Genomic DNA, 60,948 nt, shown 5'->3' on the forward strand with positions numbered 1-60,948 from the left:
GCACTTTCCATGACCATGATCAAAACAGCAATCTTTTGCAAAAACGGTGTTCATCTCTCCAGTACAGTTCCAGAGACTTGTAGAACATGTTAAAACTGTTATGGTGGCTTGTACTGGCCCAAAACCTTAATGACACAACCATTTGTAGAATATGTTATGGTCTGCACTTATATAGCGCTTTTATCCAAAGCACTTTACACTGTGTCTCATTCACCCATTCACACACACACTCACACACACCAATGGTAGCAGAGCTGCCATGCAAGGTGCTAACTCGCCATCGGGAGCAACTTGGGGTTCAGTGTCTTGCCCAAGGACACTTCAGTATGTGGAGTCATGTGGGCCGGGATTCAAACCGCCAACCCTACGATTAGTGGACATTTACATTACATTACATTTATTCATTTAGCAGACACTTTAATCCAGAGCAACTTACAAATGAGAAAATACAAGCAAAGCAATATATCAAGCAGAGAACAATACAAGTAGGGCTACCATACAAGATCCGTTAATTGAGTTCTAGAAGAAGCAAAGTGCACAGAGTAGAGGAGTAAGTGCCAGAATAATTATTTATTTATTTATTTATTTATTATGGATTGCTTAGGTGTTCATGGAAGAGGTGGGTCTTTAACTGTTTTTTGAAGATGGTGAGAGATTCTGCGGTCCAGATTGAGGTTGGAAGTTCATTCCACCACTGAGGAACAGTTAGTTTGAATGTTCTTGAAAGGGACCTTGAGCCACGCTGAGTAGGCACTACTAAGCGTCGGTCGTTGATCGATCGCAGATTGCGTGAGAGAACGTAAGCCTTCAGGAGAGAGTTGAGGTAGGAGGGTGCTGTTCCAGACAAGGTCTTGTAGGTGAGCATCAAGGCCTTGAATTTGATACGAGCGGCTAAAGGAAGCCAGTGGAGGAAGATGAAGAGGGGTGTGACATGGACAACCCGGTCTACCACCTGAGCCACAGCCGTGCATTCATATTACTGCTGCAGAAATGTCTCGTCAACAAATGCAGACAAATATCTCAAAATCAAAAGTTGCTCAATCAAATATTTGTATTTTCTTATCGATATTTTGTGAAAGGCAAGATAGATAGATAGATAGATAGATGGATGGATGGATGGATGGATGGATGGATAGATAGATAGATAGATAGATAGATCCAGGGGTTAAAGAAGTAAAACATTCTCATAGGGTGTGGTGGTATGCAATGTTTAACAATTAAAAAGTGTCCACTTGTTAATGTACTCAGGTGTATAAACGTAGCAAGTAAAATTTTTCTTCTTCTATTATTATTATTATTATTATTATTATTATTATTATTATTATTACACTCACTGGCCGCAGTTAATGTTCACATCGAACTTCAGAGTGGGGAACAATGCGATCTGAGTGACTCTGACTATGGCATGGTTATTGGTGCCGGACTGGTTTGATATTTCAGAAACCGCTGAGATCTCTTGGGAGTTTCAGACACAACAGTCTCTAGAGTTAAATAAAAAACATCCAGTGAGTGACAGTGCTGTGGGCAGAAACACCTTGCTGATGAGAGAGGTCAGAGGAGAACAGCTAGACTGATTTGAGCTGATAGAAAGGCAATGGTAAACTCAAATAACCACTCTTTATAAACGTGGTGAGAAGAAAAGCAGAGCAAGAATCTGAGACTACACTGTGACCAAAACATCAGGCTCACCAAATCTGTGCAGCTGAAGAAAGGAAAAAGACCAGGTAATGTGCTTACTCAAAAACTCTTGGTTATGTAGAATATCTATGCAAATGGGTAAGAATTGTATTCAATGTTCTAATAAAGTTTATAAATAATATTAAAAAGCACTGTAATACAACTGATTGAAGACAGGCAAATATGTAAGTGGGCAGTATGAATTAAAATGCATTAAAAAATTATTAAAGATTTTTCAGATTTCCATTTCTTTGGAAAGCACAAATATGAATAAAAGAAGTACAGTTAAATAATAATAAAAAAGCACAGTTACTGACTTCTTTGCACTTGCTTTTGCTTTGTTCACTTACCTGCCTAACCGACAGTTGTATTTCCTGCACCACACTGTCACTTTTCAGTATGAATCATCTGAAAAGAACTGGAAGCATCGGATCACATACCAGCCAGTGGTGAGGGTTGAGAGGTCACAGGAAGGTGCTGTGTAAACAGGAAGAACATAGCGTGGGGTGGGATATGATGTTTCCCAGAAAGGGGAAAGACAACACCTGTGTTTCTCATACTGTACTGGACTTACATTTACATTTATTCATGTATTCATTTAGCAGACGCTTTTATCTAAAGTGACTTACAATTGAGGAAATACAAGCAAAGCGATATATCAAGCAGAGAACAATACAAGTAGTGTTACCATACAAGATTTATAATTGAGTTCTAGAGAATCAAAGTGCGCAGAGTATATATTTCTTTCATTTTTTACAGTAATGTGGGGTTGGCATTTTAGAGGTTAGTTACGTGTTCACGGAAGAGGTGGGTCTTTATCTGTTTTATGAAAATAGTGACAGATTCTGAGGTCAGGATTAAGGTTGGAAGTTCATTCCACCACTGAGGTTAGTTAGTTCAAATGTTAGTTTGAAAGTTCTGGAACCTTGAGCCACACTGAGTAGGCATTACTAAGCTTCTGTCATTAATCGATTGCAGATTGCGTGAGGGAACATAAGCCTTAAGGAGAGAGTTGAGGTAGGAGGGTGCTGATTCAGACAAGGTCTTGTAGGTGAGCATCAAGGCCTTGAATTTGACACGGGTGGCTAAAGGAAGCCAGTGGAGGGAGATGAAGAGGGGTGTGACATGGACTTCCCTCTTTCTTATGTTTATTTTTGTATTTAAATTGTATTTTTTATAAGGAGTGGTGCAAAATGTAAATTCATATCCGTAGAGTACATTAGGTTTTTAATTTGATATGTATGGATAGGTGACAGTTTAAAGGAAAAAATGGTGGCTCACTGCAAATAAATACGAAGTTCTTCCCATCTATACGTCACAAAGGTCATGGATGTTATATGCTATGTCCTCGCAGTCACTAGCTATCAACTCAATTGAACAGATATGAGAGCTTATTTTTTTGGACAGACGTGTTAGGTAGTGCTCTCTACCACCATCATCAAAACTTTTAGAAAAATGATGTTCATCCCTCCAGTACAGTTCCACAGATGTGTAGAATCTTTGCCACCGCCCATTAGAGATGTTCTGGTGGCTTATGTTAGTCCAACGCCTTACTAGGACACCTGATTTTGCGTTTTCCTTTAATTTCTCCCACATATGTATGTGTGTATTGCACATGTCTGGGTTAAAGGTAAGCAGAACTGAAGGAGGTGGTTGCTCACGTGTTTCCTCAGTTCATGTATCGGCAGAGGAGTAAAGTACACAGGCATCAGCTCATGAAGATATTAATACCACACAGTGTGGAAGTTCCCCTCCTTCACACACAATTCCACAAAGCACAACACAATACACAGAGAGGATGTACATCACAGTGGCAGTTAGTGGCTGACTGAAATAAACCACATCTCCTGACTTCACATCCACAACATTATTTTTGAAGACAATTCCTTGTAAAGCTTACAACTTAACACTTTTTAATGCAGAAAGTGACTTGTAGCAACTGATGGGTCACTATATTGTGCTAAAATTTCAGTGTCTTCTTTAAAAAAAATTGCCCAAACAGGTAGAAAAAGATATTTAATGTAAACAGTAAATGCCTGTAAGAGAAAGAAGACAAATTGCAAGAACTCACACATACAAAGCTATGAAGACTTCCAGTATTTTTAAATGTTAATAAACTGTACATATTTATAAATCTATAAAGTACATTTTTATACGCTCTTAATCTATATATTTGGATCCAGTCTGTTATTCGACTCTAATAATATTCAAATAGGATAGTTAGGTGACAATACTTCCTTCCAGCAATGAAAAATGTGCACAAATGTCCTTAACAGTAGAATAAAAATAACTTTTTTCTAGACAATACACTAGATCGGCAAAAAACAAAACCAAAGGGCCAAGGTAAAAATGCAAATGTTAAGCGGTTAATGGTCTCAACAACAAATAATTGGTCAGGAAATGAGCAAGAATTAAACAAATAGTTAAAGTATCATAGTATGGGATAGCGTTCCCTTTGATTTCTTTAGTGACATGTTTAAGCCTTATGGATAAAATTGCAGACAGTTATTTATTTATTTATTTTCTTTTTTATTTTATTTCTTTTATTTTATTTTTACTTTATTTGAATTTTGTAAACCCAGACATGTGTTAGCTTGAATTTTACATCAAACATTTTAGTCATTATCATGATTTTAAATTTGCGTACAAGAAGACTATATAAGCTTTTCCCCAAACAGTTCACTGCAGCAAAAGTAAACGAGCAAATGGTGGTCTTAATTCTTGAAAATGGTGGTCTTAATTCTGGCAGATTGTCTGAGCAATGATTTGTTGTTATGACCATTAAAAGCTCAATAGTTTGCCATTTTGGGCTTGGCACATTTTTAGGAGTGTAGATTAAAAAATTAGCCAGGAGTTGTTTTTACAGATGCAGTCAAGATTTTAGTTACATTTACATTTATTCACTTAGCAGATGCTTTTATCCAAAGTGACTTACAAATGAGAAAGATACAAGCAAAGCGATATATCAAGCAGAGAACAATACAAGAAGTGCTACCATACAAGATCTATTAATTGAATTCCAGAAGAAGCAAAGTGCAGAGTAGAGGTGTAAGTGCATTTTATTTATTTTTTATTTTTTTATTTTTTTATTTTTTTATATTATGATAGTTTATTTTTATATTATATAGTTATAATATAATTATGGGAATCATACAAAAATATACAATATGTAGATCAATCTGTATGCTAGACATGAGTGGAAATGGATATATATATATATATATATATATATATATATATATATATATATATATATATATATATATATATATATATATATATGTATATACACACACAATGTAATGGCCAACAAAGCTCAAACAAAACACTTGCTGGACAAAAGGAAATACAAAATACGTCTGAATAATTAATGACCTAAGGTCTTAGAACAATGAGAAAAAGGTTTGAAGGCTATTGCTACAGATCCTGTCTCTGAATAAATACATTACAGTATGTTTTCATCCAAAGTGCACCTCCCTCATAGCGACTATATGGATTATGAAATCATTAAAGGACACTTGTAGTACAGGTTTGACTTGTAGCATTGCACGTATCCTGTTGGACAATAGAGGTCTCTACAAATTACAAACTGCTCCTTTAAATCCTGGTTCAGAAATAAATCTCCCATTATGCATAACATTGTAGAGAACTTACCTGGCCTGGTATGATTAAAAAACATTTTATATCAAATGTTTCTTATTAAACATGAGGATTTATAGTTCTCATGGTAGGGTATTTCATGTTTCTGTTTTCTCCTTTTATTGAAATGAGCAGATTCTGGCATCGTTTGTCTGTTTTTTTCTTCTTCTCACAGTTATTCTGTGGGAATTTGTTTACAAGGCCTTTGCTGAACCTTAGGCTCATGGATGAGCAACCTCATGGCCTAGCTAACCATTTTACACACACACACACACACACACACACACACACACACACACACATCATGATCATCAGCATCTGTCTAATACTTGGCTTAAATTCAGTTCATTTTAGTCCCAGATGAAGGCGTGCAGCAGACACTATGAGCAATCTGCCAACAAAAACTTGCTTCTCTTTCCTGAGCCTACAAGCACATGGCAGCGCTGTAGAATATTTCTGATCACTGGCTAATATTTTGGCACCTAGTCTGTAAAATAACATACCACTTCTTTTGTCAGAAATGACAAGCTGACATAGTGTATTGCTGTGTTATCTCTAAATACTGTTGCCTGGCAGCCATTTTTGAAATGCGCCACTTAAAGTTGTACACACTTTAAAAAGGAAACAGGTCATTGGTTGTTGTGTTTTTGAAGCACTTAGAAATGCAAGTGGGAAATGCAAGTGGGCGAGGCTCTCAAATCATTTTATGCTTGACATGGTGATAAAGCCACATTCCTGCAAGTAAGGCAACTGGAGCTGCTTTAGAACAAACTGTAATGATGGGCAAGGTGATAGCCATGTTTCTATGCACTCACATACTTCACCTAATGCCAGCAACATGTGCTAAAGGAAACCAATACCCAAAATGACTCCAGACAGATATAAGGACACAATACCATACATTACGCTCCCTGATTTTCAAACAGCATGAAAGGAACACATTGTGAATGTCTCATCATACAGATGATTACACTGAAGGCCCTAGAGGATATAAAAAGTCTACACTCCCCTGTTAAAATTGCAGGGGTTTTTTAATATTAAAAAACGAAGCCAAGAAAAATCATGTCCGAACTTTTCCCACATTTAATATGATATAGCAAGCAACACAATTCAAGTGAAAAACTAATAAAAATGCATTATGGAGAAGAAAAAAAGAAAATTAAAAAACTTATAATAAACTGGTTGCATACTTGGGTGCACACCCTTTTCCAATCAGGCTTGTGTGTGTGCTCAGATTTAACCAATCACACTCAAACTCGTGCTCAAAAGTTATTATCACACCCTTGTCATCAGTGAAGTGATTCCAATTCACCCCAAATAAAGATGTTTCTGTTGGTTTCATCTGACTGCTGAAGTCATGTTCCGCAAAAATGCTTTAAAAGAATGTACAGGATCTCATTGGAGAAGGGTATCAATCTGGAGATGGGCGCAAAAGAATTTCCAAAACATTACATGTAGCCACCATGGAACACCATGAAAGCCATCAAAGCAGAGAAAATGGGGCACCACACCAAACTATAGACTTTTACTAAGAGTTTTACCTTGTTCTGATGAGACCAAGGTAAAACCTTTTGTGCATAATTCTAAAAGATATGTTTGTACAAAAACAAGACAGCTTATCACCCAGAAAACACCACACCCACTGTGAAGGTGGTGGTAGCACCATGTTATGGGGTTGCTTCTCTTTAGCTGGGTGTAGGGTACTAGTCAAGATACAGGGAATCAAGAATAGCTCCAAATACCAATCAATTCTGGCACAAAACCTACAGGCCTCTTAAACAGTTGAAGATGAAGACAAATTTCACCTTCTAGCACCATAATGGCCCAAAGCACAAATCAACAAAGGAATGGTTTCAGAAGATCAATGATTTGGAACAGCGCAGACGGAGCCCACATCTAAATCCTAATGAAAACCTGTGGAATGATATGAAGAGGGCTGTGCACAGGAGATCCCCTTGCAGTTTAATAGATCTGAAGCATTTTTGCAAGGAACAGGTATTAGTTAAAGGGTGTGCATACTTATGCAACCAGATTATTTAATTTCCTTTTTTTTTTTTTCCTCCTTAAAATATTTCTTTTTGTTTTTATTTTCTTACCTGAATTGTGTTGGTTGTTATATTAAAGGTGGAAGAAGATATTGTTGTAAATTTTTTATTATACATCGCAAAAACCTGTACGAATTTCCTATATACACTGTATGGATATAAACACAAATAAAAAATATGCCAATTTAAGTGAGATATATGGTATATTACAGTTTGTGTGTTGAGTGCTAGAAGAGAAATGCAAAATGAAAAGCAAAGGCGATCAAATATGAAGTGCATTGTGAAACCTTCGGGGAAAAAAAGAAATGTGAATGTCATCTGAATGGCACTGAGCTTCTTTCATCAACTGTGTGTGTGTGTGTGTGTGTGTGTGTGTGTGTGTGTGTGTGTGTGTGTGTGTGTGTGTGTATGTGTGTACACAAGTGTATTTGGCCAGCAGGGTGGGAGGAACTGTGAAAGAGGCATTTAGTTGCCAGGGGACTTTCCCAGCGAAACACACAGTTGTGAGATCAAACAGTGAACACCACTCTCACTGCCATTCCACTCAGACACCTGCAACTCTCACAGCTACATCAAATCATGCCTTCATTAATCATAACTCTATAAATCTGACAGCTTAATAGCTTAATAAGCATACACACATGGTCTCACACACACAACAACAAATGTAGACTACTTACACACTACACCCAGATACAAATCACAAACCTGCTCTGACTTTTTCATTATTTACTTAGTAGAAGGGTGTTAGGCTACAGTCCTGAAGAGCCACAGCCTTACACAGATCTGTGTCTCTTCCTCATCTAACACACAATATTCAGTCTTGCAGCATGAATAAACACATGGGTATATACACACATTGTGCTGTATATACAGTGCATTGCAAAAGTCTGCATCGTCTTAGTCAAAAATGTAGAATCGAATTCATTTTATACAACCCCAATACCAAAAAAGATGGGACGCTGTGAAAAAATGTCAATAAAAACAGAATGCAATGAGTTGCAAATCTCATAAACCTATATGTTATTCACAACAAAACATAGAAAACATGTCAAATGTTTAAACTGAGGAAATGTACCAATTAAAGGAAAAAAATGCTGTAATTTTGAATTTGATGGCTGCCAGACGTCTCAAAAAAGTTGGGACAAATGACAGGAAAAGTAAGTGAAATAGGTCAGTAACATGATTGGGTATAAAAAAATAGTATCTTAGAGAGGCAGAGTGTTTCAGAAGTAAAGATGGACAGAGGTGCAAAAAACTGCGTCTACAATTTGTGGAACAAATTGTTTCCCAACAATTCCCATTTTTAATTCATTAATGAGTGACGTCATGCTTTATAATAATTTTTAGTTAAACTTATACTGGAGGAACTTCCACAAAAAAGTTCCTGTTATCAGTGATGTTATAGCAGCTATGAGCTATCATTTCCTCACCAGCCTCTCTCTCTCTCTCTCTCTCTCTCTCTCTCTCTCTCTCTCTCTCTATGACAAAAAACACAGCTCATACTTTTACTGAGAAACCAGAAAGCACAAAGTCTGCTGTCCTGAAGACCTTCCTGTGGAAGACCTTCCTGTGGCAGAAAACTTTCTTACTGTTACAGTGTTGCCACTGGAGACTTCATCCATCCATCCATCTTCTACCGCTTACTCCTTTTCAGGGTCAAGGGGAACCTGGAGCCTATCCCAGGGAGTATCGGGCACAAGGCGGGGTACACCCTGGACAGGGTGCCAGTCCATCGCAGGGCACAATCACATACACACTCACATTCATACATTAGACACTTTAGACACTTTAGACGCGCCAATCAGCCTACCATGCATGTCTTTGGACTGGGGGAGGAAACCGGAGTACCCGGAGGAAACCCCCGCAGCACGGGGAGAACATGCAAACACCGCGTGTTGTAGACGCCAAAGACATGACATCTCTAAATTGTCTGGAGTGTGTGAATGGGTGTGCGGTTGTGCCCTGTGATTGGTTGGCACCCAATCCAGGGTATGCCCAGAGTTCCCTGGGATAGGCTCCAGGCTCCACCGTGACCCTGTGTAAGATAAACGACATGGAAAATGGCTGGATGGATATAGACCTATTTCTTGAATCACAGCCAGTACTATTGTCAGAGCTGCTGCTATAATAAAGTAATCACCACATTCTGACCAACTAGATTTGAGAATTTAAGAATACTGTGATAGAAGTATTCTGTAATAATTTGTAGTCATTTATAGCTGCCTCCAACTTCTTGTGTATCTTCAGCTTTTGCAATTAGTTCCTTCAGTTGATTGTAAAATTGTAAAATATAGGCACATTTTCCTTTCTAAATGAGGGATCTATGGTGTGTACAAAGTTTTGCATTCTATAGTTAATATCTAGTTTCTTTATCATTTGCTTTGTATCTCATCATGTGGCCATGCTTGTTTTTAAAATCAAAAGAAAAAAAGAACAGTGCTCTTGTTAAAATATTTGATATCCTCTAGGAATCCCAGTGAGAGTTCAAATGTTCCTGCCTCAGATTTTCCACAGCACGCGTTTATGTGCTTTTCCCAGCTATATCCAAAAACAGCTTTAAGACAAGTAGCCAAAAAGAGATAATTGAATATATATATATATATATATATATATATATATATATATATATATATATATATATATATATATATATATATATAAATGATCACAGAGCAAATTTATTAAATAAATATTCCTTTGTGGTTGTGTCATAAAAAAAGAACACAAGCAGTTAAAGCACGTTTCCATGTTTGGTTTGATTACGGTTTATTCCCACTAGTGTTGGCTTGGATAAAAGACTTACGAGTAAATAGCATGGTAGTGGAAGGGCAGAGAGGGACAGAGGAAAGCACAAAGACAATAATTGGGAATTATTAATTGTTTAACAACACTGTGCCGTGAAATAACTAACTCTCTTTGGCATCCATTTCCTCCCTTAACATCCACACCTGACTTTCTTTCTCTAACTCAACAGAACCAATGTCAAATTGAGACTTTTTTCAGCAAATGATATAAACTAATAAGATCTTTGTTAAATAATGTATCATTATTGTGATTTTGGACATGCTGGTAATGGAGTGTTTTGCAGTATCAAATTCTAAATGTGGAAAGGTTTACACACGTAAATAGCGAAATGACAGCTTCATTGTGTGCGATGAGGAAGTCCGCTGCTCAGCTCACACTGTGGAAAACACTTTCCCAGTGCTTCACTTGAGTCAAACCAACCTTAAGATGATTAATACAAAGGAGTGTCTTAATCACACTCTGTGGAAGTGATGACCAAACTAGAGAAAGCTCTCAGAGCTGAAAGACCCAAAAGCCCTTTGGAAACAAAGTTATGGTCATAATTCAGGAATTTATTATGCTCTTTTTCAGCCCCTTAACTTGGCATGAACAGTCTGAATCTATCAATGCTGCACTGTTTGCCACCACACTGTATGTCTCCTGCTCTATCACAAAATCACATACAGCGAGAACGAAAGGAAAGTGTTGATTAGGAAGAGAAAAAACATGATCGTGAAAAAATTAATTAATCGCATAAAGACACATCTGGTCACATGACCTAGAACCTCATACATTTAGTGAAGATCTTGTAAGATTTTGTTGTTGTTGCCACAAATCTTTGGGACGCTGGTTGCAGTAAATTATTAGATTTTATTTATTAGACATGTTATAATACAGAGACTGCTAACAAAAACTAGGTGTTCTGCTCAAAACAACCTGTAGGCCTACTTCTTTCAAGATTCAGACCTTATTTGATGACTTTAATGACTCTAATGTGCTTATATATTAGTATTGCATTATTTAGGCACCATGTAGCCATTTTCAATGAATTCCAATGCTTGGATTCATAACTGAAATTCCCTCAGCTCACAGGTCTTGGTGTAAATGTATAACAAGTCCTCAGACTCAGTTTCCTGCAGCAGTGACTGTGTACCATTAAACAATAGCATCTGCATCATCCTGTTACCTCGGCCACAGGGTTACCACTGTACAATTTCCTCTGTGGTAGTCAGGCTGGAAATATCATTATGGCTGACATTTCTGAGGTTCCAAATATGTGCTTAAACCAAGCTTGTGTTTGATCATAAGTGGATTTCCACAAATATGTGGCCTAAAATGAGAGATGCAATGTACAACTATAATAATTTTTGAAGTCATTTTGTTCTGCTCTGATAGACCCCGCTTAATTCTTACCTTCAAGGAATGTGTAAAGACTCTCCCTTCCTACCCATATTCCTTCCTCACTGGCCAACCTTTATGCCACACATTGGAGCATTTGAATTTACATTTTAGTCCGGGAATATGACATTTATCATTAATTTGACATGCCATGTCCCTGTGGGTTTCCTCCATGCTCTCCGGGTTCCTCCCTCCTCACAAAAACTTAGAAAGTCTTATTTTAGGTAATGGGCCACATTACACTTAATCCAAATTCAAGTGGGCCAGACCAAAAAAATCTGATTAGTAGAACTACATCAACGTCTCCTCTTGACTGTATACAGGTGTATTCTGAACGCACAAACAGACTGACTATCATTTATCACCTATAAATGTACATGAACATAAACTGTAATTCGTTACAAAGAATTTATTTTTTTTTTTTAGATATTATAGTTTTATGGGGCGCATGGTGGCTTAGTGATTAGCACGTTCGCCTCACACCTCCAGGGTCGGGGTTTCGATTCCCACCGTGGCCCTGTGTGTGTGGAGTTTGCATGTTCTCCCCGTGCTGCGGGGGTTTCCTCCGGGTACTCCGGTTTCCTCCCCCAGTCCAAAGACATGCATGGTAGGCTGATTAGCATGTCCAAAGTGTCTGTAGTGTATGAATGGGTGTGTGAGCGTGTATATGATTGTGCCCTGCGATGGATTGGCACCCTGTCCAGGGTGTACCCCGCCTTGTGCCCGATGCTTCATGGGATAGGCTCCAGGTTCCCCGTGACCCTGAAGAAGAATAAGCGGTGTAGAAGATGGATGGATGGATGGATTATAGTTTTATCATACTGTAAGTATTCACCCCTTTGAACTTTTCCTCATTTTGTTGGATTTTTTGTTGCATTTAGTGTTACAACCTGGAACTGAAATGGACTTAACTGGAATTATGTGTCAATATTGGGGGGCACGGTGGCTTAGTGGTTAGCATGTCTGCCTCACAGCTCTGGGGTTGGGGGTTTGAATCCTGCCTCCACCCTGTATGCACAGATGCTGCATGTTCTCCCCATGCTTCAGAGGTTTTCTCCAGGTACATGCATTGTAGGCTGATCGGCATTTCGAAATTGTTCATAGTGCATGAATATGAGTGTGAATGTGTCCTGCAATGGGTTGGCACCCCATCCAGGTTGTCCCCCACCTTGTTCCCTGGGATAGTCTCCAGGCTCCTTGCAGTACAGAAAATGGATGGATGTCAATAGCTCTTTTATCTGAATCTTTCCATTCATTTACAGTCCACAAGACAATTTAAATTTTTTAAATATAGAACATAGATTGTAAATTCATTTGTTGGGCCATAAATTAGACACTCCTGCTTTAGATGAAGTGTCGGTAAATGAAAAAAAAACTTCAAGCAGTGCCTTTAGAGTCCTGTCCCATTTCTTACATCCTGGTTTTGTGGATCTTCCCTATTTATTTAATCTAATTCCAGTATAAATGCACTATTTCTCCCATTACTAACTAAATGCAACTAATTGCATAATTTTTTTTAATTATGTGGAACAAATCAGAACAAAATTCAGACTTATTTAACATTTATTAAATAGTTGGGGAATTTATTGCCATTGTAAAGATGAAGAACTAACTGATGTGTCCTAGAGGTCCTTAGACGTGAGTGATCATCATGAAAATGTTACTGTACTGAACCACTGGTGTACATTCTGTATTTAATTGAATTGACAGGAGCTGAGCTAAGCTGGATATAAATAATACATTTATTCAACCCTGACCAACCCTTTATTTTTATTTTTTATCCCACACTGCGGCAGGTTAAGGGCTGCCTGGATGTTCACCATGATAATTTATTATTTTTTTGCCACAATAACAAATGTCAGCAATGCCAGTTTACCCAATTTTCTCACAATCTGGTCATTTGTTAATTCCCACCCACTAGATAGCTCACCCCTATCACACAACAGCTACCAACCGGGCAGGGTGAAGGCTAGCATGTTTCCTTTGGGAAATGTGAAGCCAGCAACCAATGCCATAAGCTTATCTTCAGCATATGAGTTTAAAAAAAATTTAAAGCCTAAAATGCATCACCATACATGCACTTCATAAGTGTTTGGCTATAAATTGTTCTTTGAAAATTTCCTTAGCGAGAGAAACAGAAAGAGAGAGAAAGCAAGAGAGAGAGAGAGAGAGAGAGCGAGAGAGAGAACATGCTCAAACAATTGACTATATTGTACATCTTACAGATGAATGAAGCAGAAAATGAAATGGCACAAAGATAAAAAAGATGAGAAAAGGGCGGAAGAGAAGTAACAGAAAGGAAGAGAGAGAGCAAGTGGGAGATGGAAAAAATAACGAGAGGAGTGAAAGGGCAAATGCATTAGAGCGGGAGAAGAAAAGATGAGAGAATTTTACAGCTTTGTGTTTTGGGAAGAAAGGGCGAGAGCAAGGGAGTGATGGAGAGAGTGACGGACTGGACGACTGACAGAGTGCAACAGTGTCCAAGTGAGGAAGACAGATTAGGAATCAGACAAGTTGTGAGAGATCTTGATGCTATAGTTCACACTTGACCTCTGTCCTTTTCCTCAATAGCTCAGATGATCTCTTCGAACACACACACACACACACACACACACATAGTGCCATCATTTCTGTTGCGGTCATACACAGTAGATGTCATGCTATCTGACCACAGAGCTCTTTTGTCTGCGACTGTTGCAGCTACCCACACATTTTCCTAATGACTAACGACATCTCGGGATAAGAGGATTCAGCAGTCTGCAGTCTCTGAAGCGCTGCTGTAAAACGATGAACATCTGTGACTTTATACAGTCACGTGAAAAAAATAAGTACACTCTACGGAAATTGTTGGCTTTTTTAACATATTTGGACAAGCAAACATTTGATTCTCTTTGAAACAGTGCCTATTAATAAAGTTTATACACTCTATCAAATGACATGAATTTGGCATTTTGTAGTAATTTTCACAATTTCAATGAAAAAAAAACCCAGATCAGTCACATGGATAAAGTAAGTACACCCCTACATTTATCACACCTTCAAACCCATATAATTAGAATCAGGTGTTCAAGATTGGATGCCAGTGATTAGAAACTGCTTAGTGAGTGCAAGTGAAACTTTTATTTATACCCCTCTGATATCTAGTGTCTGGTGTTCCCTTTGCTATTGAAGTGTGTGGTGTCATCATGCCAAGATCTAAAGAGTTTTGTAAGGCCTTCAGAAAAAAATGTTGTAGATGCCTATGAGTCTGGCAAGGGATTTAAAAAGATTTCCAAATTATTTGAAATACATCATTCCACTGTAAGGAAAATCATCTACAAGTGTCGCAGATTTCAAACGACTGCCAATTTGTCCAGGACTGACCATCCCAGCAAATTCAGCCCAAAGGCAGACCGTCTGATGCAAAAAGAAGTCTCCAAGAACCTCAAAATTTCATCACAGGATCTGCTAATAGGTCTTGCAACTGTTGGTGTCAAAGTGCATGCTTCTACAATCAGAAAAAGATTGCACAAATTTGACCTGCATGGGAGGCATGTCAGGAAAAAGCCTTTGCTGTCTAAAAAAACATTGGAGAAAGACTACAGTTTGCCAATGAGAATATAAGTAAAGACCAGGCCTTTTGGAATAATGTGCTCTGGACAGGTGAATCAAAGATAGAGTTGTTTGGCCAGAGTAACAGCAGACATGTGTGGTGCAGACCAAAAGACAGCTTTTCAGGAGAAGCACCTCATACCAACTGTGAAACACGGTGGTGGAAATGTTATGGTTTGGGGTTGCTTCACTGCCTCAGAGACTGACAGCTTACATTCATTGATTAAACTATGAATTCTGCATCATATCAAAGAGTGCTTAAAAGATAATGTGAGGCCATCTGTCCGAAAGTTGAAGCTGCAATTTTGCCAGAATTGCAATTGCAATTTACAGTTGTGTCTGTGCAGAACCTGATCTGTGCCCCTTGAGTCAGCGAATAATTTCAGTCACGACTGAGAGTTACTCTTTATTTTTTCATTGAATCAGCTGAGTCAGTGAGTTCAGCAAGTCCCATTCCGGTTCATTCCTCAGAGATTTCCAGGTCAGAACATTGGCTGAGTTGGGCTGTGTGTGAAAAATAATTCTTATAAACATGGACATAGAGTACAAGCACATTATAAAACATTACAAATGCAGTAACAATTACTAGCTATTTACACTACACAAACTGTTTATCTGCCTTAGACTGCACATTGGAACAATTTGTTGAATGAATATGAACAAATCAGTAAACTAAACAGACTCAGTTGACACGAGTCATGGGAAAGATAAAAAAAAAAATTCATCTCTAGTAGACATCATAAAAATTGATGGCTTTCAAGATAATGACCCAGTGCCCTCCACTAATATTGGTACCCTTGGTAAATATGAGTAAAGAAGGCTGTGAAAAATACTCTACTCTCATGGATATCAAACAATTGTAAACACAATACAGGCTTATCAAAAATATCTTTGTTAAATATAGGTGTGCAACAATTATTGGCACCCCTATGAGTTCATATGAGAAAAATATATTTGAAGTATATTCGCACTAATATTTAACATTTTTAATGCACCTGGGTGACTAGGAACAGGAAATTGTTCATCTATGACTTCCTGTTTTACAGGGGTATAAATATGACATCACACATAGGGCAAAATCCCTTAGTCAATCATAACAATGGGTAAGACCAAGGAATATAGCTGTGATGGTCGGCAAAAGGTTGTTGAGCTTCACACAATGGAAAGTTGCTATAAGAAAATAGCTCAATCATTGAAAATGCCCATTTCCACCATCAGGACAATAATTAAGAAGTTCCAGTCAACTGGAAATGTTATGAATCAACCTGGAACTGGACGTGTGTCTATATTGTCTCAATGCACTATGAAGAGGATGGTTCGAGTGGCCAAAAAATCTCCAAGGATCACAGCTGGAGAATTGCAGAAGTTAGTTGTGTCTTGGGGTCAGAAATCTCCAAAACTACAATCTGAAGTCCCCTACATCACCACAAGCTGTTTGGAAGGGTTTCAAGAAAAAAGCCTCTACTCTCTTCCAAAAACATACTCAAGCATCTTCAGTTTGCCAGACACTACTGGAACTTCAAGTGGGATCAGATTCTATGGTCAGATGAAACCAAAATAGAGTTTTTTGGCAATAAATACCAGAGATAGTTTTGGCATACACAGAGAGGTAGCCATATGGAAAAATATCTCATGTCTGCGATTAAATATGGTGGTGGCTCTTTAATGTTTTGGGGCTGTTTTTCTGCCAGAGGACCTGGACATTTTGTTAAGATACATGGCATCATGGACAAATATGAACATATAGTAATGAAAACCTGACTGCCTCTGCCAGAAAGCTTAAAATGGGTCTTGGTTGGATCTTCCACTAGGACAATGATCCAAACCTACATTAAAATCAAACACAAAAATGGTTTACTGACCACAAAGTCAAGGTCCTGCCATGGCCATCCCAGTTCCCTGACTTCAAACCCATAGAAAACCTGTGGGGTGAACTGAAGAGGAGACTCCACCAGCACGGACCTTGAAATGTGAAGGATCTGGAGAGATTCTGTATGGAGGAATGGTCTCAGATCCCTTGTCATGTATTCTTCAACCTCATCAGACATTATAGGAGAAGACTCAGAGCTGTTATCTTGGCAAAGGGAGGTATCACAAAGTATTGACTTAAAGGATGCCAATAATTATTGAACACCTATATTTAACAAATATATTTATTTGTTGATAAACCTGTGTTGTGTTTGCAATTGTTTGATATCCATGAGAGTATTTTTGTGATTTTTTTTTTAACAAAAGATCAAAAGGTTAAACAATAAAGACAATTTTTCACAATCTTTGCTCAAATTTACCAAGGGTGCCAATAATATTGGAGGGCACTGTACATCCAAAGAAACGCAGAAATGGTTGGAACACAAAATCACCACATTGCTCAGTCTCCAGATTTGAGTCTTGCTTCAATGCACATGCAATAAATAAATAAATAAATCATTCATTTTAAATTGGAATTATTCTTGAATGCTTTAGGCTACAGAGTTAGTTGTATAACTGTCAGTCCTAGTGTGCAAACGGGAAAGGTTATAATATTTAAAAAATAGTACTAAAGCAGTATGATATTCAGATATACATTTTACTTGCATGACTTGGGGCAATGCGTTATTGACCTTTAGCAACCACAGAACACAAAGTAATTATTCATTCATGTTTATGCAAAATGCCCACAATATTTTATTCATGTCTTCGTGTTGCTTATTCATATTCTAGAAATATTAACTAACAGTTAAACAGGTGGTTTGGATGGATGGATGGATGGATGATCTTCTTACCTACATTGATTTTTGATAGTTGACAACCTCAAATAACAATCTCAGGAAATTTGACTAAATTGCGAGCAGCACTTTAACTCCACAATGATAATATATGGTTGTTGTTTTTTTTTTTTTTAATTTTATTTATTTATTTATTTTTTACAATTTAATATGCCTTATCCTCTGTGCAAAATGCCCTAAACTGATTGTGCCCGTTGCCTCTCTCTCTCTCACCATCCCCCCCCCCCCCCCCCACACACACACAGCCCTGCCCTGAAGGGGCGGGAAAGATAAGAGCTCACAGACTCACACAGAAGCGCTCGAGCTCACCATAATCAAGACGGTGCGGTTGACACGCGCTCAGTGCGCGGACTGATAAACCTCCATGGAATAGAAAAAAAACATTTATTTTTGCTCCAATCGAGACCGATACGAAGAAAAGGAGTACTAGTGAATGCTGATACGTCATGCAGCATGGAGTGACTGCTACAGGGAGGTATAGAAAACGCTAATGATCCTCAGAGTGGACATTAAGAACAAGAATCTACAGATGGGAACATTTCTTAAGTTTGCTTTGTCACTTTTCTTTGCTTTTTGAAAGTTTGAACAAGTCTAATAGACAGACAGTTAGGTTAGGCTGCATTTTCAACATTGACATGAGCTTAATATTCCCTCCTCTGGATTGTTGCATTTAAGTCTTCGGTTCTAACAGCTACTCGATTAATAAGCAGACAAACTTTCCTCAGGACTTAAGTGAAACTGCTGCAGCTTTACAGCAAACACCGTGGAGAATAATCTGCGTGTTGCTCACTGAGTGGAGTTTTTTTTTGGAGCGCGCGCCGCTGATTTCCACGCGCGCTGGTGTGTTTTGAGTAGCGGCTGTGTGCTCGCGCGCCGCTGTCCCCGCGCTCCGAGTGCTGAGAAGAGCAGAGCAGAGCGAGCGGGCCGCGCGCGCCTCTCAATGCGGCGAAGCGATGAGCACTGGGCTCTGCTGGCTGCGCGCGCTGCTGCTCGCGGCGTGTCTGTGCTTCGGCAGCGCAGAGGTAAGAGCCTCAGCTCGAGACTGTTATAATCTAATAGCTTCCGTTAAGTTTTCCATTAAGTCTCGCGGCGGTACAGGAGTCTCCATCCTACAGGAGGAACGATGTATGCAAACTTTTTAACATTGGGTATTATTCACAGAGCTCGACAAGAATGTATCCGACCTCAGTGTACCTCTCAGCATGCTGTTTTAGGGACGCACTGATTCGATACTTGGTATCAGAACCGATACTGTCCCGAAACGCTGAATCTGTATCAGATGAGGTTCATCTTTCCACGTGACATCACTGACATGACACAAATGTGATAAGAGCACAAACTGTCTTACAGCCCAGCACTATCATACCTCTAGTATAATTTTTGTGCAGCCTGGTAAAAGAAGCTTTCATAGAGTCGGATCATTACTAGTGACGTCAGAATGCTCAAAACTTTGAATGGCTTCAGAAATGAAAATTAGTGCACCCTACAATTCTTTATCATTTCAATGACAGATAGTCGATTGGGTGTTGGTTGGGTGTTGGTTGGGTGGTGGTAATGAGGTCATGTTTTCATAGTTTGGTGGGAAGCAAATGTCCACTCAAGAATCGGAATATTTTGAGGAAGTCCAGGTTGGGAGTTCGAATCCCGCCTCCACTCGGTGTGTGTGAAGTTTGCACGTTCTCCCCGTGCTTTTAGGTTTTTTTTCCACGTACACTGGTTTCCTTCCCCAGTCCAAAGACATGTATTGTAGGCTGATCGGCATTTCCAGATTGTCAGTAGTGTGTGAATGGGTGTATGAATGCGTGTGTAATTGTACCCTGCGATGGGTTGGATGGAAATGGATATTTGTGAGGACATTTGGCTGGTTCCCATGAGGAATACTGCTTTTTATGTTTACTTTTGGTGACTAAGGATAAGGTTAAGGTTAGATTTATGTGAAAGCAAAGCATTAATTAGTTGCATTAATAATTATGTCATTGGACAGTCATTATGTGTGTGTGTTTGTTTGTGTGTCTGGGTTTGTGTGCATCAAAAGGGGTCCAGGAACACTTTCATCCATACGGTCACTTCTGTCTCACAATGCAACGATGGCCATTCTTTCAACTACCAAAAGGAAATGTCTGTTTACACTGAGGAACCTGCATGTCCTCTTAAACCTAGTTTTGCCTCATTGCACTTTGATATATGAGTTCTGTATGGAATGGAATCCGTAGGGCAGTAGATAAACCAAATGTATCAGATGACAGTCCATAAGACTTGAGTGACAGGTACTCAACGCAAGGGTTATTACAGTATCAGGTGAAATCAGCATGTACACATCTCCCCATACCACAGAAGACATTTTTGTGTTTATGGTCTTATGATTTGTTAGTCCCACCTGCGATTTTATTGTTTCAGAACAGGGGCGTGAGTTTTGTAACTGGAGTTGTGTTACAGTATGACTGAGGTGAGACTGAGGAGGGGCGTGTGGAGGGGTTGTAGATTTTTGTGACATGCCTTTTTTCATCTTTAAGGCAGATCCAATGGCTGCAGGCGGCATGTGTTTTACCTCGTTGACTACATATGTGTCTACACTTTGAGGTGCACTTTTAGGAAGTCCCCCTAGTAAGAACATATATATTTTTTAATGGTTTATATGGTTCATGATTCAGATGGAAGAAAAAAAACTTAAAGGGAAGACAAATTATGTGGTACAGTGACTAAAATGAAATGTGGGTATGTTTTATTAAGTATATATCAGCTCACATGTTTGAATTTGGTGGTTGCGTAATTCATGTTTAGTCAACGTGGTGAGCTGAGGCATATACGCTAAAGGGGAAATTCCATCTAAAAAAATTCCCTTTTTATTGCCAGTGATGTGCTGAGAAAAGAATATTCAGCCAGCGTGTATGAAAATGGCCTGATTTCAAAATCCAGCTTTAACCAGGTGAAAACATGGGTAATATTTGATTTTATATTGCCATACCTTATATGGACATCTGTGTATATTTTTCCATATTTAAATACAGTGATCCTTCCTCAGTACTTTTTCCTCACAGCATGCATCCCATTGTCTCTCTATAAAAGCAATAGACCCCACTCTGAAATGATCACATCTGAATTATAGTGATTGGCAGAATTTGTTCCAAAACATCTCTACAAAGTTAATGCTAAATTTATTTCTGCTGAAATACAATCAGAATCGATGGGCTCATAGATAAAACCATGTAACAGTATGGTTTTGTCTATACTGATGTCTTATGTATATGCATTTACATATTTGACTGACGCTTTTATCCAAAGTGACTTACAGTAGGTCTTAGCATGTACATGTACAGTATGTATAGTGCGTGAGTAGGCGGTAACTTGTAAAAAGTTGAGGCCATGAATGTGTTCTCATATGATGAAGTGCTTATATCATTTTCCCTACTCGGATACAAAATAATCACACTAGCAACTGCAGTGTACATAAAAATATTAAACACAACACTCAAATGTTTCTACCCTCATTTTGAGAAAAAACTAAAGCTAACAATAATGTTTATATCCTCATCTATATACATAGCTCAGCTGTATACCCATTCCATTCCACTAGAAGAGGATTTTTTCCCATCCAAAAATAATGAAGTTGTCTTACAAGCATAGTTTTAAGTAAGCCAGTTACTACTTTAACCTGATCCTTATTTCCCTGTCTGACCTTATCTAGCAATATAAGTGTTGTCCTTTCATAATTTCAGCTACAGAATGTACACTGTCCCCGTTTTAATACAAAATGAAATATAGACAGCATATACAGCATTTTCATTCTTTATTTTTAATACATTCAGTATTTCAGGACCAGAGTGTCTCAGTTTATTTCCAAAGTGCAAGTTTAAAGGCCCATTTACTAAAGATGCTCTCAACTAACTGAATATCCAGGAAAATATCATTTTAATAGTAGTATATTATTTTGTTGCACATGATTGGACACACATATTATATGTATTTAACATTGTAGGGCAAAAAAAACTACAAAAACATTAAGGATCCAATGCTTCAGTGTTCGATTTTAAAAGCGATAAAGTATTAGGACTGGTGTCAATATTATATTTTTTAATGATACCAAAATATCCAGAAGATCACAGCTGATACCTAGCTAGAGAATGCTATTTGATTATCTCTGACAATTTGATTATTAATTTGAGATAATTTTATCTAGATTGTGGTAACCAGGGGTGGGAGGGTTACTTAAAAAAAATTATTCCATTACAGTTACAAATTCCTTCATAAAATATATAATCAGTATCACAATATGAAAGTAATGTAATCTGATTATTTTTTGGGATTATTTCAAGGTCACATATGTAAATAAAGTCAAGAGAAAAGCAATATGATCTCAAATGCTTTTATTTAGAGCATTTTTTAGAGCTTAAAAACATGATCAACATTTGGATTTGTTTTAAATAAATGTATTAATTAAAGACCACTGTCCCTCATGCAGGTAACATTACATCACATTACATTGTTATCTTAATATCAGACTTTAATACACTGAAAAGCATTGCACATATACACACACACACACACATACACACACATACATATCTATATCTATCTATCTATCTATCTATATATATACACACACACACACACATATATGTATATATATATATACACACACACACACACACACACATATATATATATATATATATATATATATATATATATATATATATATATATATATATATTTACATATTTACATTTGCAATTACATTTATTCGTTTAGCAGACGCTTTTATCCAAAGGGACTTACAAATGGGGAAATACAAGCAAAGCGATATATCAAGCAGAGAACAATACAAGTAGTGTTACCATACAAGATCCATTAATTGAGTTCTAGAAGAAGCAAAGTGCACAGAGCAGAGGTGTAAGTGCCAGAGTTAAATGTTTATTTATTTATTTATTTGTTTGTTTGTTTATATTTTATGGATTGGTTAGGTGTTCACGGAAGAGGTGGGTCTTTAACTGTTTTTTGAAGATGGTGAGAGATTCTGCGGTCCATTTCATTCCACCACTGAGGAACCTTTAGTTTGAATGTTCTTGAAAGGGACCTTGAGCCACACTGAGTAGGTACTACTAAGCATCGGTCGTTGATTGATCGCAGGTTGCGTGAGGGAACAAAAGCCTTCAGGAGAGAGTTGAGGTAGGCGGTGCTGTTCCAGACAAGGTCTTGTAGGTGAGCATCAAGGCCTTGAATTTGATGCGGGCAGCTACAGGAAGCCAGTGGAGGGAGATGAAGAGGGTTGGGACATGGGTTCTCTTGGGCTGGTTGAAGACGAGGCATGCTGCTTTCTTCTGAATCATTTGAAGAGGTTTGATGGAGCTGGCTGGGAGGCCCGAGAGTAGTGAGATGCAGTAGTCCAGTTTTGCGATAACAAGAGCCTAGACTAGTATCTGTGTAGCCTGTTCGGTGAGGCTATATCTACACACACACACACACACATATATATATATATATATATATATATAAACTGGTTTCTCTCTGTCCACGATTTACATTTTTCCCTACATTCTTTTGAATGTCCATGGAATAAAATAAAATATCAGATGCCACAAGTGTACCTTCTGCCATCACTTACACATTAGAATGGCCATGTAATATGAAGCAATGTGATAACATGTAATTAAAATGACCTTATAAGGCCATGGGCATTGTTTCGACTCATTACAGCTGTCATTTGATGCTATTGTCAAGCTGTTTGATGCCGTACACGGAAACGCTTCACCTTCGCACGTTCACTGAGAGTAGGCTAATGGTTGAGAGGCAGGAATTTGGCCAATGGTTGCTGCAAGACTTTTAGAATCGACCAATTGGTGTGCGAGAAGGTGGGAATTACAGAGAGGGGTTAAATGCAAACATGCAATGCAAACATGTGCACACATGATACAGTATTAAACCCTAAGCACATCATAATGAAACTAAAGCTTAATCCTGGACATTTTCTCAAAGTTAGAAACCCCAGCCGGACGCTTTTTTAAGGTCCAAAAAAAGAGGACATGTCCGGGAAAAAGAGGACGTACAGTCACCCTGACAAAAGCATTTCAGAGAACAATGTGTGTTCATCTCTACCAAATTAACTTTGCGTAAAATTTATTTGCGCATGGACCAGGAGGTTGCCCATGTGAGTCATGACTGGCAAGAGAGAACCAGAACTATAATCAAGAAGCTGTCTATATTGCGTTATGTCAAAAGATTAATTTCTTTGGTTTTAAATGAAAAAAATTGTAATCTTGATAGTATTCCCATGTTTAAAAAAATGTACCTGTAATCTGATTACTTTGTTTTTTGACGTAACTGCAACGGATTACAGTTACCAAGTTCAAGCACCAGCACTGCCAAGCTGCCACTGTTAGGCCCTTGAGCAAGGCCCTTAACCTTCTCTGCTTCAGGGGCGCTGTATCATGGCTGACCCTGCGCTCTGACCCCAACTTCCTAACATGCTGGGGTATGCAAAGAAAATAATTTCACTGTGCATATGTACATGTGATCAATAAAGGCTCATTATCATTACCATGCAAGGCTTTAAAAAGAAACAATAGGATCTTGAAATCAGTTCTGTATTTCACCAGTAACCAGTGGAATGAGGCTAAGATGGGTGTTATGTGCTCTTTTTGGTCCTAGTCAAAAAGTGAGCTGCAGCGTTCTGTGCAATGTAGCTGATGACCTAACCATTAGGCAATTATGGGTGTCTATGAGTAGTATATATATATATATATATATATATGAGTAGTATATATGTGTCTATATTGAGTAGTACATATATTATTGTTAATAGCTGGGTTGTTATTATTTTTAATCAGCCCCTAGATATTAAGGTAGTGACTATGAACCTATGGCTTTTGGGTGGACATGTTTTGGACCTTTTTGTTTTGGGGCAGTTGAATGACCTGTCTGAGCCCACATGGGTACATGCCTGAAGCTGAAGTGTCAGCAGGTCTTAATGGACAGCAACAATTATGAGCACTCAGGACCACACCATTCAGATAAGTAGATAAGGGAAAAGGGCACTTGGCACAGAACTGGTGCTCTTCAGCTGTGTACACTGCTTCTACTTGTACTTGTGAACTAATAAATCAGGCATATCAGTGATTAAGAATCCAATCCTCTTTATCGCTCTCTTTCTTTTTTCATGTATATCTCTCAGTGATATCCCTTCTATTTTTCATCTCCATCCCCCACTTCCTCCCTGCCCCCTTTCCTGTCCTATGTCTCCATTAAGTGCTGCCATATGAGTAAGACCAATAGTCACCCAGTGGCCTCTGTCTGGACCCTGCTATGAACAGAGTCCTTGTGCAACTAAAAGCAATGAGACAAACCAGCTTCCTCTACTTACCTACACACACACGTGTATGTGTATGTGTACACGTGCATGTACACCCAGCTCAAAACACATACAAACACCCACAGAATAGCACCACAAACACTTCTCTTCACTTTAGGGCTTTAGACAATGCTTTAGATATACAAATTTTCAAAAGTGATGATCTCTCTCTCTCTCTCTCTCTCTCTCTCTCTCTGTCAGAGGGATCCTCTCCCTGCAGCTCTGGCTGAGCTGATGAAGAGCGGCTCTGTCTCCTCCACAGAAGATCTGCAGCTGTTGCTGCTCTCTGACTCCGTAGGTAAATCTGCTCCTTCCAAATTCATCATTTTTCACATACCGTATCACACCGGTCCATTCATGCCTTTTTTAATTCTCACCGTCAGTGCTCTCCGATAAGGCTCTATCCTCTCAAACCTAACACAGTCTCAATTACATCTTACATAAATTAGAACATACTGATGTGTTGAAAAAATTTGCATTCAGAACCAAATGTACTATATTTTGCAGTTCAATAAGCAGTATGTCTAGTTTCAAAGGTACAATACACCGGTAATATAACCACACAACGTTCAACTGTAATGAAACAAAGCATTCTTAAAAGTAGAGGTGATTCTAAAAATAGGTGATATATAGCGCCAGAATAATTCATTTTCACATGAACCATGTATCATGTTATTTGAACATACAGTACATACAGCTTTATACAGTAACCAAATTCTTACTATCATGGTGAAGTCAAACAACTTTGTTACTGTACTTTTATTTTCTTGAATTATATGAACTGTGAACACAGCTTTCTTTTCTTTTAGCAAGCACTTTTAAAAGCAACACTATCCTTCATATTGGTAAAGAAGTGTTTTGGTATTTGCTCTGAAAAAGGTGTTCAGTATGGCACTCACTCTCACTCCAATGCAACTGGGGTTTTATTTTTCTTTATAAAAAAAATAATCTAGTAAAATTTAATAGAATGCTTATTTCATGCCATAATTGATAATTATACCATAGCACTTTTCTTAATTTTCTCTAAGAGCAGCTCTGAGAGTAGTTCCTGCTGCAAGACAAAAAAAACACGCTTATATTAATGCTCTCATTCTAATACATTATCGTTTCCATAGTAACAACTCATTCACCGTTGTATGTCAGATAGTCCACATAATCTAATAAACAGAAAAAGAAGCATGGTATTTAACTACAGAAACATAATTGATAGTTGATGTGGTAATGCTTTCTGTAAGGAGACTTAAAAAAAAAATTATTTATGGAAGGAGTCTCCAGTGTCAGCAGGTTCTTACAGAGATACTAAAGCTCTAACGTTTTCTGCCATGGGAAAGTCTTCAGGACAGAGGATTTTTCATTTTTTTTGTCTTATTAACTTAAAAGAGCCATGAAAGAGGTTGCTGATGGAATGAGTATTTATAGTTTATTTATATTCAGTTATTACTGTGTATTTAATAGGAAATGTAATGTAGTTGTATGTTGAGTGAGACATGTATGGGCAGACTTGTCAATGAGTGTATCATCCATATAAGATTGCACATTCAATTAGAATATGAGTAGCATGCATCAAACACTACTTTAATAGAATGCTTGGTGTTTCCTTAATAGAGCCTGAGAGACAGATTATAACAGTTGTTTGGAAATATTGTAACAATGCTAACATGCATAATTAAAAGTTGTAGAGATAACATCACTCAGATTAATATGGAAGCTATTTTAAAATTAAATGATTGCAGATGATGATCCAGAGAGCGACCATGCCAACAATACCAACAATCGGCTGCCAAGGAGCCTTCTGGGTAAGTTTCAGACAGCTTGTTATTTATATCTTGTTTTTCTATCTCTGCTACTAGTGTACCTCTCTCTTTCATACTCTCATATTTTTTCACACTTTTTTTAGCTACTGATTAAGATTTTCTGTGGCAGATATAAATCACACTGAGATGTCTGACTATAAATCTTGTGCAGAATCCTCAGATGTTGTTTTAAAAATCCATTTGGCTCTAAGCTGCTGACTGATGCCAGCTAGCTGGCTGCTTGACTGATGGTTCTGTGTGCGAGTGTGTATATGCTTGTGCAAACGTGTATGTGACTGGTGCCTTCGTCTCAGTGATAACAGCCTCTCCATCACACTAAGCATCGTTACCTCATTCCCCGAATCAGCAAATCGAACCTGTCAGTCACTGAGGTAAAGGTGTTTTTCAGGCAGCTGGATCAAATCACTGTCTATATCATGACAGAGAAAAATGAGGAGCATCCACATTATGTGGCAGGGCATCAGTGCTAGTGCTGAGTGAGCTCTTTTTAAGACAAACCACAGCACAAAATTTATTCGGCAGCATTCTAGCATCTGTTGTACCTACTGGCTACATCTTTAACCGAAAGAGCTTGTCCACAGAGATCTCTGTTTTCTAACTGCATCAGCAACTACTCATCCTAACTTAATATAATATAGTTCAGTTCAGCTTGGGACAAAGTTTTTATTATTATTCATTGTACAGTGTAATGAAAAGCTTACATGCATGCAAGAGATAAGATATAATGTCTGGGCAGTTTGGGAAAACTCAGTTTGTGTTGCTGTATAGCTGAATTCTTGGAAATAGTCAAGTTTGAATTTGGCCAAACGTTTATTGCAAACTTTTATTTGATTCATTTTATTGTCAGTGTTTTATTACTTTCTACTCAGCCTAGGATATGTTCCTGTGAAGATCATGTTGGATAAGGAGCCAGTTTCACAAACACGGTGGTCAGTTTGTCAAAAAATACCTGTTCTAAACCTTGCTAGCTAAGTGTGATTTCCTCACACAGTGAATGTCAGGCTTTGGATAAGTTTTTAGCTTTAATGAAAAGGACATAAGCATTCAGTTCAGTTTGTAATAGGATATAAATGGTATATTTGTGATCTTTTCACCCTGTACACTGCCTCAAGACCCCTTTTTAAGGCTAAAGGTGACCGGGCTTTCTCGGTGGCTGCTCCTAGGCTTTGGAATAGTCTTCCTCTCCACATGAGACCTTCCCCTTACATTTCTGTGTTTAAATCCTTGTTGAAGATCTATTTCTATTTTCTATGATTTAATTAACGGTGCAAATTTTTCATTGGTCCTTTTTTTTGGGTTTTGTCTAATTTGTTTTATTTCTGTTTTATATTTCTTGTACAGCACTTTGGTTTCAACATCTGTTGTTTTTAAATGTGCTTTATAAGTCAATAAACTAAACTAAACTAAACTGTCCCTCACAATCAGAATTAAATCTTTAAATGCAATTTTCTTCTTTTTTCACTTTTGTGTTAAACAGATTTTTAAATGCTACAACAGAATTCAGTTTAGGAAAGTCTGCAATATTCAGAACTATAGCAGAAAATGCCAAAAGTGGTTGTATCCTCTTAGGACAAAATGATAGAAAAGACACGCACACTACCTTCTTCAAAGCAGACATGGAGGCTAAGAGGGTTATAACAAAACTTTTACTCTCTTTTGGGTCTTTTCAAATTATCTTTGTTCTGGTATTGCCTTATGAGGTACCTTCATTGTCCATAACTTCTAGGATTGGGGGTTGCAAATGTTTCAGTCAACTTTGTAGTCTTGTCATCAACACACACACACACACACACACACACACACACACACACACACACGTTTTCTCCCCAGTTTTGTTACCATTACCACCCACCATTCAGCACTCACCCTATCAAACGACAGCGGCCAAGCAGGAAGGCTAACATGTGCCTGCTCTAACAAGATTAACATGAGACACATGAAGACAGCCACACACTCGGAAGAAAGCAATATCTGCCCTCTTTCACATATATGAGCTCCCAGACATCCACAATTGGATATTGTTGCTCTGATTGACAGGGAAAAGAGAATATACCATCCCTCCTACCCAGAGAGCAAGGCCAACTTCTTTTTCTTGGCTCCCAGCCAAGACCATCGGGACAACAATAGGATGAAGGTTTTATCGCCCCACTCAGAAGCCAGTATTGTGTTTTTTCTATTTGTTTATTTATTTATTTATGTATGTATGTATTTATTTATTTATTTTATATGGCCTTTAAGCAAAATTTATATGGCCATTTAGCAATGACCTTAAATCTACAGTGGGTTCCAAAAGTCTGAGAGCACTAGTAAAAATGCTTCTGTTTTCCATTCTTTTCTGATTCAATGGTACAGTTTTCATGACAAATTATATTATTGACAACAACTTGGATGAAAAGTAGAATCTTGCTTCTTAGTATTTGATATATCCCCTTTAATGACAGTGTGCACTCGAGCTGGCATGGACTCCACAGTTTGTGCAAAAACTTATGATCCATTTTTAGATCAAATTCATCAGTGTTATCTGAACACATGCTTCAGTAGAAGAGATTAGGCAGGAGGAAAATCTGAATTAACATGGTCAATGTTAACAACTCTGCTTACATTTAAATAGTGACCTAGAAATAGTGCAGAATCTTGAATATTAAATATTTACTTTCTTTGTTCTAAATATTTCAAAATTCTAAAACCCTCTGTTTACTTTCCAAAAAGGATTTTCCCACTATATATATATATATATATATATATATATATATATATATATATATATATATATATATATATGTGTGTATATAGTGGGAAAATCCTTTTTGGAAAAAAATATATATATATATATATATATATATATATATATATATATATATATATATATATAACCTAAACATCAGCAAATTTTCAAGCCCTGAAAGTAGATAAAGAGAACTGAATTATACAAATGAGACAAAAATATTATATTTGGTCATTTACTTATTGAGGAAAATGATCCAATATTACATATGTGTAAGTGACAAAAGAATGTGAACCTTTGCTTTCAGTATCTGGTGTGAGCCCCTTATGCAGCAATAACTGCAGCCAAACATTTCCGGTAACTGTTGATCAGTAATTCACATCAGCTTGGAGGAATTTTAGAACATTCCCCAGCACAGAACAGCATCAACTCTGGATGTTTTTGGGTTTCCTCACATGACCTGCTTGCTTCAGGTCCTTCCACAACATTTCTACTAGATAAAGGTCAGGACTTGGACTTGGCCATTCCAAAACATTAACTTTATTTTTCTAACATTAACCCTGCCATGCACACCATTGTTGTTCAGTGTTCTCCTGATGGTGGACATTAACAATAACCAATGTGTATGTAGTTGCTTAGAAGTTACCCTGGGTTTCTTTGTGACCTCGCAGACTATTACACATCTTGCTCTTGGAGTGATCTTTGTTTGTCAACCACTCCTGGGGAGGGTAATAATGGTCTTGAATTTCCTCCATTTGTACACAGTCTGTCTGACTGTAGCTTGGTGGAGTCCAAACTATTTAGAGATGGTTTTGTAACCTTTTCCAGTCTGATGAGCTTCAACAACACTTTTTCTGAGGTCCTCAGAAATCTCCTTTGTTCATGCCATGATATGCCTCCACAAATGTGTTGTGAAGATCAGACTTTGATAGATCTTTAAATAATACAGCACACTCACTCACACCTGATTGTCATCCCACTGTTTTAAAACACCTGACTCTAATTTCACCTTCAAATTAACTGCTAATCCTAGAGGTTATATTTTAATACTTTTGCCAGTCACAGTTATGTAATATTGGATTATTTTCCTCAATAAATAAATGAACAAGTACACTTGTTCACAGTTTTATCTCATTTGTTTAATTGGGTTCTCTTTGTCTACTTTCAGGACTTGTGTGAAAATCTGATCATGTTTTAGGTCATATTTATGAAGATATATAGAAAATTCTAAAGGGTTCACAAACTTTCAAGCACCACTGTAGGTGCTATAATTTTTGCTGTTACCACTTAAGGATATTGATGACCCTTTACCTCATGGGGACTGATTAAACCATTAACAATCCTATTCTGTTCTAGTCATTTGTAAGACTGGAGTTAATCAGTTTTCTTGATAGTGGCTTATGTATTTTGGGCTTGTTGTATAAGTATCTGTAATATCCCTGTGTTTTCTTCTGTAGATGCTCCGCCAGCGCAGCAAGCCCAGTGTAAGGTGAGGACAGAGGTCATGGAGGTCACCCGCTCTATGCTGGACCGTAGCAATGCTAACTTTCTGCTATGGCCACCATGTGTGGAGGTGCAAAGATGCTCTGGGTGCTGCAACACAAAAACCCTTAAATGTGTAGCTGTACTCACTCACACACGCCATCTACAGGTACGCACACAGACACAATACAAGCATATCATACTTGCCTATGTTTAAGGGCTGGTCAGTTAGCAATAGTTTAATTGTGATCACCATATTTGGCTTTCTTAGTTAATTTAATAACTGATATTGATCAACATAGCTGAAGTTAGCAAATGATTTTTATGCATTAAGTGTGATAGTGTAATGGTAAAGCACAAAAAAGGACCTATATTGGCTTAATAATCAATAAATAATCATGACTTTAATACGAAGCAAATTGTCATCATCATTTTACCCATGCTGCACCTGCCTTTATTTAAACATGCATGCTAATGCTCACTTTGCTGTAATGTTAAAAGCACATTGTCTGTATAACAACAAATTTACAGTCATAAATGTCACACTTAACACATTAACACAGTGTTACCATGCTTATCATGTTGCAATTACTTCTTGATGACAACATCATAAGGCGAACCCTCATTCATTCTCTACTCTTGTCTAGGTGATGAAGATTCAGTATGTGAACATGCGCCCGGTCTACAATAAAGCCGTAGTCTCAGTTAACGATCATGTGGAGTGCCGCTGTCAGCCTGCTCCTCGTCCAGCCTCGCGCAGAAAGTCTCCTGCTCACAAACAAGAAGCAAGAGATCGCTCAGGTAAACCTCGCAATAAAGATGAGCTTCACCGGAGAGATGAGCTTAAACCCAACCAGAGGCTTAAACTAGAGGATCTGCTAAGCCACAGCTGGCTACCCCTAGAAAATGGAGACGATGCCTGGAGCCATAATAAGACGCACCATGGAAAGAGCAGAGGCCATTCCCTTGGAGATGAGAGGATGTATAACAGCAGCTCCAATGGCACAAATGGCTGGTCTTCTGAGAGACTGGCAAATCCTCTACCCAATGATATTAAGAGAGAAGATACAGGTTTACTACTACACAATGTGACAAGGGCAAGAGAGCGAGTGAGAGAGAAAGAGGCCAAAGATGTAGAAATACAGAAAAACAGTACAATAAGTGATGATAGGCTGACTAATCAGTCATTAGTGAATGGGGTCGGCCCCACTGAAATAACCAATCAGATTCCACAGCATGAGTCAGAGCTAGTACAATGTGCAGGCCACAGCAAGAGTGCCGAGAGCAGTCAAGTACATAGAAACGAGACTACTTCCCAAATGGAGACCACCCAGAATCAAACACACAGTGAAGCACATGCTGGGCAGACCAATCAGACTATGGTTCCTAAACCTGCAGAGAAAACCAATCAAAAGCAAGGCCATGCCTTTAATGCAGAAAAAGAACCTAGTACAAGGATAAAAGGAAATGAGACTCCAGAGATGGAGAGCACTCAAGAGGAGATGGAGGGGACCAGAAGCAGTTCCACTTTGCTAAAGGAAAGGAAGGCTTTAGAGGAGGAAAAAGAGGAGCTGCTGTTACTTCACAAGCGCCTTGATGAAGAAAAGCACAAACATTTCCTGAAAGCCCAACAACACAGCCAACATGAGGACCAAAAGCAGCAGCAGCCGCACCCCAAACCTCAGCAAACCCACACAACTACACAACGGACAGGTAAAAACACACAAACATGACATGACTAAAACAATTTAGCTCAGATTTCCCATTCGACGAATTTTGGGCATGGCGAATACCCCACTGCCAAGTTGGTGACTACTCACTGTATGCTTACATGGCAGTCACTCTGTGTGAGCCTTGTCTGGGCGGTTGTCTACACCCCTTTGTCCACCAATAACCTACTGCTAGTGATTCATTCATGTAGAGTGAGCAGATTAGCAATTCTGAGATTTTTTCATTCTTATAGTGTGTATAATATTCAAGAGCTAATGTTAGACATTCTGAAAATATTTGAATTAATCCCAGCAACAAATCTGTCTGTCTTTACCCTGCTCTTAGAAAGCAGAACATCTACCCCAGTCAGAGTGTCCACACCACACACACACCCCAGATTGCCCCCTCATCCACCAAAGAGATTGAGGAAACACCGCAACCGCATAAGCAAGGCCGTCATGAGGGCCATGCTCATGTAGCATGCACAGGTGAGGTATATAACATGTACATATTTATGCTTACATGCCTAGAAAAATATGTTCCCCCTTAAAATGTTCTAGTTAAAACCTACAACAGATGCTTTTCCTTTTAGAAAGCTAGAACAGTTAACTATCAAAAGAATCCTTAACAGGCCTGTTTTCTAAGAGTGTATGCCTATGCATTGAACATAAAGTGATTATAAAATCACTTTGATTAGCAATAACTTACGATTGTCAGCTGTGGAATTCCTATGTTTTTTGTATTCTCTCTTCTAGACGTGTGTAAAGTGCAGTACCTGTCCAGATCGTTGCACTATCCTGAATAATATAATTTATTCATGCCTTCCTGTCCTTGGAGAGCCTCTAGTACTAATCCTCATGCAGTAACCCTGTTATTGGGAGAGTCTGCATTTGGCAGAGATCTAGGGGCAGAGCTACATTCCTACCATATTCCCCTGATATAAATAACAGTGATGTTATTAAAGGGGACAGAAGACATTGAGACAATGTGACTGATTCAGACTGACTGTCCAGTAGTTGCTACAACTCCTCAAAAGTGCTCTGATGTCCTTTTTTTAAAGTTACTTCCGGTTGGAAACCTGCCTTGACCCTGTGGAACAATGGAACTGAGGGAGTGAGCTTGGGAATGTGTCTTTGAAACTTTTAGGGTAGAAAAGGACTTGCCTAGAAGTCTAGAATGAAAAAAAAAACCTCTCTAGAATAAAAATAACAACAACACTGGACTTTAGAAGATTTTTGGAATGAACTGGGACTGGTCTGTGGAAACACTCAGAAATAAAAGCGACTGGTCTAGAAGCTCCCTGAGCTCTCTGAAAATGCTACTCTAGAGGCTTGTTCAAATGGAAAAGACTGTGGAGTGGAGATTTTAAGCTAAATGCTATTTAGAATTAAATCATGGGTCTGGAGATGATCTCTGAACAAAGAAAGACTGATCTAGAACTCTTTGGAATGAAAACACTGGTCTATAGAAACTGAAATGGAAGAGAATAAATAAATACAACTCTTGTAGCTCCTTGAAGTGGCCTCTGGTTTTAAAGTTCTGTTGAAAATTCTGTTGCATTGATCAACTAAATGTTCTATGGATTGGTAAAGAGTGGCTTAGATTATGTGGGAAAGACTAGTCTAGAATTAAAGTAGAATGAAGTCCAGTTTATATTCGCTATACATTAGAAAATACTGGTCTGGAGGATCTCTAGAAATAATTGAGTACTCTTAATGCTCTTCTAGACATTTTCCAGTTATAAAGACCAGTGAAGAAACTTGTCTTTAATCAGTAAGCATGTCGTAAGAGAGACAGAAAAGCAGAGAGCTTCCATCCAACTGATGTAGCATTCCATCCAAATGACATAACCAGTTTCTCTTCTAACCATCACCATATCCACAGCTAGTTTGAGTGGTGTACTGTTTCATAAATTTTTAGAAAAAAAAATGGTTCTACCTTGCATACTATAGCTATTCCTGTCCCTCCAGAGGAACCAGGATGTAGAACTGATTGTTTCTCCATCTTGCAGGATCCCAGGTAGAGCACCTTTAAGAAGCTGAGAACCCTTAACTATGCAAAGAAGCTTATAGGATCTCCTTTTATTGGTAGTGTGTAGTCATATCTGTGGAACATAGTACAGCGCTGTCAGTGTCTGAGACATACTGGACAGCTTCATCTCATCTATTCATGAGCTAGACATAGATTAACACAAGTGTTTTCATTTGTCCATTCATTCAGAATGAGAAAGGTCAAGAAAAAAGGAAGAGAGATGAGAATACAGATATATCTCAAGTACATTTTCAGGGTTAAACAGTGTTTCCAGTATTTCTGGATTATTAAACATAATGCAATATTGAAGTCACAACCACTTAACAAATCATATACAATATATAAACACAGCAACAATACTGTTTTACATTTCTTATTTAATTTTCATATTATTTAATTTGACTGCTAACACTGGAAATTCTCAGATGGCAAATAAAGGCTTGCAGTTCTATTGTATTAATATGGACCTCTTTGAAATATGACGGTGCTATGTAATGATAAGAAAACAGCTTTACCATTAATGTTATTTATTCTTTTACGATTGCTTTGTGATTAGTTTCTCTTTGTATTAATTTTACTTATTTTTTTCTCTGCATTCTGTTAAAGGTGTATTTGTGTATGTGTGTAGTTTTATTTGTTTGTTTGGTTTTTTTTCCCCAAGCTCCAGATGTATGTGAGGCACTGTTTGCACCGCAAAAGGAATATGAATAAAGAACTAAACTAACCTGAGCTAAAGTTTCAGATGGACCATTTGCATTTCATGATCAAGGCTAAGAGCAGAACAATTTTTTTAAAAATTACATTTAAAAACAAAAAAACCAAAAAAACCTTACACACCTGAACCAATGTCCAATATGATTTTTATGTGTGTAAATTGTATGGAATGTTTCTGTTGCAGCATTGTCTGCATATCTCTACATTTTATAAACAGTGTCTATTATTATGGTTTATCCTTCACATTTCTCACATTTCTTTTCCTTTTTCCTGTCCTTATTTCATATTTTTACATTTAGTGATTTGGTAAAATTGAGGACCCTATGACACTTTCCAACTCAAGTCATACTCACTTCCTATATCTCACATTTATTCCCCTTTCTCTCTCGTATTCTTGTTGACTTTAACTAGACATTGTCAGAGTCCCACTCCTTTGCCCAGTTCAGTAGTCAGCGATGCAGGAGTGTATTAGCTTTGTCCCAGCCATTCTGATTAAAACAAACACTTTGCCATTATGGGTGCTGTTCACCCCCTTTGGCTAAAACAGTTCCCTGACTTCTCACATGATTCTGGCTAGTGCAGGGAGGGATGGAGACTCAGATTATTATTATTATATTGTTACATATCAAGTCTGTAAGCCTAAATAGGTTAATAAACAGTATAGAGTCTGTTTAAGATCTGGTTTAAATCTAGGGAAAGCTTTTTAGGGCAAAATGTATTAAGGCGCTAATATTTTCCTATGACTCAGTAAACTTTTACTCAGTCAAGGAAATGTTTATCTTGAGGACAATGATTGAAACAACAGGCTTTTGTGGTTGCTAAATTAAGTTTCCCTCCTAAAAATGTTCTCTGTTTTGACAATGTGACAGTGCAGGAACATCCTGGAGCAATTTGAGAGTCGGTATCCGATTACAAACTGAACTGATTAGGCTTATGTCCATTTTGTTATGTGGCTATTTAACAACTTGATCAAAGTTTGACATTCGAAGTGAGATTGTGTTACACTTAGCTTGCAAGGTTTCAGAGATCTTGGACTAGCCTTTACTAGCATTAGTTTGCAGGCAGAAATCCTTGTTAAGGTCCACTTGAAGTGCCTTGAAATGTGCAGGATTATTCGATGTGTTGCCGTAATTTCCACTGAAACAGGAAGTTATGGCGGGACATATGGAGTGGCTCCTCTCCCTTTTTAAATAGCCAATAGCGTTTAGCTTACCTCACAGTGGAGGCTTGACAGTTAGTACCATGGATGTGAATTAATTCAAGCCATTTCCTCCTTAACCGACTTACATTTGGAAAACTGAATAAAATGCGCATGCACATTTCTCTCGCTCATCAACGGCAACTTCGGCAGGGTGATTTTTTATAATGTTGGGGCTTGACAATTTAGATTCTAGAGATCATTTGATTGGACAGGAAATCTGATGAGAAGCTGAAGTGCAGAAATTGTGGATCCGTATTGGTGGTAGAGAAAGACTGTAAATTTTTTATATATATACTGTATATTCTAACAGTGCTAACCAGCACAAACCAGTTTGGATCCTCATGGAATTTGCTGGTCTATGCTGTTTTTTTTCTTTTTCTGAAGCAAACAAAACGTTCAGTTACTGCTACCACTATCTGACAGCTATATTATACCAAGTATGACTCTTAATTTATTACTCAACCATACATAGAACATGATTACGCACAAAAAAACACAACACATACATTATGCCTGATTCCACATACAGCCAAAGATGATCTTGCAATGGGTTCTAAATTATTCTAGGGGATGTGTAAGACAATGGAGTAAAGCAACTAAGCTTCAGATGATTACTTTAATCTAGTACTCTTTTGTTACACAGTGAATAGCATAAATGTGTTTTAGGGGCGTGACTGCATTTATTTAGATTTTTAGTTCCAAAAATATTATTGCTATATTAGCTTGTAATTTATTCCATCCATCCATCCATTTTCCATTTATCCTACACACGGTCACATCCTGGAGCTTATCCCAGGGAAACACAGGACACAAGGCAGGGGACACCCTGGATGGGATGCCAACCCATCACAGGGTACAATCACACACACACTACGGGCAATTTGGAAATGCCAACCAGCCTACAATACATGTCTTTGGACTGGGAAAGGAAACCGGAGTACCTGGAGGAAACCCCTAAAGCAAGGGGAGAACTCCGCGCAAACAGGGCGTAGGCAGGATTCGAACCCCAACCCCAGAGGTGTGAGGCAAACATGCTAACCACCAAAATAATGTCAAATGTATAATATCATATGTATCAGAAATCTAGATTATAACCGATGTATTAAAACTTTTATTCAAAAACTTGGAAACAGGTGTACTCCTGCAACAGAAAGACCAAAACGTGTTCAAACTGAGTACAGAAAGAAGCAAAGTGTGTGTATTGTTTTAACATATCTGGGCTTTAAGACCCAGAGGGTCTGTTTCCACACAAAAATCTCTCACTACCAGTCTGCATCTGGCTACAGTGTGGAATGCAGAGCACCAGTAATCCCACACGCAATATACTGATATCATATTAAGGAGTTGGATATCATGGATGGGAGTAAGGCTAGCTTGGCTGGATCAGAGTGGGTGGGCAAACACAGATCACAACACTCCTCACAACCATTTGCACACACAGACATTATAAAAACAAACAAACCTGCAAGTCTGAAATGAATACTAGAATACTATTAAATTCAAGCTACAGTACATACTCTTTTTTTAATGTGGCTATTGAGTCATGGGAGAAAATAACACTACAATATGATGTTCCTGACCCGCTCTGAGTCGCCCTTTCTGCATCAGAGATGACGTGTTGTAATTCATGGAAAACTTACATGCATATCCAGCTCAGATATGTCAAACATCTTCACACCCCAACTTTAGGCTCAAAAGAAGTCAGACAACACAGGAATCAGCAGCCAATCAGGGAAGAAAAAGTAAGAGCGTGACCGTGTAAGCAAAGCAAATGGGACCCTGTGAGAAAAAAAGTCTGATTTTTATGGGAAAAGGATTCAGGACTGATGACTTATTTTTTTCTTTTGCTGAACAAACAAAGCATTTATTTGTTCTCTAATTGCTTGGAAGGTAACGAATGAGCCAATCTATTTGATTTTTGATGCTCTTTAGTTAGCTATTTGTGTTTGCATTTTTATATACTGAATAAGAGTGAGTCATCACAATTGGTGTGCAACTTAAAGTTCTTGTTTGTTCTGTGTTTTGGGTAGCATGCGTAAAATATGCCAAATGTATTTGACAGGCTGGAGAAGAAAATATACAGAATATGATTGTCATGGTTACGCTGAAGCCAGTGCATGACTAAGATTCCCATCAGCCACTTGTACCTGTTTCACGTTTTGGGTTTAAGGAGCAAATATCAAAGTCACGTCTCGCACAGCACTCATTGTCTAGATTTTTGTCTTTTGTTGTTGTTTGTTGTCACAGTATGTTTTCTTTTTTTTTTTTAAAAAAAAAAAAAAACAACAACAACAACAATTAAAATAGAAATTTGCATTTGCATCCGTTTCCTCTACAAAATCCTGCCAACGACACGTAGAGAAAATATACAGGTAATACACACACTGGAAGTGACCAGAAGTGATTTTCTACACTGTATTTTAGCTTGATAGTTATAAGTAGTGGTCTGTCAGCCATGTTGACGTGCAGAGCAATCTCTAACGCTGATAGACGCGAGCCAACACACTTTTCTAACCACTTTTTTTCATTATACATCTGTAATACTAAGTAAATTTATACCATTTATATCCTCAGGAGTGCAAACTCTTGAGCTGCATCCCAAAATTTGTCAGTACACCACTAGCGTTATTATTATTTATACATACTGCTTAGTGCACATTGTCTAGTCTGGGTCCTGAATTGTCTCTTAATGTGTGACCTCACAGCTGTAGAATTGTTCCTGGCGAGTAGTGGCTCAGTGGTTAAACTATTGATGGGAAGGTTGTGAGTTTGAATCTGACGCCTAGCTGTCACTGTTGTCATCTGATCAGGATTAGGATAAACGTGGCTGCCAAATGAGTCAATGTAATCCAAACAAGGGTTGTATTTGACTCCACACACCCCGCTTAACTCAGAATTTGTAATCTGGAAGAAGGTATAAGGTCCCAAAATATCTTAGAAATGTGTATAAACATTCCTTTATACCAGTGGCAATTAGAATATTAAATGAAGGGTATGAGCAACTCATACGGTATAAGCAACTTATTATTGTGAGAATAATTTTATATTGATATATTGTGTATGTGTATAACTTGTGTATTGTGTATGTCTATAATTGTGTGTTTTTTTATGAGAAGCCGAAGGAAAATTTCCACATTGGTGGACAATAAAGTCAAATCAATCAATCAACCCAGAATGACACAGGACAACCCTCTACCAGAGACAGCAGAATTCAAAAATCTTACATCCTGTTGTGTTAAGATGATCTTAACTGGTACATGGAGTAGATAGAGGTTTATCAGCAATTTAACAGAAATCTTTGTCTGCAGCACTTTTATTTTTATGCTGTTTTTTCCAAAGTAACATGCAAACGAGACAGTATACATCTGAGCAGTTGAGGCCTTAAGGGCCTTGATCACTGACTCGACAGTGTTAGCATAGTGGTGCTGCATGAAATGAACCGAAGCCCAGGATCTGCAAAGGTACAGAATCTTGAGTGAGCAGTAATGAGGTTTAATGTGACAGCCGTTTATAGTAGCTTAATCATGCGGCAAATGCATTTTGAGAGATGGGTGATGTATTACGATCGGGTTTACATTCAAGATTTTGCACACGTACTGTAGTATATTTATACAACCATACAACCATTCATAAAAAGAGTGGAGATTTATGTTCACTCCAAGCTCCTGGTGTCCTAAAAGCAGTCACGGAGCCACATCTGGTTCAGACTCTGCAGCTGCAGAATACTGTTGTTTACTCCTAATCATTCTCACGCTGCCTCTCCAAACATCAGAGAGTAGAGACATTCAGCACTGAGTTGAAAAATCAGCCTCAAAGCTTTGTGTCTCTTCTCTTCTCCCCCAGCAGACACACACCACTTTGCATCCCCCCACCCCCCAGTGCAGTCTGTAAAAAAAATAAATAAAAGGAGGTGGGAATGGATGAAGCTCTGATGTGGAACAACACTACTGTTATTAATGAGAGCTTTATTCAAGTCATCTGGGCAGCTGTAATCCTGCTTCCTGATATGACCGATGCTTCTTTAGTGACCTGATGGCTCTTGACTAATCCAGAGACTTCTCTGATGTGAGTGAGAACAATACATTCTCCTAACTCCACTGACACTGCAGCTGATATAAGAGCACTGCCATGAGCTCTGAGGATACTATGAAAATCGAATTATGGGTTTGCGATGTAGTCTTATGTCAAATTTAAAGGTACCCTTGTTTCTAAAAAGCGATGTTCCATTTATATATAACTATGTGAACTCAATAATAAATATAATAACGTTGATACCAGTGGTTTGTGATTTCTATCACGGTAATGGAAATAAAAAACATCACATACCCCTGACTATGCTTCACTGACCCCACTTTGAGAACCACTGTCCTGATGGATCTCAAAAGCTCAGGAGAAATGCTCCTTGAATCCTTTCCCTGCCCTTATTCCACTGTATATGTATGTGTGTGTGTGTGTGGGAGATGGAGGGAGACCAAGAGCAGGACTGCAGAGTTCTGGTGAACTGCTGGAGCGTGTTATTTGTAGCACACTGTCATACAAAGGTATCTACGCACAATCAAGTGTACACGGAAGCATGTCTGCTTTCACACACCCAGGCCTTCATACTGTCCTAGCGCACATGCACACTCGCTCACAATAGATCAGATCTTTATCTCGACCGGCAGCACACAGCGTCTTCCTGTTATCTTATTTAAAACCAGGGTCGTGTGTGTGAGAGTGTGTGTGCACATGCTACACATGCGCCTGACTGAGGTTATGCGCAAGGCTGTAATCTTGTAAAATAAGTAAATACTAATATATATATTTGGCATAATTATACACGCTGGTACTTGTGTAAGCAATAGGTGAGTAATCGATGTGTGTGTGTGTGTGTGTGTGTGTGTGTGTGGCAGTTATCAGTGAGTTTTGTGATACATGGATACAATATATGATAAAAGATGTCAAGTTTCTCCCAATGGCAAGCTAGAAACTTGCATGGCAGCTCTGCTACCATTGGTGTGTGTGTGTGTATGTGTGTATGTGTGTGTGTGTGTGTGTGTGTGTGTGTGTGTGAATGGGAAACAGTGTAAAGTGCTTTGTAGAACCACAAGGTTAAAAAAGCACTATATAAGTGCATACTATTTACCATGTCATATGTCATGTGTGCGTGTGTGTGTGTGTGTGTGTGTGTGTGTGTGTCTACAGGTGCTACACTAATAGAAGTTAAATCACACAGAAGGAGGAGGTCAGTCTCTCTTTTTCTACAGTTTTATCTGCTCTCTAAGCACGATTTCAAACGCACTATAAACTATGAACTATAATTCACATGTAGCAATAATAATAACAACAAATTGTATCTTCGTAAACCCTTTGTGTTCGTGTGTGCGGTCTTGTCTGCCTTAGCATTCAGAAAGAAAACTAAGTGCACATGGATGCATCCTCTCCAGCCTCTGTGGATGAGGTTGCCATTTGCACCGTGGCCTTTCGTCGTTGCCAAATATCAGAAGGGATAAAAGGGTATTAGTTTTGGATTACGGAGCCAGTTCTTGACCTACGTGTAGCTTAGTGGTTAGGCTTCTTTGGGAGCTCAGAGTCTTGATAAAGAATGAGAAGATTAGCTGGAAGAAAAGCAGCCCATTCCTACTGCAAACCTGTAGTTTAATCTACAATCATGTCAAGTTTTACGTTGCGTTCATGAAAACTGAGTTCTTCGTACTTTAGACCTCAGACCACTTGAGGTTGGAAAAAATCTGGACACGCAGAGCAAACTGCCTTCGTTATGCTCCGGAAATATAAAAGGATTTCAAATAGCTTTTACGCTTTACACACAAACACTGAAGGAGAGAGGAAAAAGTGCATAAAGTCAGTGTTGACCTTGCATTATTTTAATTAATTTACATGGAACCTCTTTTGGTTTACTCGCAAGACAGGTTAAAAAGTCTAAAATAAAAAAGAGCCTAAAACCTACATTGTTTTTATTCTTAGTTTTTACAAGAACATACTGAAGTGAAGTGAAGGCACAGTACTGCGGCTCAGATAAAGTGGGAAGTACAAGTTCCAGAGACATATACGAAACATCCCAGTTCCTACTTAGTCATAAATGCAGCATTAGCTTTATCTTTGTCTTTAAAGTGCAGGGTTTTTACAATGTATTTGCAAGTACAGCTGGCTTATTATACTGTAGCTAATGACAACTTAAAATACTATTTAGGTCAAAACTAAAACTATGTTTATGTCACGATTTAGAGGCGGAAACGGATGCAAGTGCAGATAGATTTAATACAAACACCACCAAACACATAACAGGAACTTATAACTAGTGTCAAAAACACTAAGGCCAGGAATAAACATAAAACAAAGACCGTAAATACAGCCGCAGAGACAACGGTAAGGAAATACAAACACAAGATAAAGAGTGCAATGCAAACTGTGGCTAATATACACACAAGTGCTCGTTAACATGAAGGTGATTCAGGTGTAGGTGGTCATGTGACCGTGATGCAGAGAGGTGCAGTGGCTGCTGGGAACTGTAGTCCAAAGTTCCTTCTTTGATATGACATGACAAATTATAGTGAAAAACAAGTAATTACTTATTAAACGGGCGCACGGTGGCTTAGTGGTTAGCACGTTCGCCTCACACCTCCGGGGTTCGAGTCCTGCCGGGGCCATGTGTGTGCGGAGTTTGCATGTTCTCCCCGTGCTGCGGGGGTTTCCTCTGGGTACTCCGGTTTCCTCCCCCAGTCCAAAGACATGCATGGTAGGTTGATTGGCATGTCTAGAGTGTCCGTAGTGTATGAATGGATGTGTGAATGTGTATGTGATTGTGCCCTGCGATGGATTGGCACCCTGTCCAGGGTGTACCCCGCCTTGTGCCTGATGCTCCCTGGGATAGGCTCCAGGTTCCCCGTGACCCTGTAAAGGAGTAAGCGGTAGAAGATGGATGGATGGATACTTATTAAACAGATCTGCATATATTGCTTCAGACAGACTGAAATAAAATAGAATAAAATAAAATGATGGATAAAAGCATGAGAAACAGCATCTAATAAGAAGACAGTGAGTGTGGGAAATTTTGGTATTTAAAATTTTTTCACAATAAATTAGGCCTACATATGTACTAATTTTTAATTATGACAAACTGCCTTCCTGAAATGAATGACGGAAAAAAAATCCACAGGCTTCTCGGAATTAAAACTTAAAACTGACAATAAACAAAAATCTCTCTAACAAATTTCAAGTATTCAAAATCATTTAAAAAAATTTAATAATAATAATAATAATAATAATAATAATAATAATAATAATAAAGCTATAAAACTGGTGTATAAATGTTCATGACAGTCAATGCCTCTGTATCCGTGTATATAATACAATGCTTAATAGGTGAGTAAAACAGTTTCAGTATAATGGGGTAAAAAAGTTTTTGGGCTACTGCAAAAGGTACGAAGTGAAAAATTTAAAGTCTGCATTCACTTCCTGAGACTTTCTACACACCACAAACCACCTGCAGAGAAGATCTGCACTGACAATGCTGATATTCTAAGATTATTGTGTATCAATAATAAACACTTGCAAACCTAAAAAGGTTGGCATAGCACATATTGCACCAAGCCAAATGTATACATTGTATAGTTTGTGCTTGTAGTTGGTCTGCTGCTGTATGTTTAAATCATGTATTGTGGCACAACAGGGCCTTCGAAAGCTTGCACACAGACTTGCATGGTTACATAAGCGTCTTAATGATCTTTTCCAAGCACCTTTTAAAGGCTCTGTCTTTCCTGTGTTTATTTACAACAAAAGACAAGGGACATACTGTCCATAGAGGATTCCCTTCTCTCTCTCTCTCTCTCTCTCTCTCTCTCTCTCTCTCTCTTTTCATTCGCTCTCCTCATTCTCTCTGTCTCATACAATCACACACACTCACATTTTGAACAATGGATCTTAAAGACGTGCTGTGAAATGCCTCTGCTTTGGGCAGAAGATCAGAATTTGTCTGGAATGTGGTCTTGGTCAGGGCTTAATGATGGGGAGCGAGTCTAATGCATGTATGCGAGGGCAATGTGACATGGAGAGAAATTATTGAAAGAAAGTGCAGGAAATGATTTGTGAAAACAGGAAGTATTTTAGATTTTGGAAGTATGTTGGCAGAATTTGTGCACACACACACATACACACACACACACACAAACACACACATCATATACCTTGTAGCTGATAACTACAGCTGTTTCAAGCTATCAGCAGTATCAATAGTCAATTAGGGCCTCCTCGAGGTTTGATATGTTGTGCATTTTAAAATGCTTTATTGATCACCATGGTTGTAAATAGTGACTATTTGAATTACTGTAGCCTTCCTATCATTTAAAATCAGTCTGGGCATTCTCCTTGGACCTCTTTCATCAACAAAGATCTTTCTGTCCACATAACTGCCACTCGCTGAATGTTTTTGTTGCAGTTTGTCACTCCATTCTGTGTAAACTCTAGAGTCTGTTGTGCATAAAAAATAACCTAGGCACTCTCCAAAATTCTCAAACTAGCCCATCTGGCACCAACAACCATGCCACTGTGAAAGTCAAGATCATGTGCTCCCCCCATCCTGATGTTTGATGTGAACAATAATAAACATTAACTAAGGCTTTTGTACCTGTATGTGCAGGTACATTGTGCTACTGTCACATAATTGGATAACTGCATGAATATGCAGATGTACAGGTATTCCTATTAAAATGGATGGTATGTTTATTATGGGCGTCAGTGATAAAACTGTTTTATTCAAGTTTTTAAACCCCAAATTACATTATATGAAAACTTAGAACTTGTCACATATCTTAAAGAAGAAGTTGCTGTGGAATGTGTAGTTAGTGCTTTCTCTACAGATACACTAATGCAGTATGCATAATATAGGCGTGTCGATTTCCATTAAAAAAAAACAGGAGTATTTGGTAAATATCTCATTTAATAAATTGACAAATTTATTGGATTAATTGCACATTAAGCATTGTACAAGTACAAAAACACACTTTGGACAACCTCAAATAAAAGTTCTTTATATAAAAGCTTACATTCATAGTCACAGATATCGTAAATATAGCTCAGGGTCTACAGTTTTAATAATCACATAACTCAGTGTGCAACATAATGCAGAGACAGAAAGAGAATAAAAGTTACATGTCGGTCTCATAAAGTCCTCCAGCAGTGCCATCTGCTGGACAACATGGTATGATACAGAAAAACAGCTACTACTTGCATTTTTACCGTATACGAATTAGCCCATTAACTTGCAGAGAAAAGAGTAATGGGCTTTTAGCCAGTTGTAAGTCAAATATTATCTTTGGATTCATAGATACAGAACTGTGTACAGAGAAGTGACATTGTGGTTAGTTTTTATAAGAACTGGCCACAAAGGACTATATTAAGGCCATGAATTAAGTTTCTCAAGATCAGTTGTGTGGGCAGAAAATACTGAACTCATGACGGCTATTAAATTAAAATGAGTGAGACACACAGAATTCAACTGATTTAGAGCTTTGTGGTGACAGGAACCTCTCCTTGACATCAAGCTTGGAATAATGCACAAAGACCTACTGGAGTCACAGGTATTGTGTTGTGGATGTACCATTAGTCCACATCATCTTCAGTGAATTTTCAAATAATTGTTTTGCCTGTTCCTGCCAAATTGTTATCTATAGGCCATGTATTAAGTATGATGTTCCCACAACATATGAAGTCATAGTTTCAAAATGTTTACACAATGCATGGGCAAGACACCAGATTTGTTGCCCCGAAATATTAACTTCTGGCCTCAATATATTAATTCATGGCCTTATGACTGAAACAGAATGTATTAGAGTGCATGCTCAGAAAGTGTCACATAGCTGCGCTCAGGTAAATCTCCCTGTATCTCATGCAACATTCTCTCTGTGTTGCCCTCTGGTGGTGGGACAGAAGAAGACACCCATGCTGCAACAGTCTCCATGTTGGGCATCAGGCAGTATCCAGATGGGTGAGAAAACATGGCACTGGACCCCGCAGTTGGGCTTGGGGTGTATGCCGGGGGATCATCGTCAGGGAGCTCTGACTTCCTGGGCTCTCTGTTCTCTGTTCTCTCAGTTGGGGTTGAGCATTCTGATGTATTTTTGGGCGGGGACATAACATAGCCTCCTTTTATTGGCAAAGAATCCTTGGGGCTCTCAGAAACATATCTTTCATCATCATCGAAAGTTAAGAGGGAAGAGAAGAACGTGTCTGAAGTTTCAGTTGTCACTGAAGAGTCCTCACGGCAGAGGATGTAAGGTCCGATGAAGCTTATGCCAGATTTGTCTTTCATTCTGCACCCCTCTGAAAATACAGACGAGTGGCTTGAACCTTGTGGCCACCCTGATTCGCTCATGCCAAGGCCCACATCCATGTCATTGCTGCATGTCAGGAGTGGGTACTCAGAGATACTGCAACAAACACAAAAGGGTAATATTATACTGTGAACTCACTCATTCTGTTAAGATACATTCGTGTTCTTCCTGGGTTTCATGTGCTATTCAGAGACCCACTATCCTTGGGAAAGGTCAGTAATAATAGAGCTTGGCCAAAAATGTTATTTATAAACATTATCACAATCAAAATGTTTGGTGTCTGGAGTTGTTAACAAGTAAAAGGCTTTAGGTGAATTTATTTCCACTGATTTAGCTAAATTATCCTCATAGCCCCAATGGAAAATTCAAGCAGCAGTTGATGAATAACTACATTAGATCAGGTGTGTCCAATCCTATCCGCAAAGGGCCGGTGTGGGTGCAGGTTTTCATTCAAATCAAACAGGAGCCACACTTGACTCCACCTGTTTAATCAGTTGATCTTGGTTTTCATTAGGTGTGGCTTCTGCTTGGTTGGAATGAAAACCTGCACCCACACTGACCCTTTCCGGAGAAGATTGGACACCCTGCAGTAGAGGTAATCGGGAAATTATGTTAATTTTTTTTTTTGGTTAAAAAGTGTGCTATAGTGTTGATTTGCCTCACTTGTAAGTTACTCCAGAAAAGAACCCGAAAATTGATGTAAAAAAAGTTGTCTTACCTGCCCTTACAGATGATAGGGTTATCTGAGGTCTGTATGATGAACACACAGGTTTTCTCACTGTCAGTGTATGGATTGGCCTCGCCAGCAAAACATTTCTGTGAGAGACACAAGGTTATTAGGTTATTAGGTTATTAGGTAAATAACCTAATTTAGTGTTGGGTGGGTAGAGTCGGGGGGGGGTTGGGTAAATAATCAGAACTAGGACAAACACATTATTTATTTTGTAACAGTCAGAGGGAAAACCGAGGGAGAAGTTTATGTTTTGTTACACGGAAAAGTCTTAAGGAAGAAAGGCTTTTCATTCTGATGGAAACATGACAAGCTACGTTTTTGTTTTTGTCTAATTAACTCTAAAAGAGAAAACACAGAGGGTGATGAAGGAACAACTGTTTATAGCTGCTATAATATAAGTGATAACAGGAAATGTATGCGTTTCGTGGATGCTCCTTAGCATTTGTTAAAAAAAAAAACCAAAACATGTGTCATTCTTTGATAAATGAAGAAATTGCAATCATGTGATATAAAAGGAAGAAAACACTTTGGGACTTGCAGCTACTGGATAATAATCAACTTCGGGATAATAACCGTAACTCTGCTTCATGTTGAGTCATATTACACCACCCCAATGTTGATTATTTTCCTATAACAGCACAATCTGTCATGTTTTATTCTTTACGTACATACTGTTTTACTCACAAATCCAAAGAGTAAAAGCATAAATATTGTCATTTATAGTTTTTATAGAAGGAAGCCATGCTGAGAGGGATAATGCTGCTCACCTTACTGCTCATTTCCCCCAGGACTTTGCTGTTAATGGGAGAGGGAATGGATACATTCCACAGTACCAATCTCCTATCAAACAAATGAACACACACACATTTTATATCATTCTGGTCATGAGTGATTTAGGTTTAGTTGGCAGTTTTACTGAATGATTTACCTGTGGCAGGCTGGAAGGGCATTATACAAGATGATGAAAAGCACGGCCACTAACACAGCTATCAAGACGTAAATTATGGTGTTGGTCCAGGGAGCTACACACACGCACACACACACACACACATAAGTCAAGTGCAAAAGTACGCCCATCCTTATGACAAAAAAGAATAAAACCAATTAAAATAGCTACAAGACATCTGCTGTGCTCAGTTTCATTGATGTTCCAATATTACACTCAAATATATATACAGTGCACCCGGAAAGTATTCACAGCGCTTCACTTTTTCCACATTTTGTTATGTTACAGCCTTATTCCAAAATGGATTAAATTCATTATTTTCCTCAAAATTCTACAAACAATACCCCATAATGACAACGTGAAATAAGTTAGTTTGAAATCTTTGCAAATTTATTTTTAAAAAAAACAAAACAAAAAAAAGCACATGTACCTAAGTATTCACAGCCTTTGCTCAATACTTTGTTGAAGCACCTTTGGCACCAATTACAGCCTCAAGTCTTTTTGAGAATGATGCTACAAGCTTGGCGCACCTATTTTTGGGCAGTTTCTCCCATTCTTCTTTGCAGGACCTCTCAAGCTCCATCAGGTTGGATGGGGAGTGTCGGTGCACAGCCATTTTCAGATCTCTCCAGAGATGTTCAGTCGGGTTCAAGTCTGGGCTCTGGCTAGGCCACTCCAAGGACATTCACAGAGTTGTCCTGTAGCCACTCCTTTGTTATTGTGGCTGTGTGCTTAGGGTCGTTGTCCTGTTGGAAGTTGAACCTTCGCCCCAGTTTGAGGTCCAGAGCGCTCTGGAGCAGGTTTTCATCAAGGATGTCTCTGTACATTGCTGCATTCATCTTTCCCTCGATCCTGACTAGTCTCCCAGTTCCTGCTGCTGAAAAACATCCCCACAGCATGATGCTGCCACCACCATGCTTCACTGTAGGGATGGTATTGGCCAGGTGATGAGTGGTGCCTGGTTTCCTCCAGACATGACGCTTGCCATTCAGGCCATCAGACCAGACAATTGTGTTTCTCATGGTCTAAGAGTCCTTCAGGTGCCTTTTGGCAAACTCCAGGCAGGCTGTCATGTGCCTTTTACTGAGGAGTGGCTTCTGTCTGGCCACTCTACCATACAGGCCTATTTGGTGGAGTGCTGCAGAGATGGTTGTTCTTCTGGAAGGTTCTCCTCTCTCCACAGAGACACACTGGAGCTCTGTCAGCGTGACCATTGGGTTTTTGGTCACCTCCCTGACTAAGGCCCTTCTCCCCCGATCGCTCAGTTTGGCTGGGCGGCCAGCTCTAGGAAGAGTCCTGGTGGTTCCAAACTTCTTCCATTTATGGATGATGGAGGCCACTGTGCTCATTGGGACCTTCAATGCTGCAGAAATGTTTCTGTACCCTTCCCCAGATCTGTGCCTCGATACAATCCTGTCTCGGAGGGCTTGGACTTCATGGCTTGGTTTGTGCTCTGACATGCATTGTTAACTGTGGGACCTTATATAGACAGGTGTGTGCTTTTCCAAATAATGTCCAATCAACTGAATTTACCACAGGTGGACTCCAATTAAGTTGTAGAAACATCTCAAGGATGATCAGTGGAAACAGGAGGCACCTGAGCTCAATTTTGAGTGTCATGGGAAAGTCTGTGAATACTTATGTACATGTGCTTTTTTGGTTTTTTATTTTTAATAAATTTGCGAAGATTTCAAACAAACATCTTTCATGTTGTCATTATGGGATATTGTTTGTAGAATTTTGAGGAAAATAATTAATTTAATCCAGTTTGGAATAAGGCTGTAACATAACAAAATGTGGAAAAAGTGAAGTGCTGTGAATACTTTCCAGATGCACTGTGTGTAAATATAAAAATATATAAAATATAAAAATATATAAAAATTCTGAACATGAAATATACTCTAGTAACATGTATCCCCTTCATCTGTCTTTATAACTGCCTCATTTTTTATACTTTATACAGCTTTAGGATCATGTCATTTGTCATTTTTGGATCCCACCCCCCTGCAAAATTAGAGCTCAGAGGTCAGGGTTACCTGGATCAGTGGTGAAGAATATGGGATCAGACCAGTCAGATGGTAGTCCAGCAAACTTTCTGCAAGGAAGTGCTCTCACCATAGCCATGTAGCCTGTAGAGGGCCACAGGTTGGAGGGAACATCTGCACTGAGATCTGCTTCAGAGACCTTGAAGTCCACCTTATTCTAAAGCATGAGAATGAGAGACAGTGAGAGGACTGCCAAAAGAGTCACACTGAAGATATCAATACCGACTTTAGGGTTGATATTTCGATTTAGTTAAAGGTTTTGCATTTAGGTTTGCGTTCGATTTAGTGACATTCCGGCTCATATAATGTTTAACTCGTTTTAATGACAATAATGGCATGAAATGGGAATATCTTACAGTGGACCTGTAAGTAACTATAATTTGTTCCCTGTGTTCAAAAGACAGACACAATGACAGAAAACAGATTCAACAACGAACAGATCTACATATGCAGACAGACAGACATGCGTCCCACCTTTGTGTCATTGCTTTCGAGGTACACCTGATAGCAGAGCGTGAGTTTTTCATTAACACTAGGTCGGGTCCATCTCAGCTTCCAAACATCATCCTTCTTATGTGCCCAGAATTTGGATGGACATGGTGGCTTAACTGTGAGTTAGAAGAACGATATGAGCATCAAATCCTACAATCTAACAGGTTTACATTTTAGATTACATCTACAGGATGTAGAGCAACACAGTGGGTAGCATCAAGGTCCCTGATTCATTCATGAATTTGGTTACTGTCTGTGCAGAGTTTAGCATGTTCTCCTTATGTCACCATGGGTTTCCTCCCTGGGTGTTAGCACATGCCTTTGGAATATGAATCAGTGAATGAATGAATTAATACATTTACAGTTTAGATTCATCCCTGAGCAAAGTAAATGCAGTAAACCTATAATGTCACTCTATGGTGTAGTTTTCATTTTTAAGTTTAGCACTGCACCTTCATGTGCTGAGGGAAAGCATAAAGCTTTGCTTTAGACAATAAAGTGCTGGGCTTGAGTAACAGGGATGAAGGATATCTTCATGTACATCAGGGGACAGTACACAAACCCTTAAGACTTCTTATCACTGGATCTCTACACCAAAGTGGGTTTGTTGAGCATAGCCAAGGGGTCCATAATTATTATTATTTTTTATTTAATTACAGTGGTAGGAACTACAACCTCAAATGTATGCGATTTATAACTGACATCTTAGTTATTAGAAGATTTGTCTGGTTTCACACAGACAGTGGGTGTAATCCAAACCACAGTAACTCAAAAACAGGTCAGCCTAAATTTAATGTCAACTTGGACATGTTCTGTCAGTTCAAAGTTTAGAAATAGAAAGCTCTATGGGTCTAATAAACAGACAAATAGCTTTGTACACATTGAAATAATGTCGTGAAGTCAATCTGGATGGAGGGGTGTTTGGAATTTATTATACAGTTCCGAAATAGCATTTTCTCATTGTATTTGACGGATTAGAAAATATAGAAGTCACACTTTTATTTGCAGTGTCTTCCTGTGAATTTTCTTGTTTTTTTGTGATCATTATGTTGTTTTTCCTGACATGATATTGTTTTTCAAAGACATTATAATTCATATAAGTTTCAGGATTAGATTTGGCTTATCCTTGGACACAGTCCCTTTACCATGAGCAGCGATCATAACATAAACAATTGAAAAATCGTTTGGTGGTTAGATTTATCTCTACACTGGATCAGAAATTCAATGTTTAATCGAATTGCTGAGGACACTCACTGTTTTCAGGGTTACTAAACTTCTTGGCCTGTCGTAAACTTCTGATCTCCATGCTCAGCAGTTCAGGTTGCGAGCTATCCAGTGAACATGTAAATTCTAGAAAGGTTCCCGAGTGAGGATGCTCAGCGTGACTGTCACAGTGGTTACATTTCCTGAAAGGACCAATAAATAACAGAGAAAGGTCTTACAATGTATGTTTACATGAGGCCTAAAATGATTTTGATGTGTGAGCAGAGAAACAATACTCACAATCCTGTTCCATTGATGTGGCCACACAGGTGATACAAGAGGAACACGGCCTGCCTTTTCTTCACCTGCCAACTACACATCACCCCGCCTTCCTTAATTACACACTGCAGGTTAATGACACCTTCTGCTAGACAGGATGAATAAAGAGTGGAGTAGGAAAGGGCAAAGTGAAGAAAGAAGAAAAAGGGAGATTAAGTGTGAATGAATTAGTAAGATTAAAAATGAGTTCTTCTCTAAGGAAGAAGCCTTTATTTGTCACATTACACCGATCAGCCATAACATTAAAACCACTGACAGGTGAACTGATTAACATTGATTATCTAGTTATAATGGCACCTGTAAGGAGTGGGATTTATTAGACAGCAAGTGAACAGTCAGTTCTCGAAGGTGATGTGTTGGAAGCAGGAAAAATGTGCAAGCGTAAGGATCGGATTGACTGAAAAGTTGTGATGGCTAGATGACTGGGTCAGCGCATCTCCAAACCCCAGGACTTGTGGTGGTTCCTGGTTTGCAGTGGTTGATACCTTCTAAAAGTCAGGGGTTTTTAATGTTATGGCTGATTGGTGTACATTACAGCACAGTGAAACTCATTTCTTTGCATATCCTAGCTTGTTAGGAAGTCGGGGTCAGAGCGCCTTTAGGTCACCTAAAGATAGGGCACCCTGGTTCAGTAACCCAGAGCCTTCTGTTCAGTAATGCAGAGCCTTAACAACCGAGACACCTCTGCCCCAGAATAAAGGTTTCATAAACTGAAACTTTCCGATTAGTTTACAATATGAGCAATGATGTAAAGTGGTGGTTTCACATTTTTAGTCAGACTCTGAAGCTTAAAGAACCCTTGAACTTAATTTTTTTTTTACTTTCTTAGTGGTTAACAGTTCTTGGATTTCTGCCAGTTAATGATCTCACAGAATAAGGTTGTTGACTTTAACCTAAGCACATCAATATGCAATCTGTTTATTTTCACACTTTTCACATAGCTTGTGTGTTAAGCTAGCCAGATAACTTAGTAACTGTTACTGTTTAACACAATCTTGGTTTTGTTCATATGTTTTGACACATTTGACCAAAATGTAGTCCAAAATATAACTCAGTAAAAAAATCAGGAAACATGGTTTTTGCCAACATAATGGGCAAGAAAATGTATTAATAGTTTACAATTTGTTGTTCAAGTATACCTTAAAGCTGTTCATTATATGATTATATGTTTGTGAATTTGTTAAATTCCAGTTGTACCTTCCTCCGTCATCCAGACCACTTTGGGGCTCCAGTCACTCCACAGGCCTACAGCACCTCGCACTCGCACCTTGGCCTCATACGAGTAGCCCGGTAAGAGCACCTGACTCTTGATCACAAACATTGGGATTTTGAGATCATCTACCACCTAGATGCAGAGAAGAGCGAGAAGGATTAGATCTCCAACGCGAACAGATGCACTGTCACATCTCTACCACAGATCTTTATCTGGTTATTCTGGTGTGTTGCATTATCTTGCATGAGAATCTTAATGGGTTTTGAGGTTGCTATGCTGCTATTTCTTCAGAACAGTAGATAATGACATGTCATATTGTGGTGTAATACAGGGCAAGACAAGCGAGAGAGCAACCAAAGCCTATAGGGTTCTTCTTTCTGCTTTGTGTGTTTGTGAGTGATAGTGTTAAAAGAGAATTGGATTATTATCTCTGCATATATGACAGTGTAGGTCAATGTAGTGCTGAATTTCTCTCAGGTTTAATTTAAGTATGTATCTTACTCTATCCTAATTGACCCTCAAACGTTCTTAGTGAAGCCACTTCACACTGCATTAGATCAGGGTTTGGGCTACTTAATAAAGTGTGAGGAGTGCGTGTGTGTGTGTGTGTGTGTGTGTGTGTGTGTGTGTGTGTGTACTCACAATCCACTCATGTTCATGTCTTCTGTACTTGAGCTGGTAGGTAAGATTTAGTGTGAGAGGGGATAAGGGAGGATACGGGCTGCTCCAGCTCAGCAGTCGATTGCCATCATTCTCTTTTTTCTCTGAAAAATTAGTCGGGGGCAGGAGCTTGCCTATAGAGTATGCACAGACACACACACACACACACACACACACACATATACAGTATGTCACAAAAGTGAGTACACCCCTCACATTTTTGTAAATATTTGATTATATCTTTTCATGTGACAACACTGAAGAAATGACACTTTGCTACAATGTAAAGTAGTGAGTGTACAGCTTGTGTAACAGTGTAAATTTACTGTCCCCTCAAAATAGAGCATCTGTGGGGCATCCTCAAACGGATGGTGGAGGAGCACAAGGTCTCTAACATCCACCAGCTCCGTGATGTCATCATGGAGAGGTGGAAGAGGACTCCAATGGCAACCTGTGAAGCTCTGGTGAACTCCATGCCCAAGAGGGTTAAGGCAGTGCTGGAAAATAATGGTGGCCACACAAAATATTCACAGTTTGGGCCCAATTTGGACATTTTTACTTAGGGGTGTACTCACTTTTGTTGCCAGCGGTTTAGACATTAATGGCTGTGTGTTGAGTTATTTTGAGGGGACAGCAAATGTACACTGTTACACAAACTGTACACTCACTACTTTAGATTGTAGCAAAGTGTCATTTCTTCAGTGGTTTCACATGAAAAGTTATAATCAAATATTTACAAAAATGTGAGGGGTGTACTCACTTTTGTGAGATACTGTATATAAAATCCTCTTTTTCATTTTTATAAAAATAATTTTTTCAGTAGTTATGAACATGCCCATACACTCTTATTTATATGTACTTTGGTTAACAGGAAGTGTTCAGCTGACAGTTATGGGTTTTGCGTTTAAATTGAATGGTTTGAATAGATAAGCGCGCACACACACACACACATACGCAGGCACGCACATGCATGCCATTTTCTCACCTTTTGCAGCTATATTAAAAGTTGTCATTTTAGAAGGGCAGGATGTGTTGAAGGAGAAGACATGACTGCCCAGACTAAACACTTCATTTTTATAAACACAACTCCAGTTCAGCTTTCCACTAGACTGAAGCTCACCAGGACCATCAGGGACACACGGATTTCCCCTACAGTTAGACACACACACACACACACACACACACACAAATAAATTAGGCTTAAAAGTGTAGATTTCCTTTGTTTGCTTCTCTCTTTTTATTGTAATCATTTTAACAGACATATTTTTGTTCCTTACCTGGTGAATGGTATGTGTAAGTGTGTGTGTGGCTTCTCCTCCCAGGTACAGCGTATCTGAGTGGTGAAGTCATTATAGCACTGCAGCGACGCCAGCATAGGATAATCTAAAGAAGGCCAGAGGGTCATATATGATAAGATCATCTGCCAGAAAGAGAGCTATGAACATGTGTGACCTTTTTTGGTTGAAAAACAGTTATACTCTATACAGTATATCAATTCAAAACTATTATGCCATAGCTCTGATGAATTCTTGTTTCTAATTGTTCAGATGGTGTGTATTCATTTTCTATATCAGCAGCCCAGACAGATCATTTACAAATCATAGGTTTACATTAATGAGCCCGTTATAATGCATTATCATGTCCATAATAACATTTAACATACATTATATTATGTATTGCACTGGTGACACATTTCGCATGAATAAGCATGGGTACCGCTGTTCCTGTTAATGTGGCCAGTGAGTGTATATTAAACATCATCCTAGACCGTGAAATTGGACCCTTATCCATATGATGTACTGTAGGGTTGGGAAGAATTGTGTCCAGAAAACCTATTGAAAGTAGGTGTGTTTTCTTCCACTTACTGGGATGAGTAGAGAATTGCAAAGCGCACTGCTCAGGATTGGAGCTCAGGACCAGCAGAGGCAGTGCTGCAGTAAGCAGTGTCCTCAGGGGGAACATTGTATTCGGAGTGGGACGCCAGAGAGGCCAGAATTTCAAAATGTTACGGCCTGTGTGAGAACCTGTGAGAGATATTCAACATACAGTTACATTTGTAAAGACTAAAATGTTCAGAGTAGCAACAAAGAAGTGGACAATTTCTAAACACATATACTGTATACATATATTATTGTTATTCCTTTAGTTGATTTAACACACACACACACACACACACACACACACATACACATACACACACATCTGCTAAAAATAATTGCAACAGCAACATCATACAATATTATATGACCTGGAATGGAAGGAGATACAGATAAAACAAGAAGTTTCTATGAGAGAACCATATTTCATTCACATTATCTCCTACAACAGTCCTTATGAAAATATATATTTTTTGTCTTTGCCTCATGATTACTTACTATTCTATACTGTAGTAAAACTGATAGTAGTATAGCTAAATTTGTAATTTGTATAACTACTGTATAATCCTCACAAAGTCCATGGTATGTCGAGGTTATATATGATAGATAGATATATGTGCTTCACTGATCCCTAAGGGGAAATTTAGGATCATATTACAGCCTGGCAGACATAGTGGCATTTGTCCATAATGCTATGATCTGTAGCAATAATACCTGCATCCCAACTGACATACTTATATTATGTCATATTAAGTGTGTAGTAAGAGTATGTAAGTACTGGGACAATCTAACATGTCGTCTAACGGAAGAGAACGTCGTTGCCCGGAAGAGAACACAGTCCCAAACTCCTTGTTGCAGTTCAGCTTTTCTTCATTCATTATACCTTATATATAATTTAATTTATCATTCCCTTGACTTATTACTCTTTTTTTCACATATCATTTACACCTCTCTAACATGCATTCTTGAATTTGGCAAAGCAAACAGTCGCAAAGCTCCTCCTCCCATGCGCAAGGAGTTGTGGGCAATATAGCTGATAAAATGGCCATCGATCCACATTTGGAAGATTATCCTGGTACCTTTGGGATACTTATTTCAACATACTATGATCTGGGATACAGTAATTCTCATCTCAGATACTATGCCAATAGTTTCTTTTAGGTTTAGGTTATTCCCATCAGTTTTATTTTTTTTTCCAGTTTCATTGAACATTTCTGCTGTACTGATTCCCATCAGTTTTAACTATATTTACTTATTACAGTATGCACTTAAAGTTATCCAGAGAGTACCTGGATTTGAACCAGGGACCACTTGATCTGCAGTCAAATGCTCTACCATTGAGCCATGCATATATGGTTAAATGAGGGAGGGAGGTGTGAATGAAACTATATATGACTGTCGTTCGTATGTTTATACGTATATAGTATGTATACCCCATATAGTCAACCATGGGAATGAAGCTCAGTAGTACAGCATTTGACCGCAGATCAAGAGCACCCTGGTTCAAATCCATGTGCTCCCTATCCTTCCCACTGTAAGATACCTTAAACTGCATCACAATGTATGACATAAAAATTCTGAAGGAAATAACTGTAAAGGAAATTGTCTAAAGTCATGGTCTAATATCATATTATGACAATTTATGTTGATCCTGATATTAGACTCATTAAATATAGATTTGCAATAATTTTTTTTATCTGACTTAAAAAAAAAAAAAAAAAAAAAAAAATATATATATATATATATATATATATATTTTTTTTTTTTTTTTAAATGAAAGAAAAATTGACATTTACTTATTTCAGTGATTAACAGTGCTGTAAAGCAGATACAAAGAACATGATCATGTAATGACCATTTATATACTAATATGGAACATGATATAATACTAATATACTAATCCAGAATTATCTAGTTAAATATGTACTAAACACAGACAGCATAAACAGCTGCGAGAGTATTATGGTTTACTATGGTTACTATAAAGCATCATAGTAAAACCGTGTTGTTATTATAGTTTCACGATATAATAATACAACAGTCACCACAATCACCATCACTGCAGTACCCTAACCCTAACTCTAACCCCTAAGTCGACTGCACCTTTTACCAAGAAGTCACTAAACCAGAGTTCTAGTCAATTTTCATAAGGAAACAACAACATGTACCTTAAAATGAATGAAATTAATACCAAGGGTTTCTTATCTCATGGATCCTTACACCAAGCGTTCAGTAAACACCCCTCCTTCCTTCGTGTGTGAGCTGTGTGTCCCATAGTGGCACTAACGGGAAATCCAGCGCGTGCTTCACTCCATTCACCGTCACGTGACGACGTGTTTCTTGGTCTTCGGTTGTTATTAAAGCGCGACCTACTGTGCTAAATACATTCCAAAAACAATTCTATAAAGTCTATTTAATTCTAAAAGCATCATATTTCCTGATGGGACGTACACAACAGTCTTGCGACTTCCTGGAATAGGAGGAGGTCAGAGGATTTCCCCTTTCTGAGTCTAGCCATGGGTGAAAAGAACAGAGACGGAAAAAGAAAGTGTGAGAAAGGGAGAAGAAAGAAGTAAGAACAAAGTGAGCGAAGCAAAGAACATGGTGAATGACCCTTTTAGTAGGGGTGCTTCGGTATCATACACTTTTCGTTGTGTAGTTGTGAGCTGTGAGTGTATTTTTAGCAGTATAGAGATGAATGGGTATGAAGCGTGAACACCATAAAAGGGGAAGCACCTTGACGCACTAGTCCACTTTCTTCACGTCTTTTCCCGTCAGTTACTAAAACACAAGCTTTCTTCATACTGAGAAAAAAATGGGGGCTAGTAAACCAATTTCCTTTCCCCCACTCCCCATATGAAGTAACAAAGTATAATAGCCTAAGAAGCCTTGACTTCATACTCTCAGAAACCTTTTTTAAAAACATAAAACATTCAGTCGATGCAGAGGTGAGAAAGTTAAGGTCTTTGAGATCTTAAAGAATGGTTGAGATTATAATAAATATGTATACAAGCTGGATAAATAGTACAACATGTTCTACACAGTTCTAGAAAGGAATTATTTATAATTGCACTTTCTGCTGTCACCCAGATGAGGATGGCTTGCTCATTAGGGATCAATTGATCGATTTAAAATGTATATCGTGAATTTCTATATTTCTGTAAAGCTGTTTATGACAATGTCTATTGTTAAAAGCGCTATACAAATACAACTGAATTGAATTATACAGCTGATCCCTTCAAAAATCACACTTTAAATTCCATTGGACATGATTTATTCATTTGTTTACTTTTGTGAGAAAGCACATTACATGTTTATATCCGTTCCTGTCTTTGAATTAGATATAGAGAAACGAGGAGGCAAAGCGGAAGCTGTGACAGCTGATTCTGTTTGAACCATATATATGTAAGTGCATTTACAGTAATTGTGATTTGGATGCAAGTAAGCCGTAAAACACACTGGTGCCTGACTATAAAAACCTTGGTCAAGATCCATAATTTCCATACTAATATCATGTTACAGTTTTCTTGAGAGATTTACCTAATTTGCTGATTAGGCATTTTAACAGACTATAAAGTTTAAAAAAAAAAAAAGATAGTGAAGATGATAAACAACACTTACCTTTCATAAACTCTGTTAATCCATTTAACTGAGACTCAAAAAATCTGTCAATAAGTGTATGTGAACTGGCTTAATTGTAGAGCGTTCCTTGAATGCATGTACTTTTTCGAGAGTGTGATGAGGGTGTACGTGCTTATTACTAATGAACATTAGAGTTTTCTCTTTACCAAAAAAACTCTCTTCCTCTTTTTTTTTTTTTGTGTCGTGGTCAACATTTTTTTTTTCTCATCGCCTGGCCAAGTTGTCACAGTGCATCATCAGCAAATATGAATAATCAGGAACTGTGTGTCGAATGATTATGAAAGCAGTTCTTAGGTACAAGTCAACAGGGTCCAGATGACATTAGCCACTGAAGAAAGGGTGAGATTTGGCCATAACCTGTTTTTCAGACGTGCAATCTTTAGGGTATCCATGTGGAACCATACACAGCTACAGAAAACGAGTAACAGTAAAAGTGCAGAAAGATCCAAGGAGAAGGAGATCGTCAGGATGAATGAGGCAGGTCCGGAGGGTCAGTGGAGCCACAGCTGTAGAAATGTGTCCGGATCTGGCATCCCGTCACATGCA

At 38.4% G+C, this 60,948-nt stretch overlaps 2 protein-coding genes across 5 annotated transcripts; one reads left to right on the plus strand and one right to left on the minus strand.

The window, feature by feature from the left end:
* Positions 1–17,635: 17,635 nt before the first annotated feature.
* Positions 17,636–36,460, plus strand: pdgfbb (platelet-derived growth factor beta polypeptide b). The gene is made up of 7 exons (XM_053613511.1): positions 17,636–18,924; positions 25,449–25,545; positions 26,981–27,043; positions 31,244–31,437; positions 31,916–32,981; positions 33,324–33,466; positions 33,734–36,460. Exons 1-6 carry the CDS (start codon positions 18,856–18,858, stop codon positions 33,455–33,457), a joined length of 1,623 nt encoding a protein of 540 aa, XP_053469486.1. The 5' UTR covers positions 17,636–18,855; the 3' UTR covers positions 33,458–33,466; positions 33,734–36,460.
* A 9,379-nt stretch (positions 36,461–45,839) lies between these two features.
* Positions 45,840–60,469, minus strand: csf2rb (colony stimulating factor 2 receptor subunit beta). 4 transcript variants are annotated; one of them, XM_053613526.1, is made up of 14 exons: positions 60,382–60,469; positions 56,749–56,907; positions 56,161–56,266; positions 55,869–56,032; positions 54,866–55,017; positions 54,208–54,355; positions 52,972–53,095; positions 52,723–52,874; positions 51,451–51,584; positions 50,968–51,133; positions 48,914–49,007; positions 48,753–48,825; positions 47,971–48,068; positions 45,840–47,348 (listed from the first exon to the last, which is right to left on the minus strand). In XM_053613526.1, exons 1-14 carry the CDS (start codon positions 60,386–60,388, stop codon positions 46,748–46,750), a joined length of 2,178 nt encoding a protein of 725 aa, XP_053469501.1. In that variant the 5' UTR covers positions 60,389–60,469; the 3' UTR covers positions 45,840–46,747. The 4 variants fall into 4 exon arrangements, with proteins under 4 accessions (XP_053469501.1, XP_053469494.1, XP_053469518.1 ...); XM_053613519.1 differs by having other exon boundaries at positions 52,972–53,098; XM_053613543.1 differs by lacking the exon at positions 60,382–60,469 and adding an exon at positions 58,952–60,130 and having other exon boundaries at positions 52,972–53,098.
* Positions 60,470–60,948: the final 479 nt, after the last annotated feature.

This window comes from Ictalurus furcatus, chromosome 2 (genome assembly GCF_023375685.1).
Source record: "Ictalurus furcatus strain D&B chromosome 2, Billie_1.0, whole genome shotgun sequence".
Lineage (NCBI taxonomy): Eukaryota > Metazoa > Chordata > Actinopteri > Siluriformes > Ictaluridae > Ictalurus > Ictalurus furcatus.

Bases quoted from the DNA above. Each gene is read 5' to 3' on its own strand.
- csf2rb (XM_053613519.1), bottom strand. The intron at 55,018-55,868 runs GTGAGAAAATGG...CATACTCTATAG, and splicing joins TTTTAATATAGCTGCAAAAG to GCAAGCTCCTGCCCCCGACT. The intron at 49,008-50,967 runs GTAACCCTGACC...GCGTGTGTGTAG, and splicing joins ATTCTTCACCACTGATCCAG to CTCCCTGGACCAACACCATA.
- pdgfbb (XM_053613511.1), top strand. From the start codon at position 18,856: ATGAGCACTGGGCTCTGCTGGCTGCGCGCGCTGCTGCTCGCGGCGTGT. The intron at 31,438-31,915 runs GTACGCACACAG...ACTCTTGTCTAG, and splicing joins CTCACACACGCCATCTACAG to GTGATGAAGATTCAGTATGT. The intron at 32,982-33,323 runs GTAAAAACACAC...CCCTGCTCTTAG, and splicing joins CACAACTACACAACGGACAG to AAAGCAGAACATCTACCCCA.